At 39.1% G+C, this 72,089-nt stretch overlaps 1 protein-coding gene across 1 annotated transcript; it reads left to right on the top strand.

Moving 5' to 3' along the window:
- The first annotated feature begins 39,010 nt into the window (after positions 1-39,010).
- On the top strand, positions 39,011-71,841 carry LOC120539229 (potassium channel subfamily K member 13-like). Its single transcript, XM_039769106.1, has 2 exons — positions 39,011-39,684; positions 69,764-71,841. Exons 1-2 carry the CDS (start codon positions 39,336-39,338, stop codon positions 71,560-71,562), a joined length of 2,148 nt encoding a protein of 715 aa, XP_039625040.1. The 5' UTR covers positions 39,011-39,335; the 3' UTR covers positions 71,563-71,841.
- The last annotated feature ends 248 nt before the right edge of the window (positions 71,842-72,089 follow it).

The following is a 72,089-nucleotide window of genomic DNA, read 5'->3' as shown; positions in this document are numbered from 1 at the left end:
GCAATGACAAGTGAAACAAAATGACACCTTTTATTGGTCAACTACAACTTGCCTGAAGGAGCTGCCTCGAAAGCTTACATATTGTAATCTGTTCAGTTACCCAATAAAATGTGTCATTTTGTTTCACTCCTCATTGATTTTCTTCAAAATGTGGATCTAGTGCTGACAGATTGCATACTAAGCATAATGCAAAACAAATAAAAAATAAATAACTGCAGGGATGGCTTGATGGCCTTGTGCTGAAGAACATCTTTCAGACAGTCTAACCCTGTAGACTGGCACTGTAGAATACTGGAACTATTATCAGCCTTTGGTACCTCAGCCATGCATTGGGTTCCACTGCTGCCTCACACATTGGTCACTGGCCTGGTCACCCTTTGTGTACATTTTGCAGAGTCTCCCTGTATGCATGTAGATTTCCTTTCTCATCTTAGAGACTTGTATTTTAAGCTGATTAGTAACTTTAAATAGATTGCAGAGGAATGTGATTTTATTTATGTAGTAGTAGATATTATATTTTTTATTAATATGTTAAGAAGGATTATAGACAATGTATTTATGGTAAAAAAAACTAAGTGTACTTTTTCTCTAATTGACCTTTTGATATCTGTAATAGCAGTCTGCTGTAACTACACAAAAGAGGAAGTGTTAGTAGATGCAGAAGGCACGCTCACATGATCTTAGACAGAGAGAGGCTAGGGGTGTTCACCTTGGCCATGACAAGTTTTAGAAAGTTAACAGTTTCACATGAAAATAGTGAAGAGAGGAAAACAGGAAGAGAATGAACCAGGAAAAAACAAGTCACAGTAACCAAGAAGCCCCATGCCAAGAGACAAAGCAATGTAACCTGAAGACACTGAACGTCACACCCATTGGGTGTGTCGCTGGCATCGTCTACGACAGCTCCTGAAACATCTAGGTTGTATTTACATTTTTACATTTATTTGCTTTTTCTTTTGCTTTTGGTGATATAGGATTTTTAACAATGTTAAAGACTATAATAACTGAGTAAATATTTACTGACTACTCCCCTTGCTTGCATTTATTTGCTTCATTGGGGTCATCAGGTGGGTACCCTTTTTCATCTGTGTTTTGTTGATAGACCCACGACGCATCAATAGGGGTCAACAGTGTCACTTGGCATCCCAGGTATGCTTCCCTCTGCCCTAGTATTCCCATCCCCTTCAGAAGCCTGATGGTTGATGTGGCTACAAACTCTTACACCCTACCTCTGCTGGGAGCATCTGGGTATGCCATCTGGGTATGCCAGCTGTGTTGTTCTACCTCAGCTGCTATGTCTGCATATCTAAGAATTTTGCATTCATATGCCTCATCAGCTGCTGTTTCCCTTGGCACTGTTAACTCCACAATGAACAAGGACCTCTGTGAGGCTGACCACTAGATCAGGTCCGGCTTAAGACTAGATGTATAAATTTTTGTTGGAATAATTAGCTTCTGATTTCAACCTACATCTTCCAGTCCTGGGCAGTCCCTAGGAGCATTGATTCCTTTTTTGTGAATGGGTTTACTGTAGGTTGTCCTGCTGTTATGAGTGGGATGGTGTTTGTGAATCTGGTGATTGGGGGAGGGAGGGCATCATCAGTTGTTGTAGAACCTGGTTATGCCTCCAGGTGTAGCAACCTTGGGACAGACTGGTTTTACAGCTGGTGATGATGTGCTTTAACATTACTGGGGTTTGGCAGAGAGAACATGATGGATCTTCTCTAACCCATTGATGTAGGTTTATGGGTGTGGGAAAAACATCATAGGTTGCTCTGAGGATGAAGCTGATTCAGCTTCCTACCACCTCCCACAGATCATTCCAGGTGAAGCTCCAAATTTTTCAAGCTAGTCCACTGGCCATGTTTGGACTGTGAGACTGCTGTTGAATGTCTCTCTACCAGCTATTTTCCCTGCATAGATGTTGCCCTATACCATGAGGGTTGAATTGTCCCTAACTCAAACCCAACTCTTCCTTGCTGCGCCTGTCCCACAATGTCTCTATGTCTAAGAGCAGATATTGCTAGCTGCAAGTGTTGGATGGAGTCCACTTCCTCACTGTTGCCTGCCTAGGAGCAGCCACTCATGTTGTAGAATCTTGAGACTCTGTTAGACTCTGTTAGAGTCATGTCCAGCCTTACTTTGGTGCATTTGTACTTCTCTGTGAGGCTTGACTCAGGCAGCTTCAGTGCATCATGTCCATACAAGCTGATGCTGCTAAGGCACCGCAGGAGACCTAGCCATTTCTTGATAAATGAACTGACTGTCCTCTTCAGCTTCTCAATTTTAGAGTTGGAGACCTCCTAGACCGTTAAGAGGCTACATCAGCTAGGGGGGCAATCTAAACTGCAGACACCACAGTTTTAACTTGCCAGGAAGCAAGGTCTGTCTATAATAACAAGGTCTTTGATGATTTCTTCCCTTGGTTGGCAACTCTGGTCTGAGTCTTTGAGGCTTGCATTGTACCACCACTTTAAGCTCTTGACTGGCATCTCTGACACCATCAGAATTGGCGTTTCATCAATGTGAAATCTCTGGCCCATGAGTTTTCCTCTGACAATGGATATGCTCTTGGACTTGCTGAGTTACAACTTCATCCCTGCCCATGTTATATTGGCATCAGCAAATGCTTGGTACATGCAACCTTCAAGAGCTTGACTTGATGGAATTGGTCAATGTTTAAGGCATCATTTACTTTGGGGATTACTACTACCCCTTCTCTTTGCCAGTCTTTTGGGATTGTTTACTTCTTCCATGCCAACTTCATTAGTCTCTACAAGAATCATATGACATTTGGAGCATTTTTGTACAATCAGTAAAGAACTCCATTTGGTCCTGGAGATGAAGCTGCTCTTGTCTTCCTCACCACTCTCTGTACCTCAGTCCATTTTAGGGGAGCTATTGTCCAGCTAGTGTTCTGGTTGAGGAATGGGTGGCATATCTGAAGGTACACCCTTCTGCTCAAATCTTTAGTTGTCTGTGTGCATTATTTTCAGAGGGGTCTTCCAGCTCCCTCTTTGGCACCTTAAGGGACCCACTGTTTTCCCTTCTAAAAAGTCCTCTCACAAATCTGAAGACATCCTTGTAGAAGGATGCCATTGTTCTCTCCTTATTATGTAAACTTCTGATGTTTTCTGTCCTCTGCAGTTTCCCTAGATGTTCTTTTAGGTCTGCCTGCATTAGGCTGATGCTCTGTTTCTCCTCCACCAAGGATTTCTTCCATTGTTTTGTCAATTTCCATCTTTCCTCGATGAGGCACTCAATTTCCTGCTGCCTTCTGGACATAGGAGGGATTGTTTTTCCTTCTTTTCTGGCTCTTTTGTTCTGAATCGTTCTGCTCTGTAAGAGATTGCTCAGGATCTTGCTCAGGTCTATTTTGATTGATATCTATTTTTCTTTTCTGTTGGATTTTGGCCATATCACTTGTGGTCTGTGGCCTTGAATGTTCTTCTTCAAGGCAAGCTGCATCTAGCTGGGATCAAGGTTCTCAGATGTTGTGCTCAGACTACTATCCTCAGCCACTGGGATATAAATACTCAGTGGACTGTTGGTTATATCCGACCACTGAGCTTCACTCGACTGACTTTACCTTTCTCTGATGAAATAATGGTCAATGCAAAGTGAAGTGAAGCACAGTAGCAGCTGTATCTGGGTGCTGAACAGATTCCATGGTTCCAGCTGTGGGCTGTGTCTCCTACCAGGCCAGGTGAGTGCAAGGATAAGATGGTTGAGGACATATCTATGGGTCTATGTGACAAAGTTAGGATAGGGTCACTCCAAAACCCTTCCATGATAAAACAGACCTGCTGTGTAAGTGTGTCCTGTAATGGATTGGCATCCCATTTAAGGTTAGTTTCTGTCTTACACCCAGTGCTGCTGGGATAGTCTTTGGTACTCCTCAAAACTGTATTAAGACAGTAGGCTCAGAAATCAGAAAGGATGAGTATTTTCTGCTCTTCCAAAGACTTCATGCATTTTACAGGTTATGTAGGAGAGACTTCTTTGATGACTAAGCACAGGACACTTAGCAATATAATTGGTGATTATATCAAGACAGAACAGAATTTAATGTAGGTCATAGTCAGGGTAAAACTGTGATGCCTCTTTGAATAACATTAAATTATCTAAAATGGAGGTATGTAAGTCAATAAAGTCATGGGTGGGTCATTTGTCTTTTAAAAGGCAGTGTCTGAAAATGCTATTTTAGACACGCAAAGAAGTGGTGGTAGGCTGTCTGCAAAAGAAAGAGTCAAGAAGTTGAAGTTGAAGTTTCTAGTCAGTGTGAAGTGTCATTCTGACAGTTTTTCATTATCCAACATGCAATAGATTACAGCAGTTAATAAAATGTCTTGTTTCGGAAGCTCATACAAAAGGGAGAGCATGGAGTCTTTGAGCCCCCAGTCTCTATGCTTTCATAATTTTATTATGTCCATTCTATGCAATTTTTTAATTGTGATCATTGGTTACATGAAGAAAGATAATGTTAGATATTCCACAAATCAGCTCAGAGATCCTTGAGATATCACACAGCTCCATGACAAGATATTAATAATTATGCCAAGAAAGGCCCACATTAGTACTGGGTGTGCAAAGGGATTTGGTGCTCTTGATTTTTAAAAATCAGCATTGGTCTGAGCAGCCCTAGAATTTGGAATTCTGCTACCGAGCCTGCCTTGTTGTGGAAAACAGGTTCCCACAATTTAGGACCTGAATAAAAAACACTCTGTAATAAAAATAATGTTGTAATCTACAGACAAGGCATGGAAACAGAAAGGTGAGCGTAAGTAAAGTAACAATTTGTTAGTCCAGAAGGGGAATACTGCACAACTGGGAGGCTTGTAAGCATAGAAACCTCCTTGGTTTTTTTTTTGGTTATGCTATGGAAGTATTCAGATGTCAAATGGTGTCCTGGGGTACTTCTGGCAATTGCTCCTGTAGAGTAGGAGAGAAGGAGGCTGTAATCAGAATCCAAGAATGTTACCGAGTGTATGTTAATAGATGTCCCCATCTATTCATCCATCCACATCCACATTCTGTACCAGAGTTGTTCCAATTCAGAGTGGCAGGGACCATTTTTAAACCTTCTTAGTATTTCTCAAAGTTGATAAGGATCATAGTCCATCTCCAGATTGACAAGTCCATTGCAGGTTACACTGATAGGGAATCTCTTGGGAAATTTTATTAATTTCATTCTAATCTTAAAAACAAATCAAATTTTAAAAAAAGCATAAAAAAATCAATAGCTATAAAAACACAAGGAGAGTTCACGCAAATGTAACCTGAACGTTTACACTAAGCTTGACTGATGCCACCATCCGAGTCACATGTTTTATTCACCTGATTGTATCACATGACTGCTTTGTAAAATGCCTTTTAGGTCTATGTTAAGCTTATTGCCACTTTAATATAGCTACAATTACATAAATTATTACTGCATGCTTAGTTTATTAAGGCACTGCAAAGGGCTGACAGACATGGCATTAATAGTTAGTGAAATGTTGGTGGCTGTACACCATCTGCACATGCTTTATAGTCCACAGTATAGTCTGAGACAGTAGGTGTTCTGTCATATTTCTCTTCCCATCAAAAAGTCCTGTGCTCCTATCTTGCCCATATTTGCTTTGTAGCTTTTGCCTTTGTGTTCCCTCTCAGCAGCAATTTCTGCTAGTGGAATTCAAGGAATTTATGCAGTATTTTTACTGCCTTTTTACTGTATAAAAATATTGCCTTTTACTGTATTTGCTTACTAATGTTCAATTATGTAATTTATAATATACAAATTGTATTTCTGAGCCTCTGCGGTGGGCTGGCGCTCTGTCCGGGGTTTGTTTCCTGCTTTGCAACCTGTGTTGGCTGGGATTGGCTCCAGCAGACCCCCGTGACCCTGTAGTTAGGATATAGCGGGTTGGATAATGGATGGGTGGATGGATATTTCTGAGCTTTTCCAATTTTGTATATCATTGTTGCAATGTTTACATTTTTTCATCTAGTTGCTGCATTATAATTGTGTTATCACTCTGCTACTAATGGACCTTACAATTTTTTTTTCATTAATTGTAATTTTACACATTTTCATTATATCAACTGTGATGCGATTATTAGATACTGTTTATATCTGCAGCATTATTCAAAGAGAAAACATTTAAATCACAGTTCCCAAATGTCATTTTAAAATTGTCTTTTAAAAATTGTAGCCCCAAGCATACCCTTCGTGAGCATGGACACTTCCCTGACAGATGAGCTTAATAATTTCTATGCATGCTTTGATGTGAATGGCATTAACGCCAGCCAGTGGTCCAACAGAGCTTTCAGGACAATGAACACCAGGAAGACAGCCAGTCCAGATGGCATTCTAAGATAAACTTTAAAGATCTGTTTTGATCAGTTTGCACCTATGTTCATTTTAATATTTAATCTGTCCTTAAACTCCTTAATATTAACCCTGGGCACGACTCGAGCTCTGAATTCTATTTAAATATGGTAAAGCCTGAGCCAGGCTCAGAGTGATGTGTAACGATCTGCTGTACAGCATAAACATTAAAAACCATTGGGATAGGATTATGCTACCATCTAGTGGATGAAATAACATAATGCTGCAAAAAAAACTTATTATTTCTATGCATTCTGCCACTTTATGGTAATTCTTCAATATTTATTTACACAAAAACACAATGGCAAATAAAAAGCCGTAAAGCCAGTTTTGTAAAAAGCTGAAACTGAAGCATTACTCAGATTGAGCAATAGTGATGACGATAAGATTTGGCCATCAGATGTTGACATGAACATGGAAATGGACACCTGCTCAGTAGATTCCTGTTATGTGTCTGTGTGAATGTATCTGTATTTTATGTTTCATTGTTGTTTTTTGACAATTTTGAGTTATTATTTTTCCTGTTCTTATGGTATTTCTGCTGGTTTCACTTTTCATTTGTTATTTGTGTTCTGTCTATCTGTCTATGTGTCTATCTATTCCTTCAGACTTGTGGGCAGAGCCACAGGTGGTGAAGCCACTATGATGTTCTGGCTATTTATTGTGGTCAGAAGTGAGAGCCAACAGTGGACTATTGTATTTGTTGGAGATTTACTGTAAGTATTGTTTTTCCTCTGGATATTCTGGCTTTGTGATTCATTTTTGCTTTTTGTTTGCTTAGGATTGCCTTTTAACAAACTCCTTTGTTACTTATTTTTGCCCTTTTGCGCATTTTGCTTTATTTTTCTATTCTTTTTTCAGTAAATCCTTTATTTACTGTATAAAAATTCTGTTGCCCTTTTGTGTACAAGGGGAATATTTGCAGTTACCCTTTCTTTTGTGGGGCTTTTGTGCAGATTTGTAGACATTTAAGTTTGTTTTTGAGGTTAAAAATCTGTTATGGGCCTTCAGAGTGTGAGGCAGGCCAATGTAGATGAGATTAAGCCTCATTGGAGTGGGGTCTTGACCCTTAAAGTAATTTTATGACAGGGGCAATTTACCTTGAAAGCCTCATTGCATTTACATTCTTCCTGTATTGCAATACACTAGGGGGCTTTGCCTCCTGCTGGCTTCGCTTGCCCATTCCACTTACCCCCCCCTTCCCCCACCTGCGCAACACACCAACCACTTTGCATCTCTGCCGTTCGCGTTGTGAAGAGGAGGGATGAACGCACCCCAAGGAGACGCAATCGTTTTTCCAACACCCCCTTTTAAACGGTGATACAATGGGAAACACATAGTTTTTTTAACCTCCTCTTTGCTCGATCAGCTGCTGGCTTGTTGCGTGATCCGCAATTTGCATGGCGCACTTCTGTCATGTCACTTATGTCCATATATTCGATCTCTTTTTGCTTTTACCTTTTCATCAAGATCACATTGAATTTTGATTCCATGTTTGGAATTACATCGTGACAACACAATGTATAACTGCCCGTGACTGAATATTGTTTCTTTCTCTCTACAAGAAATGTGTCTGACATAATGCAGGACTTTTCCAAATCTCTTTGCATAAGCACTTGTCTCATGGGGCTTCCGGCCCCAGGTGTGGTTACATCACTTGGCATGAAGACTCGTCTCGCAGGACGTGAAAGTGTCTCCTTCCAAGATTTTTTTTTATTACAGAGAGATGTATTTCAGTCAGTTTACAGCTTAATGGGAAATAGGAACAGAAAACAGTACTTATATGCATAGGATCTAAACCGTTTCAATCAGCTTACAACTTAACGGTAAAAGGGATACACACATGATCAACGCTGTTGAACAGAGTTATCAATCACCAGGGCAGCTAGCCAATCACATGTGCATAATGTCATGTGTCCCAGAGCCCCACCTGGGATTTCAACATATATAATTAGGAAAAATGGCATAGGAAACAATATTAGAGACCAAGACATGTCAGAAAGGGAGAAAGTGACGTTTCACTTTGGACGTCAGAGAATGTAACTTATGTATCACACCAGTTGCTGAATATAAAAGCCAACTAGGACAACATTGACCCTTGACATTGCTGATTTTCAGTAAGCTTTTTCTATGATTCATACAGTATATACCTAGACTTTGCTATTAATTTTATTTTCTATTAGTATTATTATACTTTAATAAATACCATGTTGCTTTTACATTTTATACTTTGTCTTTATATGTAGAGCAATTGAAACAATAAAGTAAATATTAGGGCACCTTGTGCCATTTTCTCATCATTACAGGTTTTATGAAAGCTAAGAGGTCACACCTCAATCGAAAGAACAAGTGTAGTCGAAGTAAGACTTTATTGGTTGGTAAGTGGCATATTACCAATAGGTTTTTAGCCTTCATGGGTTTCAGAGACTCCTGTACATTTGTTAGTGTCGGTGACAGTGAGTTCTTATCTGAAGCACTGAGGTGTGACATGCCCGAGGCATCACTCTTATGTACTTATGTGGATGGGATCGTACAGTGACTTGCGGTTAGGCATCATTCATATGCAGTTGAGTGAAAGAAATCTCTGAGTGTGTGTATTAACCTTAAGGTGCGAGAGAAGACCAGCCTAGTAACAAACTTAGTAAGTCTCAGTTATCTCTCGATAATACAGCAGTGTCACATTAAACCATTGAACCATTTGCTTGTCACAGTTGCTGGCAGGCTGTTGCTGCAGATGATTCAGTATGTGGGTGTTTTTCAGTCTCCTGATATCACAGCGTAAACCAGTCCAGAGATGATATTGTTCCACAAATTGGTTGTTACAGACAGCCATTTTCTTCATAGTTACAGTATGAGTGAGTGTTGTTTTTCACTCATTATAAAACACCTGCATTTCACTAATAACAATGACCAAGCACCAAGTACCGAAACTGTACAAACTGTGATATGTGTCAGGTGATCATCAAAAACAGGTAGGTGAACATTCTCAATCTTGACATAAGTACTTTTGAAAGTCTCATGAGTTACAAGGGAAGGCTGTCATGAATACAATACATTGCAACCTAATGAGCACAATTCGGAATCAATTTTTACGTGCTGTGTGAAGCAAGCTTGGGGTACATCTGGAACTGGATGCACAGGGACCAAGTGTGATGGCGAGTACAGTCAATATGGCTTTGCTACATCATCTGTGCTGTCACTAGCAGACCCTTTGTTTGACCAAGGTTACTGTATACCTATGGAAAGCTTCTATGCCTTATATGAACTGCTTGAGATTTTACTTAAAAGAACAACTGATGCACATGGCACTGTACGACCAAACCATTGTAATATGCCTGGTGACTCTGGGTGAGCGAACACGTCAAGCTGCAGCATGCTGCAGTAACTGTGTGCCAAAAAGATAAAATGATTGTGATCAAGTGGAAAGACAAGAAATTATTCTGTCTCCTAAGCACTGTTCACAATGTAGCAACTGTCAATGTTTGTATCTGGGGAAATGTGTAAGTCACTACGCTTTATGTTGTGGTGGGCTAAAATAACACAATGATTATTTGGTTCAGGCACAAACATTCTACTCTCTTATGCTCAAGCAACAGAAAACATATTATAGGAAAAGTGTAAAAAGAAATGCCCTTCTGCTGTCCCAATTAGCAACAAGCTGTGTTGACTGTTTTAAAACATATCACACAAAGTATGTGTAGTAAGTCTTTATAAATACAGCAGTGGAAACTACACATACCTTTCCTACCGTATTTGTGTTGCTGTTTTGGTATTTACATGATTCTGTGACATATCTGTGTTGTTGAAAAATGCTTTTGGCTCATTCAGGGGACAGATATTACACTAAGGCGGTTACTCTGGTCTAATGATTCTTAACCTTTTTTGAGTCAGGGACCGCTTTAAGAATTTGATGAAAGCTATAGACCCCCTTCCCCAGAAATATTCACATAAACACAACTTTGCATGCAATGAATATAATGTACTTTATTTATCGAGATTTGATTGTCTCATTCAAATATGACAAATACAAAGTTTTATTAAACTTTAAAGTAAACAATCTAAAAAACACTCCTTTTTTATGCAAAAAGTAATGGCCACCCATTATAATTACGAATTACAATCCTCTTGTGCAAATTAAAACAGATCTACTACTACTACGCTTTCTACTACCATTACTACTACTACTACATCTACTGTAAATCAACAGTACCAGGCTGTACAGTGAATATGAATGTTAATTTTTATCTGACCCTCACAGACCCCATGAAACCCATCCATGGATCCCAGGTTAAGAACCCCTGCTCTAGTCTGTCATACAAACATGCTTTAAAATATCCATCATTGTCCATGTACTGAAGAAATCACATCCAACTCGTCTGAATGACTACCTTCCCATTGCACTGATGCCTATGCCAGTGAAATATTCCAAGAGGCTAGTCAAGAATTACATATGCTCTTCTCTGCCAAAACAATTGGATCCACTATCATTTGCATATTGCTCCAGTAGATCCATAACTGATGCCATCACCTTGGTCCAACATACAATACTGGACAACCTGGACAACAGTAAAGGAAATTATATGTGACTGCTATTTATAGACTATAGTTTGGTATTTAGCACACTAAACCAGTCTAGGCTCATCACCAAGCTAAGGAACATGTGTCTGGGCAAATTAATTGTACAGCTAGAATTTTAACTTTCTGACAGGCAGACCCCAGACGGTTTGAGTGGGTGGCCACATATCACCATCCCTCACTCTCAACACAGGGGCTCCACACAGCTGTGTTCTTAGTCTTCTGCTGTACTCCCTCTATGCACATGATCACATGACAGCATATGACTCTAACATCATTATCAAGTTTGCTGCTGACACAGCTGTTATAGGGATGATATCTACCAACAATGAGCAGGCTTACCTAGATGAAGTGGAGACTTTATCACACTGGTGTCTGGACAACAGTATACAACTAAATGTGAATAAGACAAAGGAGCTGATTGTTTGTGTCTGTGGAAAACAGCAGAGACACTACGTTCCCCTCAATATTAACAGCACTTAGGTGGAGAGGACAGACAATTTCACATGCCTTGGTGTCCATATCACAGAAGTCCTGACATACTACAAGGATATTGACACCTTGGTAAGAAGGATTTTAGGCTGTCTTCCCAGATACCAAAGAACTTCAACATATACACAATTTAAAGTATCCTGACAGGATGTATTACTGGTTTGGTAACAACACAAAGAAGCACCACAAGTCCCTGCAGAGAGTGGTGTGGTCAACTGAATGCATCACTGGGTATACACTCTAAAACTAACATGGCATCTACTCCAAGAAATGTTGGACCAGGGCAAAGAAAATTATCAGAGATACCAGGCATCTCATAAACTGCCTCTTCTCTGTGCTCAGTTCACTGAAATGCTGCAGGTCAAAGGGAAAAAGAAGAAGCTCCTCTCCACAGTTTGTCCACATGCTAATAGAGGACTATCCCTAGAGCTACATGATGCCCTATTTCTAATTCTCTTACATTAAGTCATTTACTGTTTCTTATTGTACATATTGATTTTTAATATTTATTGTCTTTTATATTCTTCTTCTAATGCACAGTCTTGGAGTTTAGCAACTAAGCATGTCACTTCATTTTGTATTGTGTGTAGGATTGTATATCCATCCATCCATTATCCAACCCGTTATATCCTAACTACAGGGTCACGGGGGTCTGCTGGAGCCAATCCCAGCCAACACAGGGTGCAAGGCAGGAAACAAACCCCAGGCAGGGTGCCAGCCCACCACAGGGCACACACACACCAAGCACACACTAGGGACAATTTACCAATGCACCTAACCTGCATGTCTTTGGACTGTGGGAGGAAACCGGAGCACCCGGAGGAAACCCATGCAGACATGGGGAGAACATGCAAACTCCACACAGGGAGGACCCGGGAAGCAAACCCGGATCTCCTAACTGCGAGGCAGCAGCGCTACCACTGCACCAACGTGGCACCCAGGATTGTATGTGACAAATAGAATTTGATTTGATGCAATTTTTTTTCTTTTTTTTATCTTAATCTCTCATCCAGGGCCAGGGTTTCTTCCCCGGCTTACAGTATATTTTTTTGTCTTTTTCATTAATTTTTCATTTGAATCATTTAGTATGATTATTTATGTTAATATTGTTCTGTTCATATATCACTTAATCAGCATGTTAAATGTATTATTAATAAATAATATATTAAAAATAAATAATTATTAAAAAATATGTATGTACTATTTCTTTAAATGTCTTTATGTTCTCTGTGTTTTATGGGTGGTTCCCCAAGAAAAGGGGGTCACCTGTTCATCACTGTTGATGGACTGCTCACAGCCCTTTAAGGCTGATGGGTAATGCAGTTCCTCACCGTTCACTGAATGTGCTTTAGTGGAGTATTTCTATTGGATTTTTTTGTTTATTTTTTAATTTAGTACTTTGTAATGGAACTTGTTTGCTTTTGCCCTTTTCTCTCTTTTTGCATTTAGTTATATTTTTGTGAGTAAATCTACAATTTGGACTTGTATCTACCCCAAGCCGGAGTTTTATAGTGCTCTCCTGGAGATACATACCTTGAGCCTTTTGAGACTCCTTGCTATTATTTTTACTTTAAAAGCCTGTTCTCTGTTTTGGAGCCTAGAAAATTGCTTGAAATTTCCCATTTGTCTAAAGTCAGACTTGCCTGGGTGAGGCCTGTGTTGGGGCTAACCCGTCAGGTTTCTAGCCAGTGGATGTGTTTGAAGGCATCCCCTGTTTTTCCTATTTTGTAGTGCCAGAATCACAACATTCATGCCTGTGAGAGCAACAAACTGAGAAGGATAATTCTGCAGAAGGGAGATTTATGGGAAGATCTAGTTAGCAGGATAACTGTCAATCAAATTTACTTGTACTTTGTAAATAGCCAGCCTCTAAATACAGTGAATAGAATCCCAGCACTGTTCTACCAGACACCAGTGTGCTCTGCGTCCAAGCAGAGAATGAATAAGGACAAGAACCATTGTTTCCACATCCCAACTCTTAATATCAGGAAGTTTGGAAGTAGGTGTACTTAAGGAAACTAGACATGAGGTTAAACCAATGCTGTCTACCGAGAACAGTGCAATGAATGATAAGAGGTCAAGTATATTGTAATTTCATATTTACATATTATAAAACAGCCAGGTTCTCATGGCATTGAAGAGGACGGAAACATCACTCTCTCAGTCACCACAGTGTACATCCTGCAGGTGGAGAATGTGTAACAGTGAGAGTCATCATTCTCTGTCACTTAAACACCAATATCTCTGTCATAAGTTGTCAGTACAAATTGTAGTGTGTAGTCACTTTTAGGACTGTAATGTCTCTAAGACTAGTGCTACCTTGACCCTCAAACTAATCATGGAATTCTCTCCCACACTGCTGGTATTATTCTGAGACTTTTAGGGTAAGGAAAACAGAGATTATGAGGTAAGGTTGTCATACTCACTAAGCCTGCAGACAGGGTGGATGTTGATTAACACTTGCAAATAAGAATTTCACTTTACTCTTTACAGTACATGTGACAGTAATGCTCCTACAAACCTGCAGAGAACAGTGCCCCTGGTGGCTCAAATTTCAATTGATATAAAAAGGACAGAAAGATATAGCAGTGAAAAGAACTCCAGCACCACTTTAAAAGTTGGCCACTGCCCATACCCCCCAGGTTGAGAATGAATAACAATGAGAGTGTTGTTTCTTTTCTGTAAACACCAGCATGTATTAACTGAGGAAGTTTTTAAAATTGTTGCCATTTGGAATGATGCTAAAACAAGTGCCTCTTGGGGGCTTACAGGGGGAACGAGACCAACGTTTAAGTATGACTGATATAAAGGGGTTAGTACTCCCTGGAGAAGAATACCACCAGTTCTCTTAATGGCACTATTATGACCAGTTTACTAGAAGATCATGAGTACAATGCTCCAGGAAAGGTGTCAAAATTCTCCACTCCATTGCACACCCTGAACATGCTGCACAACACAAGATTTTAAATGGTGCACCATGACCTACGAAACTCACCTCAATTTTGGTGGGGTTTTAGATGTACTGCATGGTCTTAAAGACTGCAGTTGTATACCGCTGATAAACGGGAATAGCATAAATAAGGTGAGCTTACTTTTTTTCCAGTAACAAAATTATATACAATGCCCATTACCTGCTCATTGCAATTCACTGCTATCTATTCTCATTATTGTCACATCAATGGCATGGATTTGTAGTTTCCACAAAATGTTGTCACTGATAGTCAATTTGAATGGTTTTGAGGCTATGTATATTACTTATTGATTCTGTCTTGTGCAATATTTTGAAGACATAAATCGAAATTGAATGACTAACCTCTACCCTGAATATTGACTGTACCCTTTGCCATCTTCAGAAATCTGGAACGGATCACCCGAATGATTGTATCACCATGCACTTATTTTGTAATAGCCTATCATCCTGCTTTACAAAGGAGTCAGGCCGGCTCATACTTCCTACAATAATGAGACAGCTGATTCAAAATCCTGCATTTTCTTTGCTTCACAAGCTAACATTATCTGACAGTCAAACTGAAAAAAATGTGTATCTGACTTAACAGCTTTAATGGCATTCGGCGGGGTGAATCAGAATGCTGTGTGCCCAGACTGAGTGATGCATTGAGAATGCTGATTCTTTCACACCTACCTCTTTGAGATATTTTTCACACCATAATTTGAAAACCCATCATGAGGTGATCTAATGGATTATCATCTCAGTTTCAAAGCTTCCTTCTAACTACCGGTGACCCAGGGAGACACCCAGGAGAGCAGAACATTCAACATATTGTTATAGTACTTTGTTTTTGAAGTCTTTCTTTATTTTTAAGAATTGCATTCACTTTTAACTTGCTTTTGCTTTGCAGAAAAATTTAAACTCCTTCTGAATGGCAAGTCTTGCCATAACGAGATCATGCCTGGCCACAGCAGCTATAGGCATTTGGCAGGGAATGCCCATCTCTTATCGAATTTATACTTTTATGAACTTATTCATTGATCTGGACAAACGCTGGATAGTTTGCTTTCTGGCTAAATAAGTCTTACAGATATCAAGTCAAGTTGGGGAATATGCACTGGTACAGTTTGTTGCTGCACCCACTACATGATGAAACAACTTGAGATCCCGGTTGGCAATCCCCCAGGCAGATGCACGGTCCAGTCCCACCCTCTGGAAATGACTCTCTGTCTGCCGCAGCCAGGTGTTACGTGGGCGACCACTTGGCCTGGTCCAGCCAATCGGGCACCCAACAGTGTTCTTACGAGCTGGATCACCCTTGCCATATAGCCGTAGTGCTGTAGCTGATGCTCCCTCACAATACAGGTAATGTGCCTCAATTGGGACTCCATGAGCAACTGGTCATTCGACACAAAGTCAAACCAACGGTACCCAAGGATTTTCCAGAGAGACACAGTACCAAAGGAGGCCAGTCTTCATCTCAGGTCACTGGATAGCGTCCATGTCTCACAACCAAAGACTTGGACCTTTGTCCTTCTGCATAGGTATCAGGATCGCCACACACCCCTAGATCCATGAATCTTTCTTCACCAACAGATGCCCCACAGCTGCTGGACCCCATGACCTTGCCCAACACCCAGTCCATACAAGCATTGAACAGAGTAGGAGCAAGAACACACTCCTGACGAACCCCAGAATCAACTGGGAAAAACACAGAGGTTCTGCCTCCACTCTGCACAGCATTCACAGTACCAGTGTACAGGCCGGCCATGATATCCAGCAACCAGGATGTCTCACAGGGCAGCTTGATCAACTGAGTAGAATGCTTTATGAAAATTGACAAAGGCTGCAAAGAAACTCTGCTGATATTCATGTTTTCGCTCCATGAGAACCCTCAGTGCCAGGATGCGGTCGATGTTAGACTTCTTAGGTGTAAAACCAGACTGTTCTGGTCGCTGGTAGGTGAGCAAGTGATCACGGATCCTTTTGTGGGCGACCCTAGCAAGGACCTTATCAGGCACAGAGAGCAGTGTTATTCCCATGTAGTTGCTGCAATCCAGGCGATCACCCTTCCCTTTCCAGATAAGGGTGGCAAGTCCCGTTTTCCAGTCAGTTGGGATGATGGCAGTCTTCCAAATGAAAGCAAAGATTGCTTGCAATGCCAGGAGGACAGCCTTACCACCTGCATGGAGAAGTTCACCCTGGATACGACAGATCCCTGAAGCCTTTCCTCCCCTCAGCTGGTTCACCATCTGTGCAATCTCAGCAAGATTGGGTGGTTCACAGCTAATTGGAGGATAAAGATATCACTCAGTTTTCTTTATGCTTTTCATGTTTAGGGTTTTGAGGAGGTTTTTAGAAGGATGATATCATTGCTTCTAAGGCAGAGGACAAATAGATGACAGACAACAGTTGTTAACTTGGCCACTTCACAGCTACAAAGAAACCTTTGTGTAGTCTGAATGATCCCCCCCGTGTCTGTGTGGTGTTTTCCCAGGGCTCTATGGTTTTACTGACACATATCAATGACGTGGTTAACTGATGACTCTAAATGTACCTGTTTTGAGAAATAGCTGTGTGTGTGTGAATAAGCGTGTTCTGTCCTGTGCGGGGTTAGATTCCATTCTGTGCCATGTTTTGTCCTGGTTCTCATGACCCTAAATTGCATAATGACAGAAAATGATTGAGTGTTTAGACTAATTTTCCAGAATCTATGCTGCAGCATAAGACACAAGGCAGAAATCAATTCTGGACAGTCCTTCGTACCAGCAGTATTTAGAGATACCAGTTAAATTAACCAGTGCAGCTTTGGGATGGATGAGGAAACAAGAGTACTGAGGAAGAAAAAAACTGGCTGACATTTAGAGAAGTTGCACATTCTAACACTGGCTCTTGCCTTGTACCTGATACCTCTGAGATAAGCTCAAGACTCCTGCAAATTGGTATTAGATAACATAATCTGGAAATATGAATAGAAATATTTTAGATGACAAAAATGAATAGACACAGAAAAATGTTATAAAGCCTCCAACTTCCCTATCTTATAATTTAAAAAATATCTGATTGAAATCCAACTGATTATCATGTTTCCCTTAAAGCATCAGGGATGCGTACTAAATAACTGCAGTTAGATTAAATGATCAAAAGATAAAAGTTACTGGAGCTAATTTAGGACAATGGAGAATGGTGGCAGGACTGAAATTACTTTTAAAGGCAGCACGTCACTCGCTAGGGCTTTTAACAATTCTTATAGTTAAAAAAATTCACTTTACCCATTACTTACTGGATGCTTCCATGTTAATAAACAGACAAGTATCTGTATATCTCTATGTTCACTTTTAAGGTGTGTGAGATTGGCGCTTGGTTAGCGCCAACCCGACACAGACTGACACCAGAGGCACGGGCAAAATAAACAAAAAGATTTATTTCTCTTCTTCACCTGTGGGGCACATCTTCTCCGTGAACCCCACAGGCACAACACAGTCCCAAAACACAACTAAAAATCACCCCAAATCACACTCTTCTTTCCAGTCCTCCCAGGGCAGCTTCATCCACCTCCTCCCGACTTTGGCGGCCTGAGTAGTGGCTGCGGGCTCCTCTTATAGCCCACCTGGAAGTGCTGCAGGTGCTCATTGACCTACTTCTGGCTGCACTTCCAGGTGTGGCTGCACTCCCGCCCAGATGGGTTTGTTAAGCCGTGCAGCTCTATGCAGCTCCTCCTGGCGGAGACCACGGAGCCCAACCAAGATGAGCTCCGGTGTTCCACAAAAGTGGCCCCGATGCAACCCAGGGGGCTGCCAACAAAGGTTCCGAGGGACATAGCGTAGCTCCCATGGCTGCTCCCCTGGATCTAGTGAGAATAGGGGTGTCCCAGATGGGCAAGGGTCCCGGGCGTCCGCCACAGTGCCCCTCTCTCAGCTAAGCCCCATGTGGCACAGCAGCTCATCCCACGAGGGCTGGTCTCCTCCAGGATGGGGAGTCGACCTCCTCCTGTCCACGGCTCTGTCCTGCAATAACAAAAGCACAAGAGTGGGAGGTGCTGCCCCGACGCCCACGTCCTCTGGGCGTCCTCCATCTCCAACACCTCCAGCTGTGGCCACAGCGGCTGTGCTCAAAGCAACGGCACTCCCCTCTGGTGCAATCCCTGCGGGACCGGAAACAGGACGGGAAGTCCTGCCTCGACGTCTGCCCAGCTGAGGATGGCTAGTGATTCTGCCCCTCCGCCTGGATCTAGTGTCAAAGGGGCGTCCCGGCTGGGCATGGGTCCCGGCCGTTTGCCACAGGTGGCACATTATTCTTTCTTTTTTTAGTTTTTAAATCCTTTTCTTTGGTTTTCACTTTACTTGAATGCTTTTAGTTCTGTTCCAGAATTGTTAAATAATCTCATATTTTCCAGATCTTTCATTTTTTGTACTGATGATATTCTTGCTAGTTTGAAACAAGCTTTAAGCCTGATTTTAAGAAAAGCTGTCATACTCTCCCCTGTCTTAAAGGAGAAATACAGTGTATTCATGACATTGAAAATGTCACAGTACTAAATAAGTGACATAAAATGAACATTAACAAATGACATCACAGTTAAATAAGAAGCTAAGAGTGCATTTTAAAAGAAAAGAGTTGTATGGCACTAAGCAGAAGCTGGGTTAAACATCATCCAGCCAGAGAACGTCTGAACTGCAGATGAAAAAGGAGATGAAGCTAGTGATAGTGCGCCCTCTCTGCTTAGAGTGGTATTACTTAGCTCTTCAGAGCCCTGAAGATGTTCCCTAAACATGCATAACTGACAATAGCTTTATATGATCACTCTTGTCACATGCACAGAGTAGAGTGAAATTATTAATTTCATGTGCTCATCAACATGCAGCATGTCACCACCTATGCTTATTGAGAATATTATTTTCCATTGTCTGGAGTGCTTCAGTAGATGCTCTGGAATTATCACTCCAAAACCTGTGTAATGTGATGATGTGTTTAAGGCAGATAGGCAGGCACCAAAGCTGATAGGAGCATGCAGTTCAGAGATAGTATAGGTAGTAGTGAGCATAGACATGATTCAGCTGGCAAAACAAATAAAGTACAAATAACTACTGTAGAAGGCTCAGACCTGCTGCTGAACAATTAACAAATTTTGCCAACATCAGAGACACAAAACAAAGAAAAACATTGTGAAATTGCTAACTTAAAAAAGGAGTTACTATATAAGCCTTATGGTTAAGTTCACAACATTATGCATCTGGTTGCTTCACCTATATGTTGTCGCAAATCTTACCTTTTTGGACATTCTCGTTGATTTCTACACACTATTTTTGAATTATAAACTGTTTATATATACTGTATTTTTTCCATTATGACAATGGTGTACTACCAATCTGGAACATGATTTAATTGTGTGATTTTGTGTTCACATGAAATTCTAGGATCTCAGCATGTTACATTATAAAAATCATCATGCATTGGCTATTTAAGATGGTGGCAATATGAGGTGTAACCTAGCATTTGGATTTCAACAGAAAAATTAAAAAAAAAAACCTCCCTGTGTTTGATTTTGTTTTTGACTCTTGCTTTGTTTTCTGTTTTTTGGATTGGTCGTTTTCCTTAGTTTTCTTTGCAATTCTCTTAAGACAAATCGTTGTTGACCCTTTGCCTGAATAATGATTTTGAGTTTGTCTTCTCCTTTTCATAAGAAAACAAATATTTTCTTTCCTGATCCAATCCTCACAACAGTTATTTTTGTTCAGGCTGTCTGTAAGTCTGTTCACTACATTTAAACAAATAACAGAAATGAGTGGCTGAAAAGTCAACAAACGACTGCAAAATAAACACTATAGAGTTGACAAATGTAACACTGATGAAGAACTAAGCTTCAAAAATAATTTAAAAAACAAATTATCAAATGTACTGGAAAGAAATGAATAAATAGCAGCAATCTGCCAAAAAAAAAAATCTAAAAATTGGCTTTTCTGAGAGAACTAGAAGAACTGACAATCTCACCATGCAGGCAGACCTCTGCTATCACTCCACCTAAATATAAGGTTAGAAACATTAAAAACATTCAGCATAATGCAAATTTGCAAATCAAATTTAAACACAGAATGTAAAAAAATCTAAATTCTAAATCTCAGAAATCAAAATACAACCTTCTGGAAAGAACAAAATGAAAAAAAAGTTACAGAGAAAGAAAAATCTAAGGATATATAGCATAGAATATGATATTTTACACAGTAAATGGAAAATCAGAACCAAAGTACAAAAGCCAGTACTGCCAAAATCATAAAGTCTAACATTTTAAACAAGCCTAAAGTCAAATATAAGAAGTACCAGGACCCACTCTTATTATTCAGCCAGGTTTCCATCACTGACTGGTGTTCATATTCCTTTTTTATGAGTTTTTGCTCATGTCTGATTCATGTGTTTGTGTTAATATTGTTATTTATGTACATTATTTGCATTATTCTGTATTTTACTACTTTTGTATATTATTTAACTTCTGTGTGTCTGCGCTTATTCAGTTATGTTCCTTGTATTTTGTGGGTGGCACCCTATTAAGGCTGAGGAAGTTTACAGTCCCCTACAGTTCATTGTATGTACTGGATGTTGGTGAATTCTCTATGATTTTTGCCATCCATTCTTTGATGAACTGAGTTTTGACCTTTTTGCTCTGCTTTTGAGCTTTCTTTGAATCTGAGATTTTGGGATTTGTTTGCTCTGGACTGCGTGTTTTTAAAGCAGCTACTTTTGTTCCATTTGTGCTCCTCAGAGCTTCTTTTGTTACAGAGCATTTTGAAAATAAATATTTTACTTTACATTCTTTGTTGGCCTTTTGTCATATAAACCAAAGGTTGATAGACCCTTTCATTTGTGAGGCTTTTTTTCAACAGTGTTTGGAATTTAGTGCTAAGGGACCCCTTATTTTACAACAGAATGTACTGCCTTTAAACAAATAAAACATTTGCCCTTGGTAGCAGCTGCGTGCAAATGGAACTGCATTTTTTAGAAATCTTTGGATTCTGTGGAGGACTGTTTCCAAGGTTATTATGATGCCCTAAATAACTGACTGTCTCTGATTGTATGCTTACGTACATAGAAACATTTACAGGAAATCAATGATAAATTGATTGAGCCCACATCTTTAACTACAAGAATACATGTTTTGGAAGATGATGATAATTTCTATGACCTGGATAAAGACATTGCAATAGCTCAAGGTAGTGTAGAATATCTTTTGGTGTGGTTTCCTGTGTTTGTTGAATGGTCAAAGTGTTAAATTGTATTGTATTTAAATAATCATGACAGTGCTGATGTTGACTATCCCACTGCAGTGAGATATACACGCTCACACAGCCTTTCAATTGCATGACAGAAACTTCATACAATTGTCATTTAAAGGGTGCTATTCTTCAAATCCCAAGGCAAAACTGAAATGTTCAGGCTGCACATGTGGACAAAGTTATGTCAAAACACTGATTTCAAAGTGTCTGCCCAAACAACTTGGAAACAGTCTAGTGGCTCCAGGTGCAAAGAAAATCTACCAAACAAAAATAAATATTCTTCTGCATAACAAATTGTATTACACATAACTTAACAAAATAATTATGATGGCTGAGCTATGTTTACTACTAAACATTTTAACAATAAGTTAAATTCTTGAGGTGAGTTTATTACTTATTTAATTTTTGCAAAACAGCGCCACCTGTTGAGAATGGGAGCAGTACCACATTTACCCTAATGCAGATGCACCACTGGTACTCATAGAAGAACTCACACAAACACAGGGAGAACACGCAGACTCCAAACAGGCAGTGACTAGACTGGAGTCTGAACACGGGGTTCTTGTGTTGCCAAGTGGTGGTCCCATTTTTTGGGTGCTTCATGCATGAGATTAGGAGAATGTTCAGAACCACCATGGTAAATACATTCAAATGCAGTGACTTTACAACCCATGAATTTCAATCCAAAGGAAAATATACTGTATTTCATATAATAATAAAATGAGTAATTGAGATCCACCAAAAGTAGATTTTCATGAAGTACATGACACTGCAAATTGAAAAAGAACTAGCAATACTGTGCCACATATTCTTGAGTCCACAACCCAAGAAGTCCCTGAGGGATAAATGGAAACCAACTGAGTGCTGGGTGAGCGCAATAAAATGCTCACTCAGTGTAGATTTCGTCCTGCTAACACCTTCTAGAAGATCTTAACATTACTTAGAGCACATTAGAAAAGCTGCATTTGGTATTTACCCCTTGTCTTTTCTCAAGAGTTTATTTTTAGTGCTCACTATCAGATGTGCTCTATGGATTGAGTGTTACTAGCTCGTTTGTGCATTTCTGTCTGTCGTAGTTAAAGTGTTGCAATCTGTTCTCTCTGATGAGAAGATAAAAGAGCAGCAGTAATTAGTGTGAAGTCAGCCACATTCTGGAGAAGTTATTGAATTTAAATAAGATGATAAAAGTTGGCCCTGCTGTCAGGATGCAGCTCTGGGCTCAAGTGGTTACATGGTTCCTTCAGTTTTGTCAGAATAACATCTGGAAAATAAAAGATGAGCAAACAGACAGGGTTACATAAATAATCACTTGTTGGAAATGATTATATAAGAAAACCATGAATATGACTGACTAAAGCATTTTATAAAGAGCCTGAGAAAAATGGCAACTGCTCAGTCACTGCTTGGTTGTACTACAAATGACTGGCAGTTTCCATTCTGTAAGAACATATTCATATGTAATTTATTTTCAAACCTGCTTAACACTATGAAGGAAAAAAGTACACCAGAGCCTACCCTGGGAGAACTGGGTGCAATGCAGGAGCCAGTCTTGGATGGGGTGCCAGTTCAGTACAGGACTCATTTAAGCACACAGCTACATGCACTTAATCAGGGCTGGCATGGAGACGTCATTTCACCTGTCATGCATGTCAATGGGATGTAAGAGGAAAACACAATATGTATATATTACTGTTATGTTGACTGCTCTTGGGACCCGGGATCATTACATATCCAGGTCATTCTCTTTATGGGATTTGTACATTCTCCTGGTTAGGTTGTGAGTTTTCTCAACTCCCCAAAATGATGCCATTTAAATTTCCCCAGGACTATGACTGTGTCATGCAATCTATCACAACAGCCTACATCTGTAACTTCCTTTTGATTCTTAATTTATAGACAGAACTGAGACCATGGTAATGAACTAGGTTGTAATAAAATTCCATCTTTTATTTCATATCCTGTCTTTCTATAGTGAGCACCACCCCAAAACACTTTCCAAGTACCGATATACAGTATAGCTGTTTATTTAGATTTTTGAGAGATGCAGGATAGTAAGATTCAGAGGGTTGCTCAAAATTACACCCTAAAGTGAAGATGCATTCTTACAAATAATGGAAATAAAGTGGCACTTTACTACTTCCCAAAGAAGGTTCTTTGGGCTTTGAAAAATGTTCGTAATATGTGGAAAAAACAGAACTCTTTTAAAGTATAATAGACTGCCTATTAAGATGCTGCCACATCAAAAAAAAATCCTGAACCTAGCCTGTGTTATTGTGTGCAATACACTCCTAAACATAAACATTTTAATGGCACTATACGGTTCTATACTGGCTTGTGCAGTTCCTTATTAAGCCATTGCTTGACAAAGCATCATTTCATTCTGAGACAGATTCTTTGCATATGAAGTTAGTTCTTAGTGCTTTTAAACACTTCCTGATAAGCAGAAGAAACCTGAAATCTTTATTATATGATAGGCTATCTAAAAGGAAACTAACAGGTTAAGAAAACATGAACTGTGTGTCATTGATACGGCAGGAGTCTTTTTAGAATCAGGACCAATTGGGATTTCACAAATCTATTACCACTTATTTGTGGTTACAGTATATGAGGCCTGTTATAGATCTAAATAAATAAGGGTTCTTTCTGGAAGCTTCATGTGGATAGGTCTTTTGGGAATCAAAAATGATTCCCCTATGGCATTGCTCTATAGAACCACTATGGCACCCTTATTTTTAAGAGTACAGAGTCCTTTTAATGAATCCAATGATAATTCACAAACCTGTTATCATCAGTTAACAGTTATTTATGGAACCTGTAGGGATCCCCTAAAGCAGCCATAGTCTGGATTAAATGGGTTAGAAAATTACAAGAAATTTTACAAATCAAAAAAGTAAATAAATAAAAGTTCTTTCTGGAACCTTTGTGGTTGGTTCTTTTGGGAACCAAAAATGTTTCCCTAAGGCATCACTCTTAAAGAACCGCTTTGGCACCTTTATTTTTAAGACCGTGGCAATGGATTTTTTTTATTGTGTGATTTAGTCTAGTTCCTTACCCAATATACCCCATTGTCTCACAGTTCTGTGTGACGGTACATGACTGAGTTTACTTTAACCTAATTAAAGTCAGAGCAACAGATACAAGAAATGACAGAGAAGCCCTGGCGTTCATCATCAACCTACAGATTATTGTTAAAAGCTGCAAACCTCTCCACTGCATAAAGCTTCCCTCTCTAGGTAGTTGCAGTATTCAAAATCCAAGCCTGGGTGCTGGGTCCAATAATTGCCCTTGAGTAGTCTGCTTGGCTGACTGTATATATATATATATATATATATATATATATATATATATATATATATATATATATATATAACTTTCAAAATTTTCCCAATGACAGTCCCTTTTGCCGTTATACGAGCAAAGCACAACTGAGCTGGTCGAAATGTCTGTCCCCCAGATCACTCCCTTAAGCATGCACTCTCTAGTGGCATCCTGCGGCAGAACAACACTTAAAAACCTCGGATGCTTATAGGAATTTCAGACAATCTGAGGACCAACAGGTAATTGCAGCCCACGAAAAATATTAAGTCAACGCTCCAACATCATGTAACGCCCACAATGTCACTCACAAAACGCCGACTGCATGCCAGGTTTAGAAAGATTAGTTTTATGTGAGGGTTAAAGGAGAGTTTTGTGACTGACGTTTTGGGCTATACTGTACCTAATAGGTACCGCAGGCTACAATTAGACCCATCTCCTGAAGACTGTAAATTACCTCCTCAGTATCATGACACGCCCCTCAGATTCCTATTTGGCCACACCCACACAACAAGCCACCGCCCCACTGGCGTTCTATCCGCTGTGACTGGAGTTTTCTGAAAAGCTTCTGTTACAATTTCTATCTACTGTATGTCATCATCACCTAATTTCTGGGTTATTATCAGTTTATCAATTTGGGCTTATTTGTGGGGCTATACAGCTCCAAAGACTGGGTTTAAAAGCCTAGTCTATTCTCTGTGTCGGTTGGCGTTGACAGCTTTCCACTCAATTCTGCCTAAGATCTGGTCTAAGTACTTCCATCTTAATCTCCCATCTTGAAGTCCTACTTATCCTTTTATGATGTATGGCCTACGACTGAGTGGTACCCCAATGTGAATGGATTCACATGGCCCATATACTACAGGACTTGACGTTAGATTCTGTTACCGGCTTAGTTTAAATGGGAACGAAAACAGACTACTGGATGAATGATATCCATTGGCCCAACAAACTATTTTCTTTACAATTAGTTATTTGAACTGCATTTTAGCAATCAATTCATACTGGGTGTTCGTCTTTCATTTTCCAAGCATCAGCCCGATTTCTGAAACTGAAGTGATGTTACCTAAACTGACCTGTGCTTGACAGTCGCTATCCATGATAGACGAATCGAAACACTTGAGCAGCTCACTTGCAGAGCTCCATCCTCTGCTTTCTTGCGACTCCGACTTTCACAGAAAAGTGGAATAACTGCCTTTAAATATTCTGACTTCTTTTCGCAATATTATCAGGGTTTGCCCTGGTTATTATACTCATAGAACAGGAGTGTGCTTATTTTGTACTTGCGATATGTCTCCATAGATTATTACTACACTTTTACAAGCTGTGTTAATTGAGGCTGAGTAATTTAATGCAATTTCGCAGTGGTCTTTCAGAAAACAATCAACTTTAAATTGTCTACTGTGTTACTAAAGAGAACTGCGGAATGGTTTCCTTTTTTCTTTTGTTTGTTTGTTTTTTGGCTGTTCTGAAAGTCTTCGCATTGTCTGTTCTCAGTAGGTATTTAAGCAACGAACTAAATTTATTTTAAAGCCGCACATTATTACGTTGACCTATTTATAGCAGTGCCCCAGACTGGGAAGCGAGCTGTGGGTACACCTGTAAAGATTGTGGAACCCTTGAAAAAGGGCTTGGACTCCGCTGATGCGTTTTGTGGATGATAATCACAGACATTAGAACCATTGTTAAACAGATTACTGCTCACTAATCGACTCCCTTAAGAGAGTTTCGGTGAAATAAGAGTGCGACGACTGAGTTTCAATTGATACGTTTCGTTATCCATTTGTCGTCCAGTCCACGGATTTCCAAAACCAGGATTTCCCATTGCGGAGCGCCAGGGTCTGGGGTCTGAAAGAACTATCGCTTTGGGGTATAGCCGTGCAGAGGGTTTGGGGGTTTGAGCCTCTATTAAGCTATATTTTATACTAGTTCTGATTGCATAATTCATAATCATAATTCATGAATCTCTACTCCTGGAAAAATTAACAATTTGCCACGCCCCTGCTGTAGCGCTCGTAGATAATCGACAGGTAGATTGTTAAAGATCCATATTGACCGCATCAAGAATGTCAAAAGTGGTGCCTTCCAAGCCACCCATAGGCGACTAAGAACCGTAAAGTATGAATGCAGACTGAAAGCAAAAAAAGGAGAAACGATTTCTGTTACTTGATTTTTATTCCTCCTCACCGAATGAAACCCTCTTTTCTGCGTGCAGTTCCTGTGCTTCACATCTTCACACTCATTAACACAATCACCGATTTTTCATCTGTTTTCCTGCTATTTATTGCATATGTCCCTGTACTTACCGTTTGAACACCAAGGCATACAATTCTCACTTTCTGATTTCCAGTGAAATCATTTTTGCAGCATGTCTATGTGCGGAGCTGATGTGTTGCGTAGGATGTGGGGTGGTTCTCAAATCAAACTAAGATGCATGCAGAAATCATTGGCAACCGTTTCTCCTTTATAAATATTAAACAATATATCACTTGCGTGTCTAAATTCTCTGATTGCCGAGCTGTTAGTTTTTGCTCTCTTGAGAAAGCGCGAGATTGCCATTTTGTCAGAACGACTCTGTTCGGCAGCGCGGATAATGTAAAAGGCTGAATTAAAAATGGCCTGGGCACACAGCGGCACCTTTTCATTTAGGTATCAAATTGCTTGTCAAGAGAATTATGCTAAACTATATCCAAACAGAATAAATGTTTTATGTGTCTACGGAAATGCATCTTTTAAAAATGAATAAAAAAGAAGCATTTGCCAGAAACAAAAGTTACACTTTTACATACAAATAAGCTACCAGAATGGAGAACTACCTTAACGACAGAAGTTATTATGCATGACAGTAACTCATAGTATCTTAAAATAACAACTAAATATATTTATACCCCACTTACGACTAACACGTTTACTAATGGTGTAGCACGGTGGCACAGTGTTTGGCGCTGCTGTATCATAGCGCACTCTTGAAAATAAGATGCCTGAGCGGTTCTTCTTTGCGATGCCATAAGATCCATCCAATTGAAGGTTTCTGAACTTTTATTGGTTCCACACAATATCTTTGATTATACGGTAACAGATTTGTGAAATACTAATAGGGCCTGATTTTAAAATGACTCTTGCTGCATATAGCTCCAGTTGTTCTTAATCTGTTAGTAGCATACCATATATCAAATATTTCCATTATTTTCCCTGCATATTAAGTGCAAGAAACCAACTTCATGTGCAAATAACTCTTCACAGAATAAAATTAGTAAGGGACTATAAAATGCCAGTACTTTTAAAAATGCACTTAGGTAAAATTCTAGCTTGCTAGACATTGCATGTTCTTCTGAAGTATTTACCATACTTCCTCCTATAAGGACAAAGCTAGATAAAGATAGATAGATAGATAGATAGATAGATAGATAGATAGATAGATAGATAGATAGATAGATAGATAGATAGATAGATAGATAGATGTTTGTTTGTCTGTCCCTCTGTCTATCTATCTGCAATCCCCATTTTCCTCCCAAAAGACTGGGTTGAACAGATCCAGTATAAATAACTGTGGGTATGTTGCTTTGTCCAGGATTGGCTCCTGCCATGGGGATAATCTGCAGCCTTGGGTCTAAGGTGAAATGCCTAATCATGGATAGATGGGTAGATGAATGGCAAAACCAGTTATTGAATGATGCCTTCATGCTCTCCTGAAACTGGTTATCACTCTTATTTAACATGCATTTTCAGTGACCATCAGTCTAACAAAAGTAAGACAGACTTCATCAACAATTTAATGATTGATAACAATGTGCATTTCCACTATATGTGCACAATATGTTTTAGTCTAAAGGCTGAACTAACAAATCCAAGGCTATTTGTTCCCCAGAAGCAACCCTCCATCCAATCACTCATTTTCATTTAGAGACAGTGCAAGCATGAAAAAGTCACAGCCATCCAGTGAGGTGAGACCTCCACAGCCTGCTGTATCACTCTAAGTTGCAGTCTTTATAGCAACAGTACAGGTGAGATGCGAAGTGGAAAAGGCATGGCACCTCATGGAGGCAGGAAAAAAATGGCAAGAGATAAAAATGTAACCAAAGACACAAAGCCCAATACATAAACTGAACTAATAATACAAATACACATAGAGAATTCTTGAAACTCTCAACTGAAAAAGCAAAAAGCAAAGTCATATGCAAGATTCTGTTTTCATATCCACAAACACAGATATCCGAAATACTGGGGTGTCTCTAACGTCACTCACTACAATATTTGGTCACCACATGACAGCTGCCAGAAAGAAACTCTACAAAATGGTAACACCCAATGAACAAGATCATTTAAGAAAATAGTGGAGATTAAAAATTAATCAAGAACTGTGAATCAAAATAAAAATAAAAAATAAGTACAAATTCGAATGTAGCATGTCTCCAGACCCCAGAATCATAACTTTACCCCAGGTCAAATGACTGATGTTGTCATACATTTGATAAAAACAATGGGTGGTACTCCTGGCTCTACAACTAACTCCAATTGAAATTGTGATCTTGGGAATGAAAATAATAAGCATAAAAACTGAAAATGATAAGCACTACCTCACCTGCCACCTTGGAGTTAGACTGGACATTTTATTTCTCTTGGTGATCCAAAGGTCAGGTTAGGTCAGGTCATCTTGGGGAGCATGCACTGGTACAGCGCAATGCCACACCCAACACACAGTGAGACAGCTCGGCATCCTGGTGGGCAACATGCAGGCACATGGTCCAGTCCCCCCCTCTGGAAATGACCCTCTATTTGCCAGAGTCAGGTGTTACGTGTGTCCCCATCCACTCGGGTCCTCAACAATGATGATCCTGTGAGCCAGATCACCTTCGGGGAACTGCGCCACACAGCTGTTGTGCTATAACTGATGCTCCCGTACAATGCAGGTAATGTGCCTCATTCGGGACTCCATGAGCAACCACTCATCGACACAAAGTCAAACCAGCACTACCCAAAGATTCTCTGAAGAGAGTACTGAAGAAGTCCAGTCTTCATCTCAGGTCACTGGATAGCGTCCATGTCTCACAACCATATAGCAAGACAGGAAGCACCAGGACTCTAAATGACTTGGACCTTCATCCTTTTGCATAGATACTGGGAGCGCCACAAACTCCTTTCCAGCAACCTCATGATCCTCCATGCTCTCCCAATCTATCTATTGCCTTCATAGGAAGAGTCACCAGAGACATGAATGTTATTGCCGAGGTAAGTAAACCTCTCAACAAGCTCGACACTCTCTCCACAGAAAGATACACTGCTGATGGCTGTGCCTAAGAGGTCATTAAAGGCCTGAATCTTGGTTTTTATCCAGGATGCTCACAATCCCAGATACTCAGACTCCTTGCTCAGTCTCTTGAGAGCCCCAATTAGAGCATCTATTGACTCTGTGAAGATCACAGCATCATCAGAAAAGTCAAGATCAGTAAATCTTTCTTCACCAACAGATGCCTCACAGCTGCTGGACCCCAACCCTTGACCAAGACCTTGCCCAACACCCAGTCCACGCAAGCATTGAATGGAGTAGGAGCAAAACACTCCCTTGACAAACTCCAGAATCAACATGGGAAAAATGCAGAGGTTCTGCCTCCACTCTGCACATCACTTACAGTACCAGTGTATAGTCCAGCCATGATATCCAGCAACCTTGAGTGTATCCTGCAAAGTCTCAGGATGTCCCACAGGGCAGCTCAATCAATCCAAAGATCAATATTTATTTAAAATGAATTAATAGTAAGCTTTTTATCTCATAAAGATGTTTAGATAAATGGATGAGCTGGAGATCCAGTGACCTAATATCCCTTTGTGTGGACTACGGCAATGTGTCTGTTGGAGCTCCTCATCTTGAAAGAAACAGGACAGGAAGCAATATGACATCATAGGTAGGCAAAAAACACTGAACAATTCTGTTTTTTAGTGGATTTGCTGGGCACTGTTTTCCCAAAATATGGTTCAAGGTAACAATTTTTCACTGCTTACATGTCCATACCCTCATTCCCTATGCTCTTTCCACCACTAGATCTCTATATAAGGCTAAAGTGCTCAGACTTTAACCATGTGTTGATATCTTTAGGGAGTGAGAACCTACCAAAGTTCATTTTTCAACGTGTAGTCAAAAAAAAGCATGTCATGTTTTTCAGATATTCCCAGGTACCCATCAGTACTACATCATGCTTTCATATTTTTCTTCACATTTGTTTGCTAAAACAACATTACCCTGGGAACAGTGTGACATAACACATTTTGCTGGTTTTGCCATTGAAGTACCTGCTAAGTGGGTGGCAAGAATTACTGCTCTGTTAAAAATTATTCATATCTCTTCTTGCGGCTATGCTGATTTATAATTCAGACCTCAAAGAGCTTGTTGACTATACTCTGTAAAGATAATAAGAAGCCTACTGGGAAGAGATCTTAACATTTCATACCTTAGTCGCTTGTGTGTGGTTACAATATACTTTTCATGCATTTTGTATGACCTTTCACATTTCTAATGGATTTGTTTTCCTTTATGCACACAACCATTTAGATAAAACAGAAACTGAGAATTAGTATACTGAGATGCATTGCTAAAAAGAAGAGCCATAGTTTCTCATTACAGAATAGAAGCCATCAATAAAAGCCTGCGCCACCACCACCTACTCAAAGCATCATGATGCTCCAACATTGATGGACTAAAAGCCAGAAGTCTACGTGACCATCATCATCAAGTCCTTCTGTGAGAACCCTGTTTCATTTATATTAGGTAGAATGCCCAGAGGGGACTGGGTGGTCCCGTGGCCTGGAACCCCTGCAGATTTTATTTTTTTCTCCAGCCGTCTGTTGTTTTTTTTTTTTTGTTTGTTTTTTCTGTCCTCCCTGGCCATCGGACTTTACTCTTATTCTATGTTAATTAACGCTGACTTATTTTTCTTACTGTGTCTTTTATTTTTCTATTCTTCATCATGTAAAGCACTTTGAGCTACATTTTTTGTATGAAAATGTGCTATATAAATAAATGATGTTGTTGTTGTTGTTATCTGTCTAAAAATTCCCTTGTTAGAGTTTAGTTTCCTCTTTAACAATGTAAAAAAATAAAAATGAGACAATGAAACATTTAACTTACACTGTAGAAGCTAAAAAGAGCAAAGTTCAAATCACAGAAACCTAATAGAATTCAGAAAAAAATCAGAGCAACAAAATGTTTTCAAAGCTTTAATTTGAAAAAAAAAATCTTTCTCAAATATGTGATTTTTAAAAACTTTGCTTAGACATACAAATACAAGTATAAGCAGTTAGAAATTAAACCCCGTTTCCCATGGCCGACTATGCTCCCATGGTAGATCGTACCTGCTACGCTGCTAGCAGGGGCTGACACTCTGCATTAAATAGTCGATGTATTATCACATCAGATCCTTTTGCCAAGATAGCCAATAAAGTGCTGAACCATTTTAAATTCACTTAAGAATGTTAGCCGAAAAATAAAAAAAGAACTAAAAGTGTCAGAACAAATGGAGTCATCCTGATGACACGTCTTTGAACTGTGATAAGCATGTAAACATGAAGATGACATGCAAACTGCATACAAAATACTGCTAGTCTATCTAAATGTTACTCATATAATCTGCTTGTGGGAACATCAGTTTTTAAATGGTGACGGTGCACAAGTGGCTTGGTAACAACCAAGGAACTCTTCTTAGATGACATTATTAAACTGATGATGACTGTGAAAATAAAAATGAACTTAGTGATTTAATAAAACTTTCATTGTCTTCATGGTGATTTTTTTCAAACTGTTCTTCCTGGACCTGAGGTTCATTGACTGCCATCCTAGTTTCTATGCTTCAAAATAAGATTTCCCTGAGAGGCTTATGAGTGTGATCTCTCAGTAATTGGGGCACAGCTTGGTCTATTTCTTGTTAAAAATGGAGAATATGTCCTCAGTCTGCCAGTCTCACTGTAATGTCAAATTATTAGAGATGCGGCAAAAGCATGGGGTTCTAGAGCCTCAGTTGTGTGCCATTTGGCCCCTATATTTGTACAACAAGAATTAAGCACACATAATTGACATTAAATGGAATCCATTAAAACTGATGTAGGGCTCTGCCAAGACTGAGTATTGTCCTCTTTCTTCTGATTTTAATGGACTGTACTACTACAATGGTAATGACAACAAAAGTTTTTAAGGGTTTAGAAGATGAGACTGAGCCAAAGTACAAAGCAAAATCAAAAAGAAAATCATCAGAGCCCAGAAGGAAAGACAGAAACTGTAGTCGAAAAGATTTGTCAAAAGCCAGAGAAAAAATAAATTAATAAATAATGAAGATTGTTTTTAAGTTGATATCTGCAATCTCTGATAAAGATCAGATTAAAACAGTGACCTTTTACAGTATCCCATCTTGTAAAGAAGTCAGGTGTCACTGGTTACTGCAGCATTGCTATAGAAACTATTAAATAACTCCCGAAAATTGTGGCACCTGTTAAAAACAAACTGGTGATACAGATAGCAGAAAGCAAAAATACTAAATCAAAAGTACACTTAGAACAAAATAATAAAAGTATTCTCTATGTATTTAAACCCATATAGGTTTTAACAAAGTAATGAAAAAAACAGAAGAAAATGAGAAAAAATAATTCATGAAGTATCATATAACATGGGTGGGATATCAGGCTAGAGCTAGAGTACAGTGAAAAAACTGGTCATCTCTTCCCCTTGATGTACAGCATGATTAACATGATAATTAGTCCCCCAAGATCTAAGGTCATGGCCATCTTCTAGAAAAGAGTGAGTTGCTTGCTGCAGATGAGGAGAGAGAATTTGCCTCAAAGGATCTGAAGTACCTCGGGTGTTGCAAAATGATAGCAGCACTGTAATGTGGTACTGAAGGCACAGCTAAGTTCTTGAAAAAAAAATGTGATTCATCCATCAGTCTATCTCAATATCCTCACCTACACTCTTAAAAATAATGGTTCCATAATGGCATTTTACTGGGTTGTGCGGTTCCTCATAGTACCATTTGCTTGAAAAGAATCATTTAAATCTGGAAGGGCTCTTTGCATATTTTTTTTTTTTTTGGCTTTAGTAGGTTCTTAATATGTAGACAAAACAAACCTGACTGAGCCTGTGCGATTACATGACTATTTATGGAATCAGTTATGGATCAAATTAAATAAATAAAGGTTCTTTCTGGAACTTTCTTGTGCATGGTTCTTTTTGGATCCAAAAATGGTTCTCCTATGGCATAAACCTCAAGAACCACCTTGGCACCTTTATTTTTAAAGATGTATGGTTATGAGGATGGATACTGCTCACGAAAGGGTAAAGCAAAATGAGGTCCCTGCTCAGGACTTCTGGGTTTATGTTGTCTGATTGGGTGCAAAGCTCGGCAATAAAGGTAGAATTCTGAGTAGAATCATTTCCTCTACAGAATGACAGGAACCAAAATGGTTTGGACTAGTAGTGAGGGTACCCTGGGAACCTTAATGATAATCAGCAGAGATTTTGGCATGTACATTTTGTTGGGGGTATATTAGAATTTTCCTATATAGGTGCAAACGTCTCTAAAGCTAACATTAGCTTACTAATAATAATTGTCTCTCTCCTTTGCTAATAACTAGTGAACATATACATTTATGTGTCTTTCCAATCACAAAAAAATCAGTCAAGCAATAGAATGCTCATGCCTGGTCTGTCTTGATTTGAATTAGGTCATTGGACTAGGACAGCATTTTTTCACTTAAGAAACATAGCTAAAGTTAGACCTCTTGTATCATTGAAAGATGCGGAGAAATTAATTCACACTTTTGTTCTCAGTAGACTAGATTACTGTAACGCACTCCTCTCAGGACTACCCAAAAAAGACATAAATCATTTGCAACGAGTGCAGAATGCAGCTGCTAGAATTCTAACTGGGAAAAGAAAATCCGAACACATTTCTCCAGTTTTGATGTCACTACACTGGTTGCCTGTGTCATTCAGGATTGACTTTAAAATACTGCTTATGGTTTATAAAGCCTTAAATAATCTCGCTCTATCTTATATATCGGAATGCCTGACACGTTATATTCCAAATCGTAACCTTAGATCTTCAAATGAGTGTCTCAATATAATTCCAAAAGCTAAACTTAAAAGAAGTGGTGAGGCGGCCTTCTGCTGCTATGCACCTAAAATCTGGAATAGCCTGCCAATAGGAATTCGCCAGGCAAATACAGTGGAGCACTTTAAAAAACTGCTGAAAACTTTAACTTTAACATGGCCTTTTTATAACTTCACTTTAACTTAATACTGATACTCTGTATGTTCAATTCTTCATAATAACTATTCACAGTGGCTCCAAAATCCGTACTGACCCTACTCTCTCTTCTGTTTCTTTTTCCGGTTTCTTTGTGGTGGCGGCCTGCGCCACCACCACCTACTCAAAGCATCATGATGCACCAACATTGATGGACTGAAAGCCAGAAGTCTACGTGACCATCATCATCAGGTCCTTCCATGAAAACCCTAAATACAAAGAGGACTGTTTGACTTATGTTAGGTAGATTGCCCAGAGGGGACTGGGTGGTCTCTTGGTCTGGAACCCCTACAGATTTTATTTTTTCTCCAGCCTTTGGAGTTTTTTTTTTGTTTTTCTGTCCACCCTGGCCATCAGACCTTACTCTTATTCTATGTTAATTAATGTTGACTTATGTTTATCTTTTATTGTGTCTTCTATTTTTCTATTCATTTTGTAAAGCACTTTGAGCTACATTTTTTGTATGAATATGTGCTATATAAATAAATGTTGATTGATTGATTGATTGATTGTGATACCCTCTGATATTGTCATTATCTGACAAAATACATGAGACTTAAAATCTAAATAAAATGAGAACCATACAATTGCTATGAGCTGCCTAAATTGACACGGCAACACCTCATGTTTAGAATTAAATGGCTTTGAGGTAAAAAAGGACAGGCCACATTAACATAGAACATGAATAATACACACACTGTACAACTTGAAGTGCACACTGCAAACCTAGTAGTAGTAGTAATCATCTGGCCAGATGTTCAATGGGAACAAACTGTACTGGAATTTTTGTACTTCTCTGACCTGCATTAACTTGACTGGAAAAAGCTCATACAGGAAGTGCAAATGTGTAATTAAAAACAACAACAAGTGCCGAGCCTCATTTTAATACAGGTAATAACGTTCATGCCTCATTGCTAAACTGGAAAGTTCAGGTTGCACACGCACAAACACACACACAAGTGTAAACCAGGACCACTACAGGGCTAAATAGTCCAGCCCCATTGCTTGAAACAGGCATGCAGCACCCAGCACAAACACAATTTTACATACTATAATAAGCAGTATCTTTCTAGACAAGTAATTACATTGAACATATGATTAGAAAAATGCTTAAGAAGACAAAGCTCTAAGGGAAGCTTATTAGTCATTTTACACAACAGCTGGTGAGGCTGTGTTGCACTGGCTCTTAATGCAGAAATGCCAATGTTCATGTTGATTAAAAGACATGGTTCACTGGGAGAACATCCAAGACATGCTGGGATGATTAAATCCCACTTTTTGATTGGGAGCACCTGGAAAGAATGAGCTTGATCTTCTAATGGGATTATGGAGGGCTGTTTGATGAGTGGCTTTTAAATGGAGATGTAAAGAGAAAGTCCTACATACTTACAGGTTACATAACGATTACAGGTTTCTAAGGTTATTGATGAATTTACTACCATTAACATAAATTTACATTTGATCCAACAGAAATCCATCTTTCCAACTCAAGCAAATACTGTCTTTATTTTAAAGAATTTAAGCAAATATTTATTTAGCTCTATAAACAAGTTACTTCTGCTACTCCCAGAATTATTCACGGGCTAACCTGGTCTGCAACACAGGGCACCTCAAGCTACATGGGCACATCAAGACGTAATTCAAAAGCCTGAAGTTGAAATGTGCTTATCAAAAAATACTTTTTTTTTAAACTCATTATGGACAGCAGATCACAAATAAAAAATATTTCAGCTTATGTCTCATGTCATTGCATTTGGTTAACTGTCACTTCATGCAATAGTGAGAAATCTTTTTTGAAAATAAAACTGTTATTTGATGCACTAGTAAAATGGTTTGGTTTGGAAATCTTATTTGAAAATGGAGTGATGAAAACCTCATACAATTACCAAGATGGCAGCATGTCTACTCAACAACAGGTGAAGATTATTGGTAGCCTGACAAAGTTGCCTACAGTCTGCAAACTGGTGAAAAACTAAACCTGCTGATATGTTTTTACTTATATTTATTCTTGCTTTTTTCTTCTTCTTAATTTTAACACCTAAAAATATTGTGAAAATAACTAGTTGTCGGAATAAATCATTTTTTTCCTTCTCTCCTTCTATCTCTTCATCTCCCACAAAATAAATAGTTGAAGAATTTGACTCATTATAATATTTGACATGGCATATACTATGCTTTGATAGTTATCAAGAATAATTCTATAGTTCCATTTTGCATACTCTCTTTCTTCACTATATATCTACCTATATTACTTATAATCAATTTCTTTTTTGTGGCTAGCCATACAAATTTCAAACTCTCACAGTTTTACTAGTTTTTCTTGTGTAGTGCCTAGTTAACAACTTTCACATTACATGTCAGTGTTTCTGTGATTCCCCCAGAAAAGGTTGGTGGGGCCCAAACAATGGTTTAGATCCATTGTTCCCTTCCACCATATGTCCATCTTCATTCAACCTCAAGCTTATTTTGCCTATCCATTAGGAATCTTTTAAAATACAGTCAAAAGAAATAAGGGCTTCTATGAATGTGTGCATAACACAACATAATAATCGCATTATCATCTTTATGCTCATCTGTTGTCCTCAATGGCTGAGGATAGTCGTCTCATTAGATTAATATATACCGCTGAGCAGGCGGTGAATTCAACGAGACCCGAAACTGTTTTCCTTGATGACCGATATACTAATAGAAATCTTAAGCCTAAGTGGACCGATAGATGAAGTAACGAAAGAATGATTCGGGTGAGGTGGTATGGTATGGTATGGTACTGGGAGGCTTAACAATATTATAACAAAAGAAAAGAAAAAAAATCAATAATATACGTACTTTATTTGCTTTGCTCAAAGGGTTTAAGTACTGTGTATTCCTTGTCCGTGGTGCTGAATTGCACACACTAATAAGCAAAGGCGTGAGATCTTAGTTGGTCTATAATAACCATATCATTATCATCATCATAATGACTAATAATATTCTTGCTGCTAATTCCACTTTCTTGCGCTGTTGAATAACAAATTCTTACGTAAGGTGTTGTGTGAAACATGCTATAGTACATAAAATCAATGTGCTTTACATAACGATTACTAGCATGCTGTTAAGAAAATAAACCTGCCAGGTTTACTAAAAGGTAAATTTATTTAGTTATGTATTTTTGTTTCCTAATTCACTGCAAACGCATAAAATCTGTGGGGGTGATCATATTAGTGGACGCGGAAGAATTCAGTTTTAGCATTTTCTTGCAAAACCCGTTTCAGATTTATGTAAAAGGTGTCAAACTCCTGTGGTGGCTTTAATTTTTAAGAGAGTGTTCTTAAATCAAATGCTATTGCAGCACCAGCAAGTGGCTGTGAAATAGGTACTGTAGTTGGCAAATGTTCATTTTCGTCCCCGTGGTAATCATTTTACGCTAGCTTTTAATATCTTCGGCGGCGATTGTCGCTATGGTCATGTATTAAAATATATTTCCGAGTGGAATGCCAAAGACATTAACTTATAGCACTTGCAAAAGTCACTATAATGCATTTAGATTTTTGGAAAATTTATATTTGAAGAAAGAAAGAAAGAAAGAAAGAAAGAAAGAAAGACCTGATCGTATAATAGTCATTGTGTGTCAGCTGTCAGCCTAAATCTAGTGGTCATAGTTAAATAATCTTTCCCTCACCCTTGTTATTCTGTCAGTTGCTACTGCGTGAGTCAGACCAATGCACAGAGACGAACTGCCGATTTCAGTTAATGGGAGGATCTTCGTGAATGGTGTAAAGACAGTTGCCAAGAGCCACACAGTCAAAGTCGAAACAATGGGCTCGTGAGCGGGGAGCGTTACATATCTGTTCGTTTTTTGTACACTTATCAAGAGTGGGCGACTTATGTGCAGTAAATGTAAGACGAGCTCTTGCGATACAACGACGTAGATAAAAAGCAGATTCAAGAGGATGGGTCTTGAAGCAGTATCAGCAAAATGTTCGTCGGGTTCATCAACCGGGATCTGAAATAGTGCTGGTAAAGCTACGTGTGCCCCTGAAAGACAGTCTTCACAGAAGAGCGGGTTGGCTTTTTGGGTCTCATCCAAACATGTCCTAATGGCTCCCTCCTCGGGGTGCACTAGATGCTCAGGCTTTTGTGACTTTCACCTCAACGAAGACAACGTAAGGTTCATGTTGCTGGCTCTCCTAATGGTAGGCTACCTGCTTTGCGGCGCCGCAGTTTTCTCAGCAATCGAACACCCCACTGAAGTGGAGAACCAGATAAAGTGGAACAGGACACTACTCAACTTCTCCCAGAGGTTCAACATCAGTCCGGCGGAATTTCGTCGCTTCCTTCGAGAATACGAACTGGCGATGGCTGCAGGAGTCAGAACGGATGCAATGCGACCTCGCTGGGACTTCACCGGAGCTTTCTACTTTGTGGGCACAGTCGTGTCCACCATCGGTGAGGCTCTGCTCCGTTAAGTTAGCCTGCGAGCTGCCACGCGTTTATTGCGAAACGATTTTCTCCGCTCTTTGTCTGCGATATTTTCGGCAGTTCAGGGCTATGTTTATCATATAGAATTGATCAAACTGTTTGACATAGGCGCTTCATAAATTACCAGTAGAAAATATTTAAAATTAGTATGTCTAAAAACTAGGTCTAAAAAATTTGCAGCTCATTTATCAAATGCATGTTTGAGTGTGATAGCGTGTTATGTGTTTTGAGCGAAAGTGCGAGGTAATTAACATGAAGATCACAAACTCCAAAGTGAATGCTTGAATTACTATTGAATCACTAAATTAGACCACACAATGCTTTATCTATCTATCTATCTAAGGGTTACTAAGAATATTAAAAGGGGTATGGGACAGACAGATTAAGGGCCCATTATCATTTTCTTAAAAGACAAATCCATACTGGTGACTGAAAAGCTCCTTCTTATGCCAGTGTGGGTGAATAGGTCAGTCAAAAGATAATTACATATAAGATGACATGAACACCCTTTAAATGAATATGTAGGAATATTTATGCAGACACAGTCAACTACTACAAGGGATTCATCATGTAAATGTTTTCTGGGCACATTCCTGACCAGTGAAGTGGTTTCACTGATAATGCAGAGATCAGTCATGGCTGAGGTTTGTAAGCCAAACACTGCCAGACCCCTTGGGAAGAGACCTGAGCCAGGCATTCACAGGACAGGAAGGTAGAGCAGCCAGGGCAATTGAACAGAGGAACCAGAAAGGTGATGGACAGAAATAAATTGTTATGAGTGTTCAAAGGTGGGCAAACTGATAAGCCAACTCAGTAGGTAAAATAAAGATCACCTTCTGGAAATCACATTTTTCTCCCTTTAATTATCTCTAACTTATGTTTTTAATTAATACATCCATTTTTGTTTTCAAATGAGTTGGAATTTTATCTTGGGTTAACTGGTACACAATTGTGCTTTCACCTCAAAGTAAATGTACACACACATACAGTATATATAGATAGATAGATAGATAGATAGATAGATAGATAGATAGATAGATAGATAGATAGATAGATAGATAGATAGATAGATAGTGAAGTAAGAACCAAATATTTTCAGGATTCTGCACTTATTCAGCTGATAAACTACCATGAATCACATAGATCAGAACTATGAATCATACCCTGCACATTTACAAATAGCTGCTTTCATGTACCAGTAAACATGAACAATGACATCTCAGATTTTTTTTTTTGTATAAATGTTGAATATTTTGAATCTTGACAGTTCCAATTCATCTAGAACCCCTCTGCTTGATTGCAGTTTCTTTGGCCATCTATTCACTTCAGCCAGAAAACAAAACTGTTTCACCTGATTGAAAGAATATAAATACTTTACCTTATATGCTTATTTATTATCTGGCTGTTTATTTAATTGCTCTGAAATTTCTTTATCAAACCACTTCTGTTACCCTATAGTGAACTCAGTTAAATATTAGGTTCATAGAGTAATTAAAATATAAAATTAAAATTAAGCAAATACATTTAAGCTATTTTCTAAGCAGTGTCAGTCATATTGACTTAGCATTTTACATATTGAAACATTTATTAACCATCCATGAATAATTAATTTCTAATTATCTGTTCCTGCTGATTAATTAAATGAAATAGCAAACATAGAAAAAACCAGGAAGATTTAATTTATGTAAGTTTAAGTTTAAATAAAATTGATAGGAAACAAATTATACACAGAAGGAGGTAGTGATCCAAATAAATATTTGAAGCCAAATTGTTACAAGTCATTTTTTGGAAAGAAATTCTTTTTCAGTCTGTTAATCTTTTTTGTGCAAAGAATGCCAACAGAACATTAAAGATGTAATAACTTTTAAACTCTACCTGTTAAAAAATCCCTTTTTTGGGATATACAATTCATGCATTTATGTAGACCTGCTTTGTCAATCCGAGGGTAATAGGATCAGAGTATCCCAAACAGCACAGGGCCTAAGGCAGGGACCAATACTCCACAGAGTGCTAGGCAATCACAAGGTACACTGGCACATATGCCTTCCTCTCAGTTACACAGGGCCAGTTTTTGGTCACAAATTAGCCTTACATCCATATCTTTGGGGCACTGAGGCAATGTAGGTACATGGAAACCATGCATACTCTTGATAGGGCGGGGATTTGCACCCAAATCTTCCAAAATAGTGAGACAGAAAGGTTAACCACTGAGCCACGTTGAGAACACAAAAAATATCACGGTAGATTTTTCCCATATTCCAGGTGTGACAAAAATCTTTTTTGCATTTTATCTGAGATGTTATTACTGCATTGTTACTTTCACCAGTATCTTTATAAACCTATTTTGTATAGCTGACTTTACCTTTACCAAAAACCATTATTTCAGAGTCAAAGTCATACACAGCAAGTATACATTACTTTGTCATCTTGAAGCCCAAAATGACATCAGTTGAGTTCTGAATTTTACTTGAGTCTTTTTTATGTATTTATTACATGTTGTTTTTGCAGGATACTATCTGTACTTGGATCTCTGGTCTGGTTCCCATGTAGGATGCTTTTAGTGGAAAACCCTTTTGCCCCCTCTGTTTCCCAGGCCTTTTGCATGAGTATACATGTGAATATGTAACAGTGTGTTCTGTGATGAACTGGCCACGCACCTAGGGGTGGTTTTGCCCTGTATCTATTGTTTCCAAAAAGGAGTCTATCTGCCTGCAAATTTGATTTGAATAAATAGATTTAAAATAGATAGATTGGAATTACTCGAACTACAAACAAATATGCATGAAATAAAAACTACAGTAGATTGCAATATGGTCCTTTTATGTCATTACAGTACTCATAATAATTACATAATAAACCACTCATAATAATTACATAATAAACCAAGTTGTCAGAATGTCTGCAGTCATAGATTTATTGATCTAGTTTTGGATAGCCTATTCGTGCATTAGTAAAAGTATCCATCTTTTAGTTCCTATGACCAGCATTCAATTCCATGTCTCACCATACCCACATGGCTTCCCTCCTGATACCTTAGTTTCCACAAACATCCCAAAAGCATGTATATTAGGTTAATTGATAACTTTAAATTGGCCTACTGTGAATAAGAGTGGATGGCTTTTCTGTGATCACCCAAGACTGATTTCTATTATTCATTTGATTTATTAGGCTCTTCTTCAGTAAGTTCATGTAAAATAATTTATTGTCACAGCGGAGCAGTAGTTAGTTTCCCAAGATCTGAGCACTGCCTCTGTTAAATTTGCATGCACAGTAAAATCGCAAATGTAAAATTAACACTTAAAAGCATATATAAAGAAACACTGTTACAATGTATACACTCTAAACTTTAGAGTCTAAAGGGTTAATTTAACACTGCTGAGTTTTCTTCAACTATTGTTTCTCCTGTGCCTACCTGGGTTTTCGGTGGATTTCCTTTGTGTTAGGTTTACATTTACATTTATTTGCTTAGCTGTCAATTTTATCCAAAGTGACTTACAAGGGTTAGCCAGCAACTCATGGCTGGTGTTGTGTGAGTGATTGTGGGTCTGCACCTTAAGTGTATCTTACTATGGCTTAGTATCCCACCTGACTGGGGATAAAAAGGTCTGGAATTGATGAGGTAGATTTTCTAAAAACTATGTGGGCAGCCTTAGGTAGACAGAAGAAACTGGTCTTGTACCAAGCAGCAGGCCAGCACATTGCACATTTAATCAGGTTACTGTTACTGTAATAGCAAAACCACATATACTGAGAAAATCAGCCCTACAGAATGGCTGCAATATGAATTGGTCCAAATAACCTGCCCTAAAAAACAACCCAGCTCAACTCTAGTGTCACTCTGTGATACCACATACTGTGTGATGGCTTTTTCAAGTTAATTGAGTCCGGATTCATTTTCATTGTCTTTGAATTCAGTTGAAATCTCTTGCACCTCATCAGGAATGAACTCACTAGCATTGCAATGCTTTTGGTATACAGGTAATCTTCAAAGCTCTTGCTGAGAAGTCAGTTTGTTGGTAATATTACTTAGTGTTGTCCACTCAATTGAAGATGGTTTTTCTGTCGATAAACTTTGTTTTCAGTCTGTTTTCCTAATTGATGTTAAGAATTGCAAAAAATGTGACTAGTGTCACAAAAATGACACAAAGTCATCAAGAAAGGTTTGTGGTAGCCACCCGTAAATTGTGCCTTGGCTGCAAAACAGTTAATTGAATGAGAGATGTTCACAGATACGAGTCCAAAACCGAACTGATTTAGTTAGCTAAGATGGCGGCTTCATATGCTGAGAGCCACAAGTGATGTCATCAGTGGTGCCGGAACCAGAAAGTGACATCATCAGTGGCACTGGAACCCCGTGGGATTTCCTATGGATGGTCTGCAAGGGATTGAGAGAGACAGTCAGTACACCTCGCTTCCTCCTGGTCTGGTGTGGAATAACTATCATGCAGGCCCTTTAGCTGTTCTCCAATCACATGTGTGTGACAAGGCCCCCCACTCAGCCCAGACCCATCGGGTCAGGCGGCCTTGACCAAGAGGTCATGGACTCGAGAGAGAACATCGGTGTTGGCATGGAGAGAGCCCTTATGATGAACAAGTGCAAACTTATATGGTTGGACGTCAAGAAACCACCTGGTGACCCATGGATTTCACTCTTTGTGCAAGGCCATCCATTGTAGGGGTGCATAATCTGTCACAAGAGTGAATTCATGGCCTAACAGGTAGTACCTCAACTGTGTAATCACCCATTTAATTACAAGGGCTTCCCTTTTCACCACCACATACCTGGTCTCCTGATCTGGCTCGGGTACATGACGGGTGTTCAACACCACCGATGCATTGGCTCAGCATGGCACCCAGGCTTGTGCCCGATTCATCTGCCTTGAGTTTGAAAGGAAGCAAAATATTAGGTTCTTTCAATATTGGTGCTGACGTAAGGGCCTGTTTTAGGTCACAAAATGCAGCGTCTTTACAGTAACCCGACCAACCAGGTAGCCAAAATATTTAGCTTCTTTCAACCCAGAAAAACATTTTTTGGATTGATTTGAAGTCTGGCTTCTCCACCGTCCACAAAACTGCCTTGACCTGCTGTGCGTGTTCCTTCAACGTGCTGGAATAAATGACAACGTCATCTAAGTAGGCAGCACTATACGCGTTATGAAGGTGGAGCACTTTATCCACCAGACGTTGGTAAGTTGCAGGAGCCCCATGTAACCCAAATGGAAGGACACAATACTGCCAGTGTCTGCTAGGGGTGCTGAATGTGGTTTTGACCTTAGCAGAGTTCGTTAAAAGAACCTGCCAGTGCCCCTTCATCATGTCAAGTGTGGTCAAAAAAATTTGCCTGTCCAAGCCTTTCAAGGAGGTCATCCATTCGTGGCATTGGATAAGCATCAAACTGGGAGACTTGATTAATTCGACAGAAGTCACTGCAAAACCTCCAGCTCCTATCAGGCTTATTAACCAAGACTATCGGATTGGGCCAGGGACTATAACTTTCCTCTATCACTCCTAGTTCCAGCATGCACTTGATTTCAAGCTCCACATTTGCTTTCTTTGCCTCTGGAAGCCAATAAGGGCAATCTTGAACAATAAACCGGGGCTCTGTCACTATGTCATGTGCAATCAGAGTGGTCCTTCCAGGCTTTTCGCTCACTACCTCCGGTACAGACAGGATAGGTACTTTGAGCTCACGTCTCTGTCTAGAATTTAATTCAGCGCCAAAGTTTAGGATATTTTTCTGAGCAAAGAATGAGCGGGGCTGAGTGGGGGAGGGATTGGAATCCCTTTCCTTCCATGGCTTCAGCAAGTTTACATGATAAACCCACTCGCTCGTTCAACAATTGGGTTGTTTCACCAAATAATTGACGAGTCCTTTCCCCTCCTTAACTTCATAAGGGCCTTCCCAATGGGCTAGCAATTCAGAATGGGAGGTAGGAACCAAAACCATGACACAATCCCCAGGAAAGGAATTCTCGGAGAGCCGTACCATAGTGATAATAGTAGGCCTGTGCTGCTTGCACCTTTTCCATGTGACTTTTTAATATAGATTGAAAATTAAGTGTGCAACAGCACAACATACTCTAATATATTGGTAGAGGGAAGAGTCTCTCCTTCCCACCCTTCTTTAAAAATATCAAATATTCCCTGAGGTTGTCATCCATATTAAAAAGGTGAGAATCCTGTAGAGGCTTGTGCAACTTCCCGATAGGCAAAAAGTATGAGGAGGAGGAGCTGATCCCAGTTCTTCCCGTCCCTGCTGACCTCCTTCTGAAGCATTTGTTTGAGAGTCTGATTAAACCTCTCGACTAGACCGTTGGTTTGAGGATGATACACTGTGGTCTGTAAGTGCTTTATTTTAAGTAAGTATTTTAAGTCTCCCTGAATGTCTCCAAGGTAAAAGGCATCCATTGGTCCGTAAGGACTTCCTTAGGGATGCCGAAATGCAGAAAGAGCCCACTAGTTCCCGTGCGATAGCCTTAGATGTGGCTGAGCACAAGGGAACAGTGTCTGGATATCAAGTAGCATAATCCACAAGTACTAATATATATTTATGTCCTCGGGCTGGGGGTTCTAGGGTTCCTACTATATTGACCCCAATTCGCTCGAAGGGGACATGAATCAAGGGAAGGGCAATGAGAGGAGCTGTGTCCTTCCTAGGAATTTGCTGTATTTGGCACTCCAGACAAAAGATGCAAAAACGGGAAACCTCCTCATCAATTCCTAAGCCAATAAAATCTGAGTTTAATACGCTCTAAAGTCTTTTTGGTGCCCAAATAGCCTCCTAGGAGGTGGGTGTGTGCCAATTCATAGACCTGCCACCGGTTGGTTTGTGGGATTAACAACAGCTTCTGCACTTCCCTCTCATACTCCACTACCAGATATAACAGGTAATTTTCTATCACAAAGTGAGGACCCTGTGGCATGGGCTGATGAGTGTGTTGGCCATTGACTAGTACCACTGCATTTTTCACACATTTCAGGGAGTCATCATTCCACTGCTCCCGTTTGAAAGAAGCCGGTGTCTCTCTAAATTGAAATTGTATCTCAGAGAGAGAGTCCGGTCTAACCTCAAGGGGTGGGAATCCTCCCAGCTCGTCGAGGCACAGGTTGATGACGTATCTACCTGCGACAGCCCAGGAATCTCCCCATCAACCTCTTGGACTTCAGCATCTCTCTCTGCTGGTTGATTACAGGGCATGGAGAAAACTTGAGCCGGGTCATTCCCATCTATAACTAGGCCTAAATTTTTAATCGGGAGTAGTCAGTAGTACACCGCATTTATTGTTAAACAAGTCAAGCTCTAGAGTCACCAGAAAAGATGGATTGGGGAGAACCACTATGGGAATTTTTATAGCGACCGTCCATGGTTGATGAAACATAAGGTGATTTTATACATTATTTACAAATTTCTCAGTGTATACACATTATACTGGTCTTTACTTTCTTCCACTGTCGTAGTAGTACATATCGGCAATCAACATTGGAAATGTTGCTGCCGGAATCAAGGAGTGCTTCAACTCTGAACCCAATTACATCTACTACTTCCATTTGTGATATCGTCAGGGGGTTTGTAAGAGCACATAAACCTCCCTTATCTCTCCACCTGCATCCCTCCTCGTCCCCCAGTAAGTTGCGTGCCCACGGGCCCAGGGACTTAGGTACAAGCTCCGATTTGTATGAAAGATACAGAATATGTGGGACATAAATCTACAGAGTCCACTAGAGGACCGTTCTGCTCTCTCAGATTGCAAGGCTGTTTTAGATGGTTCTATGAGCTTTATAAGTTCTTCCATATTTATAAAGTCTTCCCAGACTGGCTGGGAGAGATATTTGGGAAGACTTTTCATTAACAGGAAGCAGGCTACCTGTTGTACTATCTGGAATGTTGTACATTCAAATGGCCATAGCCATTGTGCCACTTGTTCCCAGAGAGCAAAAGTTTGCTCCTGGGTCAACCTCTCTGGATCAAATTCCCAATTTTTTATTCTTTCTACCTGCTGGGCTGGGGATACCCCACATTTATCTGGGATCTTGATGCCAATTGGGTGAACAGCTCTCTCCTCCAAGAGAGCATAATAAGTCCCCTTTGTTTTCCCACTAGGAACCAGCCCACTTCTGTGCATCTCTTCCACACACTCCTTTTGTTTTGTTACTAGCCCAGTTGTATATATTGGGAGCGGAGCCTGTACTAGGTCATTCCGGACCACGGGACGAACACCTCACTCAGAAACTTGACCCCAGTACTTTCCCACCTGGTTTACTTCAGGTCCTGTCCCGGTTTCTTCTGGGCTTTAAGCATCCTGCCAACTACGCCACTGTCACAAAAATGACACTAAGTCATCAAGAAAGGTTTGGGGCAGCCACCCATATATTGTGCCTTGGCTGCAAAAAAGTTAAATGAATGAGAGATGTTCACAGATACAAGTACAAAACAGAACTGATTTGGGTAGCTAAGATGGCGGCTTTAAATGCAGAAAACCGGAAGTGACATCATCAGTGGCGCAGGAACCAGAAAGTGACGTCATCAGTGGCACCGGAACCCTGTGGGATTTCCCGTGGATGGTCTGCAAGGGATTGAGAGTGACAGTCAGTGCACCTCGCCGCCCCTGGTCTGGCATGGAACTACTATCATTCCGACCCTTTAGCTGTCTTCTAATCGCACATGTGTGACACCAGAAAATGGGTGCACAAAAAAAGTAGAGAGAAAGTTGTGGTAAGAAACAGGCTGAAGGAGCATGTAACAAAGAAGAAGTCAAAATAAAGACAGTGAAAAGTGTAATACACAACAGCAAGTCAAATAATAAGGAAGGGATTCTAACAGTGTAAGAGCTTTGGCTTCCTGTGAAACTAAAGAGCACAGAAACCAAACTCTATAGTAAAACAACACAAAGGAAGAAGGATATACTGTACATGCAAGATATATTTATATTTTCAAAAATCCAAAACACTAACAGGGAGAGTAAACTAAATATACCAAAATGCAAAAAAATTCCAATTAGAAGGAACCAACCTAAACACTTAACTAGAACATTGCCGAGGAAGACTGCTGCAAGTCAATGCCTCATGGAAGTGCTGAGGTAAAAGCAGCTATCATAAAAGAACATAGGCAACTCTCATAAATGGCAGCACAGTGGGTCAATTTGCAGTTATTGGAGACCCCATCTCTTTGGGCAAATTTTGCAAAAACAACAAGTGAGGATAATTAGCAATTAAAACAAACATGAGGTAATAAAATGAAAAGCGGAAAAGGATTGGACAGAGCTCTAGCTAAGACAATAGCAAGGGCAGCTATAGCTGTTTCAAGGAGGTTTGGGTTAACCCTTTACAATAAATGAAACAAGTACATTGTTGTAAAGCATAAAATTTTCATGTACAAAGTACAAAACATGCAGCAAAGTTGCCCAAAATGTAATAAATACAGGCAGATTCCAGAACAACAAATGGCATGTGGTGCTAACAAAACTAATAGACCATAATGCTTGCCCTACTGTATACAATTTGAAGTGAGTATGCACCTTGATAGTTAGCTCCTAATGAGCAAAAATGTTCCATCATAGTGCAGCAAAGAAATAGTCAAAAACAATGTGCATAGTAAATAAAAAAATTAATAAAAAGCAATAATTTGGCAGAGAAATGAATACCAGAATGTTAAATTCCCGGTATTAATTAGAAGACTTGATGATTCTAACATTGCTATGATCATGATATTTTTACCCTAGATAATTAATTTTTTTCAGATAATTGTCCAACATTTGCTCTGATTTTGACTGCTTTCTGTTTTTATCATTATTATGGTGATGTTATTTTGCCACCATTCAGGAATGGCTTTTTTGGACATCCTTTTATAAAGAAAATGACTTTCATGACTTTTTTTTTTTACATGACCACACCCAACTTATGACATATCAAGCAGAAAGTTCAGCTACAACTCTGAGACATCAGCTGTGTGATAGTGTTCTGAATCTTAGTCATTTATTGTTAGGACATAAGTGTTTGTTTATTGTTTTGTTCACTACTAAAAGTACTTGTTTTTATTTTTGTTGTATTGGTTACATCTTTGCTGCACTATTTTCTAATGCCATGTACCCTCAAATTGTTTTGTTGTTCGTACGACGTGTGGCTGGTGGTACTGGGGTACAGCTGATGTTCATATTTCTGGATAAATAAAGAATATACGGTGATCACAGATTCTAGTTAGTTAGGGGAAGGATCTGTAGGTAGAAAGTATTTCTGAGTTTGTTTTTCAGACACTTGAGTAATGGTTATGTATTGTACTTTGACTGATCTTTAGTTTACTTGCTCTTTGACCAATCAATGGTTTTCCTGGTTTTGACCATAGATGACTAAGTTTGTTTTGTCCAATGGCTTTTAATTTCCTAGCTGAACATTAAAATGATGAGAAAAATAGAGAATATTTTATCTGTGGCACATCTAAATGATAATCACCTTTATTCCACCCTCTCAAACTTAAACAGCTTTTAATGTTTGGAAAACATATGGGGTTAAATCATTTAGAGATTTGTTTATAAATAATGTCTTTGCATCCTACGAACAATTCCACTCCAAATTAACTTTCCTTCAACACAATTTTTCCTCTATTTTCAAATCAGAAACTTTCCTAAAATAAATCTTCCCAATTTTCCTCACCTTCCACCAATTTCTGTTCTAGAAAATATACTGATTAGTCTTGAAGACTAAGACAGCATTTCTATAATAAATAAAACCATTTTAAAGTCTCCTCCTTTTAAAGATCCCAGAGTACATTGAAAAAAGGATCTCTCACTCAACATTTCAGAAAAGGAGTGGAAGGCAGCCATGCACAGAATTCACTGTAGCTCCATTGCACAAAGCATTCAATTATTCAACTTAAAATCTTTTATTGAGCACATCTACCTCATTTAAAATTGCTCAAAATGTGAACGTTGCAATCGAGCTCCATCCTCACTAGGCCACATGTTCTGGGCGTGTACCAAATTAACATCATTCTGGACAAATGTTTTTAATGCCTGTGTGACTATGTGGGTTCTGGCTCCACACTCCAATCTAATTTTTGGAAGCACTTGAACCCAACACCGTCGATAACGTAACCGAGTGAGCTAGTCAGTGAAGGCAATAAACATCTAAGCAAGGGGATGGTTGAAAGTGCAACAGTGCTTTTATTTAAAACTGTCCATCAAAACAGGTGTTCACATAAATAAAGTGCAGTTCATTCAAAAAGAGTCAATAAATAATCCAATAAAACATGTGGAGGTTAAAAATATAGAAAAAACAATCATTTAAAACGAGAGGTAAAATGTTTAAGGAAGCAGTCTTTAAAAACAACAAGAACAAACCCGGTACCTTCTTAAAAACTAGCGTCCCTCTTGCTTCACCCATCAGGGCCACGCAACAAGGGAGACGCTCACTCTGCAGCTGACCTTCTCTATGCCTCTGCTACTGCCAGTCGCCTTCCCGATCCTTGGCTCCGGTCGGCTCCCACCTGACAGTGACTTGGGAATCCCATAATGGCCAAGGCTCTCACATTAGGGACACTGCGTCCCAAGTCCCGAACCTTCCCGGTCACTCCCGCCCTGAAACAAACTTCTGCGGGCGTGACCACAACCACTTCTCCCAGGTGTTGGCCAAACACCCAGGCAGCCTTCAGCTGCCTGCGAGCGTTTGCTCGCCTCCTTCCTGCTGCACCGATTTGCTCGCGCTCTTTCTTCTTTCTCTCCTTCCTGCTTCCAACCTCCATTATTATTATTATTATTATTATTATTAATTTTTTCCCCTCTCTCTCACTCTCTCTCTCCCCCACAACCGACTCGCGCTTCTTTTAAAATGACGAGGGCCACAGCAGCTGCAGCATTAGCCACGGGACAATCACGAATGTGGGCAGTTCCTTACCTGTACACTAGGTGAGAAACGCCCACACCCTATGGATCGCCCCGCGGCTCGCTATGGCCCAACGACTCCTTGCTAAGCCGCGAGCGCGTGATTATTTATTTAAAAATGGCCTTTACTCAGTGAGCTGTGGACCCGCTATACCACAGCCTGTCAGACAGTCTTGGTGTCACAATTACTCCTAATCCATTTATAGCTGTGTTTGGCGTACTCCCATATGGGCTTACACTGTAGAAGGTCAAACAAACTGGAATTGCCTTTATTTCACTATTAGCATGTAGACTTATCTGGTTCAATTGGAAGAATCGTAGCCCACCTCTTTTAAATCAGTAGGTAACTGATGTTATATACTATTTGAAATTAGAAAAAAAAACACTTAGAGAATCTGTTCAAAACGTTTTTTTAAAACCTGGCAGGATCTAATCTATAACATTTTAGAATAAACATTTATATTGGGGAGAAGGACTTCTTTCCTTATTTAATACTCTCAAAGTTTTACTCTATTGATCTTCGTCTCCTTCTCGTGAGTGGGGGGTGAACTGAATTTAGTTTTGTTAAGTTTGACTTGATTGTATGGAATGTTACATGCTTTTAATATATTCAATAAAAGATTAAATAAATAAATAAAATTTAAATGATGCAAGTTTATTTCAAATGTTTCTTTAAACAATCAAAACATTTATTTGTTTATATAATTAGAAAAAACATATCTTGATTTCATTGCATCTTCAGGAATACCAATCTGTATATAAATACATCCTATTTGTATTTTCAAAGTAATGGAGGTTCTCACACACTTCTTTACAAATACGGTAACTTATGACATTTGAATATTACCTTTTTATGACATTATTTTTCTACTTTGTTAGAAAACACCATGTTGTTCCTGTTATTGTTATTCACATTTTGTGCTCCTGGCATGATTTGGTTAATTTCCTCTCCTCAGTTTAACTTTGCAGCATCTGAATGCTGCTTAAGGATTGGTATGGTTGTTGGTCATGATCCTTGATAATAATGATGTGTCTAAAAGTGACAATCACTTCCTGTTAACAAGCCCCAGTGGGATTTAACCACTGATTTCTAGAGCATGATCCTCATATCCTAAAAACAACAAAGATATCTTTACAATGTCTTTGGTCATTACAGTTAGGGTTTTGAAACCCTATTTTGATTTCTGAGTTTTAATTTGTGCTTTTGATCATTGATAGTTCATTGTGTAACCTCAGACTTGAACAGCTTGATTAAAAAAAAGTTGAAAACATGAGAATACCAACATTTAACAGCCTGATTCCACCAAGATAACATTTTCTGCATAAGTGCTTTGATGTTTAATAAAAAAATCCAAAAAAGCAGTGTGAATTACAAGGCAACTGTGTTTCAAAAACACTCAATGACAGATGAGTTGTAATGAGATGCATTATCATTGTGTTTTATTTAAAGAGGAGTGCTCTGCTTTGTGTAACCAGCTTGTAAAATGAGTGAAGCTCTTGAGAACTAGAGAACATTTTGTACATTTTGGACATGAGCTTACATTACCTACCATGCCTGGCTTCAGAAGAATGCCTTATCATACATTTTAAATCTTCTCATCCTGATGTCATTATTTAAAATCAAGTGCATCACATTGCTAAAGCCTTTTATGGTCAATTAAAACAATCAATCAAATCAATGAAAAGCTTTCTCTAACAAAGTTACCCAGTTCTGAAGAAAATCTCATTAATTTTAATGACCTGATAAATGACATAAAGTAAACAATCAATAGTACACTGCTACAGCAAAAAACAAAAGTCACATAAAAAGATTAGTACATCAGTGAAGAGCAAATCATCCCTGTGATTAAAGGTAGATTCCAGCTGAAACTTTTCTAATTGAATTCTTTTTGAACATCAGAAAAAGAGTAATAAGCAAGACCTGGTGTTACTTTGGGAGCCAGCAATTTGTTGAAATGTCTTAAGTGTAAGTTTTTCTCTGGAGTTGGCATTTTTAATATGCTGTGCAGTAGACTGAATAAAATAGCAGCCCTGTTAAAATATGTCAGCATGTCTAATAGCATTCTGTATTAAGATGGCCAGTGGATGATTGGAAAAAAAATCAAAAACCCAACAATTCATTGTTTATGTCCTTGATCTACTTCAGTTTGTATATAGGGCAAATCGTTCAGTGGCAGATGCAGTTAATTTATGCCTCCACTATATTTTTCAGCATCTGGACCTGCCTAACCCCTATGTGAGGGTCTTGTTTGTGGATTTTTGCTCAGCCTTCAATACCATTATTCCAGAGTTGCTTCAGAGTAAACTAATTCAGTTAGGTGTACCCTATGGTGTCTGCAGTGGATTATGAGTTTCTTGACAGGCAGGAAGCAGTATGTGAGACTGGGCCGCAATCTGTCAAATCCAATGTCAATTAGCATAGGCTTCCACTAAGGCTGTGTTCTTTCACTCCTCCTGTTTTCACTTTATACAAATGACTGTAGATCCATGGACACATCTGTAAAAATCCAAAGGTTTGCAGATGAAACAACCATAGTAGGCCTCATTACTAATAATGATGTGTCTTCCTATCAAAGACAGATGGGCTGACTTGTAGAATGGTATACTTATAACAACTTGGAACTCAATGCTATTAAGAGAGAGGAAATGAGGATTGACTTCCTCTGACAAGTCACTGACTGTCCACCTTTACAAATTAATGGGCAGACAGTGTCTGTGGTTCAGTCATTTAAATTCCTGGAGACTACTTTCACTAATACATTAAAATGGGGCAGGCACATCTCCTCCATCATCAAGAAAGCCAGGGAGAGATTATTCTTCCTTTGCCAGCTTAAGAAGCTTAACTGATCAAGGTATATATTAAATTTTTACTCAGCCGTCAATGAGAGAATTGTGACCTCCTCCATCACCATTTGGTTTCCTTGTGCCTACTCCCTTTCTAAGAGTTGGTTGCAGCGGGTGATTTTTTTTTTAGCAGAGAAAATCATTGGCTGTTGCCTCCCAGCATTTAAAGATCTGTTCATCGCCAGAGAAAGAAAGAGAGCAGGAAAGATCATAGCTGAGATTGTTCCACCCACCCTAGCAGCCATCTGTACATTAAATTGCCATCAAAGAGGAGGTACCAGTCTATCGCAACCCGAACTACATGCCATCTCCACAGCTTTTTTCCTTAAAGTTTTCAAATCCTAAATAAACTTACATAAGGTTACTCCTAAGTATTTTTACAATGTATAACTGGTATCTGTGCTGTTTGTCTATTCATAAATACTTCATATTTGCTCAGCTTATACTATTCAAAATTTTTTTTTATTTCAGTAATTCAATTGAAAAAGTGAAACTCATATATTATATAGATTCACTAGCAAAATACCCGGCTTGAGCGAGAAGTAGTGTGTTAAAGAAGTAATGAAAAATAAAAGGAAACATTTTAATAATAATGTAACACGATTGACAATGTAATTGTTTTGTAATTGTTGTGAGTGATGAGTGTTGCTGTCATATATATATATATATATATATATACATACAGTATATATACACAGACACACATATAAACATATATATATACATATCTACATATACACACATACATATACATACACACACATATATACACACAAATACATATATATATATATACATACGCACATATATAAACATATATATACATACATATCTACATATACACACACACACATATACAAATAATTAAATGGGCAGGCTATTTCGTATAAGTGCAATACTCTGCTTGTTAAAACGGATGACTCCCGCTCTTACGTGCAAGTCTGTGTGGATATTATGAACTATCGTTTCTGTTCAAGTTCTATTTAAATTTTAAATAGAAGGAATTTTTATTTAGTCGACAGAATATTATTCCGGAATAAATCAACTCAAACCTTAAATAACTTATAATATTTTGCTCTCCATAAAAATATATCCTGTCTAAATTATACAAGTTAGAAATAAAGTAAACGTTAAAAGAACAAACATTTAAATTTCTTTACTCTTATGTAATTTTATATAAAAAATAAACTTAAATTTTAAATATACCAAAAGATTTTGCTCTCCATAAAAATATATCCTGTCAAAATTATACAAATTCAAATATGAACATGGTGCATAACAAAACCTGGAAATATAAATAAAATTAGTTCTTTTCAGCAATAACAAATCAAATCATTCAGTTGTCTTTGCTCTTATGTCATTTTATCAAAACTGGTCGCCTGGCATCTTTTTTTGGCAACAAGTTCATTTGTTTGGTGTGAGGTTCTGTGTTGTGGAGATTCTCAGGATGGACTGCAGGTGCTCATCAGTGAGACGACTCCTGTGTGCTGTTTTGTTAGTCTTCATGACTGAGAAGAGCTTCTCACACAGATATGTGCTACCAAACATGCACAAGGTTCGAGCCGCATGTAGACGGAGCTGGAGCATTTCTGTGGGAATGGAGTGAATAAACTGTGCGGGCCGTGCAGTATCGTACTTTGCCTTCAGTGTGCCATTACACTGCAGCTCAATCACCTCCATCTGAATCTGCACAGGTGCAGTTTCCACATCGACGGCAAATGGGTTGCGAAACAACTCAAAATTCTTTTTTTGTTCTTCAAAGTCACCAAAGCGCCGTGCAAACTCAGTGAGCAGTGCGTTCAGTTTATCAGCAAAGTGCGTATTTGGGAACACCGTTGTGCCAACTTGGTTCAACATTACTTGGCAACAGGGAAAGTGGGGCAAGTTGCACTGGTGCATTTGTGTCTCCCATAAAAGTAGCTTCACTTGAAATCACTTTGTGATTGTGCACGGGTAAAAACGTCTGCTGAAGTGTCAGAATCTTCTTTAACTCTTCTGCTTTCTGTATCTTGTGCATTGCATTCAGGTCTTTCAGGTTATCTTGATGTTTTGTCTCATAGTGCCGTCTTAGATTAAATTCTGTAATTACAGCCACATTAGCTCCACAAATGAGACACACAGGTTTACCGGCAATGTCAGTAAATATATACTCAGCCTCTCATCGGTTTTTAAAGGCTCTATGTTCAGAGTCACCTTTTCTCTTCGGCATCGTGTGGGCTAGCTTCGCAATAACTTGCAGCATCATAAGCTAGACTTGATTAACACGGTAAGTGTTCGGCAAGGCAGCTGAAGAGCTGCATTATGGGATCTGTAGTTTATTGTGTTACCAGCGCTTCATCTCCCCGGGCCATTAATAACAATAATACAGTATATAAAATGATCTTGCGGGCCGGATGTGGCCCGTGGGCCTTGAGTTTGATACATATGGACTACATAGAACTTGAAAAGATATATTTTTTCGAATGTGATCGCGCAATTCAGATCGAGTTGACGCGCACTACAGTACATCGAGCCCGCGTGCTACTGTGGTTTTGCCTGCGTGCATTAATAAGTTACCCTCCCCTCGCTCTTACTTTTTTACCGTTCATCTAATGAATACACTGAGTATGGCTTTACCAAAACAATCATTGATCGCGAATAAAGTATCCATTATTCATAAAGCTTCAATTGGTGATCTGTCTTTCTGCGTTAACCTCATATTTTTTCATATGTCTCAAACCAAGGGGATGCGAAGTTAAAATGAATAAAAATGCGTGCGTACATACTCAGTGCATCCCCTCTCGGGAATCGAACCTCGGACGTCGGTGCTACAGGATTGCGCCACGGCGTGTGGTTAATCTATTTGAGCGTAGCAGTGTAATTCGGTTTTTGTTCAGCACTCTTTGGAACTGTTGCTTTTTGTCTGCGCACTGCGTCAGTTCACGTGAGCTGCTGAATATGGTTTTATATGTCACTCGCTCGCTTCTAATTGTTTCGCTGCCTTCTTAATTATATAATGCATGTTTTCTTAAGCGCTTTTTGGAGCTCTTCCTGGTTTTCTACGTACTGTGTAATTACGTGGGAGGCGTGATGATGTCACACGAAACTCCGCCCCCCCACGGCTTTCAAGCTCAACTCCATTACAGTAAATGGAGAAAAATAGCTTCTAGTTATGACCATTATGCGTAGAATTTCGAAATGAAACCTGACCAACTTTTGTAAGGAAGCTGTAAGGAATGAGCCTGCCAAATTTCAGCCTTCTACCTACACGGCAAGTTGGAGAATTAGTGATGAGTCAGTCAGTCAGTCAGTGAGTCAGTCAGTCAGTCAGTGAGGCCTTTGCCTTTTATTAGTATAGATTACACAAAGAGTGATACATATATTTCACGAGTTTAATTATTTTCATTTTGGTGTTTATGGCCTACAGGTAATGAAAACACAAAATACAGTATCTCAGAAAATTAGAATATTACATAAAACCAATAAAAAAATGATAATACAGAAATGTTGGCCTACTGAAAAGTATGTACATGTATGCACTCAATACTTGGTCGAGGCTCCTTTTGCATCAATTACAGTGCATGGCACTACTGAGGTGTTGTGGAAGCCCAGGATGCTTTCATAGCGGCCTTCAGCTCATCTGCATTGTTGGGTCTGGTGACTCTCATCTTCCTCTTGACAATACCGCATAGAGAAGGGGTTTAAATCAGATGAGTTTCTTGGCCAATGAAGCACAGTGATACCATGGTCATTAAACCAGGTATTGGCACTTTTGACAGTGTGGGCAGGTGCCAAGTTCTGCTGGAAAATGAAATCAGAATCTCCATAAAGCTTGTCAGCAGAGAGAAGCATGAAGTGCTCTAAAATTTCCTGGTAGACGGCTGTGCTGACTTTGGATTTGATAAAACACTTTGGACCAACATCAGAAAATGACATGGCTCCCCAAATCATCACTGACTGTGGAAACTTCACACTGGACATCAAGCAACTTGGATTCTGTGCCTCTTCCTCCAGACTTTGGGACCTTGAATTCCAAATGCAATGCAAAATTTACTTTCATCTGAAAAGAGGTCTTTGGACCACTGAGCAACAGTCCAGTCCATTTTCTCCTTAGCCCAGGTAAAATGCGTGTGATGTTGTCTCTGGTTCAGGAATGGCTTGACACAAGGAATGCAACAGTTGTGGCCCATGTTCCGGATACGTTTGTGTGTGGTGGCTCTAGAAGCACTGACTCCAGCCGCAGTCCTCTCCTTGAGAAGGTGCTTGTGCACCTTTTTCTGTCACAGTTTTTCCTTCCACTCAACTTTCCATTAATATGCTTGGATACAGCACTCTGTGAACATCCAGCTTCTTTAACAATTACCTTTTGTGGCTTACCCTCCTTGTGGAGGGTGTCAATGACTGTCTTCTGGACAACTGTCAAGTCAGCAGTCTTCCCCATGATTGTGGCCTACTGAACCAGACTAAAGAAACCATTAAAAGGCTCAGGACACCTTTGCAGGTGTTTTGGGTTATTTAGCTGAGTGAATTTTGAGTTTTCATTACCTGTAGGCCATAAACAGCAAAATGAAAAGAAATAAACGCTTGAAATATATCACTGTGTAATGAATCTATATAATATATGAGTTTCACTTTTTGAATTAAATTACTGAAATAAATAAACTTTTGATGATATTCTAATTTATTGAGATGCATCTGTATATTATTTTGTATAGTTTTTCTATTTATTTGATGGTATTATTGAAGTTTGTAAATGTTTTTGTTCATAAAATGTGTATTTGAATAGTTATTTGCACAGTGCCAGGTTAATGGTGGGCTGAAAGTGTGTTGTCCGGAGTTAGTATTGTCTTGTATTCCATGTTTTTGCACCTAACCAAAGTCAATTCTGGTATGTTTCACATCCTAGCATTAAAGTGATTCTGATAACGTACATCAAATGCTTTTGGTAGCATATTAAATCTATAAACCACCCATAGCTGGTTTCCTCATTCTCTGCTGGAAAAAGCAGACGTGAAAATTGATTTAGATATATATTCTTTTTAAATTCAAAATATGCTGTGGTCTTGTCACAACCAGCATGCATGTACAAGTAAAAATACATTTCTAGTGGCCAAAACATGTGGATGAGTCAAATGATTTTAAGCAGTGAGAGGATGGCTAAAAAAGAGAAACTTCACATAATTGTAGAAAATCAAACAGGCATTAACACTATCCTGAAATAAGAAGCAAAACAGCAAGGACATAATGATCAGTCTCATAAGGATTTTCTTCAGTAGTCGTCCATTTATAGATGTTATGAATCTGGGGTTTTGAACATCACTCATTATATTTCTGAGAATATTTTATGTTTGTTTTAACAATGCTATTATGTTTTTGTCAATTTTTTAATGATGTCATTTGCCCATTTTGTATGTCTATTTTGATCACAGATGCTGGCATTTTTAATTTTTTTGCATGGATATGGCCATATTTTTGATGAAAAAAGAACCTCAATGCTATCACATGATCACCAAGTGCATGACCCTCAATTTCATAATAACAACCTTATTTCAGATAGCTGCATGCCAGTTCTGGGGCCTCATGCATAACGCGTGCGTAGAATTCGCAATATAACATGACGTAAGCACAAAAGCCGAAATGAGCTTACGCATAGTAAAATCCAGATGCAGGAACCTGTGCATTCGCCAACTTCTGCGTTCTTTCGCTCCATAAATCCCGGTCAGCGTGAAAAGTAACGCTCGTGCACGCGCCTGCTGTTCCGCTCCAACTCCTCCCAGAATTACACCTCTTTAAATATGCAAATCAATATAAATAGTCCTTAAGATCAGCATTCTGTGAAAAGACAATGGGAAAAGCAAGAGGGAAAATGGAAGAATTTCAGCGAATACCAAGTGGAGGCAAGGAAAAACGTACTAGTTGTTGGTTTAAACAGTGGTATAAACAACAAAAGGAAGCTGATCGAGTGACATAGCGTGTTGGAGAAACTCGAAAGCTCAAGTTCACAAAGTCGCACAGTGCCCGAAATAAAAAAGAAGTTGTCAGATATCAAAGTTGCCATGAAAAGGCGAGTTGTAGCCCACCATCTGAGTGTCACATGAAAGCTTATTAGGGTACAGAGAAAAACAAAGGCACACAGTGGGGAAAAAGCACGAAATGTCAACTTCAATCTCAAAATTTCCACTTTAATCACGTAGTTTATTTTGCCATTAAAGTAGAACATCATAAACTTCATCTTAAAAATCATTTGATTAACTACTTTTTCAAATCACATCGTAAGTAAAGTAGCACGTTAAATGCTTTTTTTTTATGTGTTCTTCTATGTGCTCTGTGAGTGAATCACTATGTGCTTCTTAAACTGGCTTTCTCTATTTCTGACAGAACACAGAATCCATCACATCCGTGATATTACAGCTCTCTGAATAACTAAAATACTGAGATGTATATGTGATACCATTTTCATGATGATAGGAGTTAAAGCATGTTATTAAACATGGGAACACGGTGGTGCAGTGTGTGCGACCTTCGATGAAATTATTTATTGCAGCAGTACTCAGGGGCGGCCCTGGGCAGAGAAAGAATCGGTGGTTCCTTCGCCCGCCAATGTCAATAAGGTAGCTTATGCACGGTGGATGGCCACGTCCATTGCGGACACTGCATAGCCGCCTTGTGCTCATGACACAAGCGTTTAACTTTTGCTGAAATTTGCCGCTGCATTTTTAGCTGTGTTGTTATTTTCTCTTTCTGTTTTATATTCAATATATATTGGCGTGGCGGCCCCTGGGATTTGGCAGCCCTGTGCAGGTGCACAGTTTGCACATTCCTAAGGCTGCCCCTGCAGTACTGTTCCTTTCAAACGTACTAACCTCCAATTCCTGTCCTTCCTTTTCTTTCTCCAAGTAACCGATCGCCACACAATCAGCTCTGTAATGGACGTTACGCCATCTGTAAGCTTATAACACCGATTCTTCAAAACTTTTAAGGAACATTGAAATATATTTGTAGTACATGTTTAATTATTCTATCCTTCACACCAGTCCCAGTGAAGCATACAGTGGGAGGCAGGAACAATCGTGAGTGGAGCGCCAGATCCTTGCTAGTGTAGCAACACCATGTCCTTTAATTATTAACAATATAGATTATTTAAATGAAGTTAAAGGTTTATCTGTATAATATAATAAACATATTTTGCTGCATTTCATCTTAAAAATGATATCGTCATCATATGTAAATATGCACTTTATAAAGTGGCTCAGGTTCTGCAATATTACAACTGTATCGTAAGTTTACAGTGAGGTGATTGTACTCATAAGTACAGACAGTTCTACAAGGAGCAGTTGATGGACTGATAGAGCTCTTGGGATGAAACTGTTTCTGAACCACGAGGTCCATACAGGGAAGGTTTGAAGCGTTTGTCATATGAGAGCAGTTCAAATAGGAAGCATGGCTGAGGCAGCGTTTGCTTGATGCTGTATACTGATAATTCTTTTTCCGATCAGCTTGTCCGAGTGTTACAGTGAGAGTAATATGGAAAAAGATGATCCGCTGTGGCAACCTCTAATGGTAGCAGCTGAAAGAAGAAGAAGAAGGTGCAGTGAGAGTAACAACGCTAAAGCAGCTATGGTATTTAGAATAGTTTGACCATTCTGTGGACCATTATATTGTTACTGGTTAATTACAATCAGATGCATTAAACCAGGGGTGCCCAATGCTTCGATCGCGATTGACCGGTAGATCGCAAGGGTAGTGCAGGTAGATCGCATTGCATTCAAAAAAATTTTTTTTAAATGTTAGTCTATATATCCTCCCTATGGCATTTGCCACTTGATTGACATACAGGGTGGCCAGTCTGAGATCTCTTTTCCTCTAACACACTGGTCATCCCACATGCACGAACAAACGCGCAAGCTACTGCAAAACTCCAGCTATCTAACTGATCTAGTTAGCCTTCCATTTTATATCGACTAAAGAAGGGATTAAAAAAAAATTGTTTGGGGAGGGTATGGGCTGGATGTGGAACTAGAAGAGAATTTTTTTTTCTCACAATGTCACAATTGAAGTGCGTTTGTCTGATCTGTCAGTCTATCATTGCTGTTCCAAAGAAGGAAAATATGGAAAGGCACTTTTGAACTGTTCATAAAAACTACGAAACTGACTTCCTTCTGAAAAGCGATCTGAGAAAGAGAAAGGAGAGGGAACTAAAATTTCAGTTAATCGGACATCCAAAACCTTGCGTCAGAGCAGGAGATGCAATTTTCAATGTGCTCTGTAGCGTATGCGTGTGCGCAACTTGTCAGCATACGCTACAGAGCAGATTGAAAATTGCCTGTCAGACTTTGAAAGACGGTTTCAAGGCTCAGCTTCACTTGAGCCAATCGGTACATTTAAGTGCTATCCATTCAGGGAAGATGTTGAGGGTGATTCACTCGCATCGGAAATTGCAACACTGTTTCACCTAAAACTCCTCTACAGTGGAGGATGAGATTTTGACACTACAGGATAACATTCAGCTGAAGTCTGGGGCTCTTGGACAGTTTTGTAACTTACTCACAGAGGAAAAGTATCCAAACATGAGGAAATGTGCTACCCCCTTGACTGCATTATTCGGCTCTACTTATTTATGCAAGTCAGCCTTTTCCCACATGAAGATTATTAAATCCAAATACTGCAGTGACCATAAATGTATTGAATTATTGTGCCATAAAGGTTATTCAGTTATGCAAGGTAAAACAACATATATTTTATGTATAAAGTATACTCAGTATATATATTGTGGGAAGCAGCCCGGACACAGACAGACGGACATCATTTTATAAATCCAACACACGTTTATTCTACAATTTGGAAGTGCACAAACCCAGTGCCGCAGCACCAATCACCACCACAGTCCAGGCCTCTGTCCACAATACATTTCCTTCAGACCGCCTCCTTCTCTCTGTGTATCCAGACCTTGTCCTCTTCCACCCGACTCCAGCCCCCTCAGAAGGGAGGCGGCCCCTTTAAATAAGTACCCGGATGTGCTCCAGGTGTGTTCCTGGCAATCTCCCACCGACATGCCCCAGTGTGGCGGAAGTGCTGGCTGTCTCCCCGGAAGCACTCCGGGTGTCCCTGTTCCTCTTCCCCCAGCACTTCCTGGTGTGGCGGAAGTGCTGAGGTCCAGAGCTCTCCAGGCATTGGGGCGCCCCCTGGCGGTGACCACGGGCTCCTATAGGGTTGAGCTTCAAAGCTCTGCACCCGTGGCCCCCAAAGCAACCAGGGCGGTCGCCCCCTCATGGTCTGGAGAAGGCGCAAGCCCTCCTCCAATCCTCCTGGACGTCCCGGCTGGGTGCCACCCCCAGCTGCGTGCCACTATATATATATATATATATATATATATATATATATATATATATATATATATATATATATGTATATATAATTTTTAAAGTAGGTAGATCATTTTGACCTGGTCATTTTAAAAGTAGCTCACAAGCCGCAAAAAGTGTGGGCACCCCTGCATTAAACTAATAAACAATATGCAGTTAATTTCAGTGTATTTATAAAGCCACGTCAGGAAAAGAATGGATAACCACACTGGAACAGTAGCACTGCTTTGACGCTGGGTGCTGCCAGTCTGCAAAACCGAGTGGAAAACAGGGTATGAGGTACTGTGGAAATGTGCGTGGCTTTACGCCAAGTTTAGGTTTTATGCATCGCGATTTGAACATGGAAACGTTCTTATGCAACATTTCTGTGTGTACGCACCATTTATACATGAGGCCCCTGGTGTCCAAGTTTGTGCATACAAAAAATTTTTTTTTGTGCGTGGCTTAGAGAGAGTAAATTGCATTCTGCAAGTTAACAACTTTGCTTTGTACTTTGACTCTGATTTTTGGTTTTGGTTATTTAGCCACATTTTCTTTTCTCAAACCTTGTTTTCCCCCTGCCCCTTATGATTAAAGTTTGCTTTTTCATTTGCCTTTGCCACTTTGGCAGAACAGTGAACAAACATGAGACCTGCCTAGCATGAACCTAGCTCCTACAGAAAAAAGTAAAAGGCTAAACAGATTTAAACTGTTAAAAAAAGAGAACCACAAAAATATTTTTGAACAAAAAGGCGCCAAGGCAGTTTTAAAATAGCAACAAGATATGGAAAGAAAGTGGTGTCTGGCTTTCCAAAGAAATTTGGTAAATTTGACAATCTTACCATTTTATAAGTAGAACAATGGTGCTGTGATGTCACACATCAATTCATAAGGCTATCTTTCATCAGTGAAGAAATGGAAGATTACCTGACAAAAAAGATTAAAATGAAAAACACACAATAAATAATACAAAATGCATTAAAACTACATAAACAATGCTCATCTAGAGTTTAACCTGACAAGTATAAAACTATGTCATTAGTATAAATAATTCATATTATATTTCTAGATCATTCTGATGGAAATTACATTCCCCCACTCTGTTAGAATATTTTATTTGTGGGCAGAGGAAGGAAGAGGCTGGTGCATATCTCCTCAGACATTTCCATGGCTTCTTCTGTTTTCTGTCCTTGCCTGCGCTCCTTTTGAAAAGGGCAGCTCACCCACTGAAACTCTGTTGGCTCTTAATTAGCCCAGTGCACCTTTAGCACTTGTCATTTTGCAGGCCAATTACTGTTATTCTAACGATTATAGCAACAGGCTGCCTAATATGAGATTATTGCATATTATCAAAAAGCATAGGTTAACATGATATTGAAAGATTTTATCTGAATATGCCCTGTTTCTTGCCTCATACAATACCAAAACGTGAATTTTAATTTAATGGGTGACATTAAATTAGACCAGCATGTGTTAGTGTACCCTGTGACACTTTTCTGATCCACATAGTGCATGTTAGAGTCATAATGTCAGCAGCATAGCATGAAGTATAGGAACCACTCATGCACACTAATGCACACAACCACGTTCCTCACACAGAGGGAAAATTTTAAAATATCGAGTCTTCAGCTTTAGGATGTAGCAGGAAAGTTTAAACTCCTCGAGGAAAATGATAGGAAAAATGTGTAAACCTCATGAAATGTCAAATACCCTCCATCCCACCAAAAGAGTTAAATTTAAAAATCTGCCTAGCTCTGCCATGCCACTGATTATCCAAAAAATTGATATTCATATTCAGTATCAATAATATAGGGAGTTTGGCTAGCAAGTGGAGACCTACCAGCTCATCAGAATTTAAATAGAAATAGTGGCATTTTATTTTATTGTAATTTTTGGCTTACAGTTCTGCTATCCTTAGTTGGTGATGTCACTTTATAATTGGTATTTATGATGCCACAACTCATTAGGCAGCATGTCCTGTGGGTGTGAATCATGGAGCAAAATAATGTGATCGCTTCCACTTATTACCTCTTATATGGAAAGGAAATGTTTAAATGGACTCAACACAGACATCTTTAAAAAAAATCTGCATTTTAAGTACATGTCTTGGTAGGTACTGAGGTGGGCTGGAGCCCTGCCCAGGGTTTGTTCTTGCCTTGTGCCCTGTGTTGGCTGGGACTGGCTACAGCAGACCCCCATGAAAAATGTATTAGGATATAACGGGTTGGACAATGACTGACTGACTGACTGACTTGGCAGGTATTCTTTTTGGCATTCATATGTCAAACTGTTTTTCCTGGTTTCAGTCTTAAATGCACTTCACTTTCTTTTCCACTGTTGTTCTCAGTTATTGAAGTTGAATCTCATATAAATGAGTCACTATTTAACAGAATGAATTCTGCATGAATAATATTATCAGTTTTATCAACGCTCCAGGGAGGCCTTAATTAGGTCCCTGTGTGACCTTCTCTGCTCAGAATTAAAGAGTCTTAATTCTTTTAACCTGTCAGAATAGGACTTCACCTTCGGGTCTAGGATGCACTTAGTTCCTCTCCTCTCAATGAGATATTCTACAGACACTATGTATGTATTTTTGTAGAACTACACAGAGTATTCCACATATGGCCCCACTAGTGTACTACATATTCCAGGTAAAATTTTTCGATTTTTGATTTATACTCAATTTTATAAGAGGTGGATTTTTTTTTATCTTGTAGGATATTAACTGTTAACTAAGGATGTTAACTGATATTTTAGCTAATGCCAAAAAATAATGAAAGTAACAACAGTGACTATTAATTAAAAAAAAATAAAACCAAGGAATATGATCCAAATAAACCTTAATTACTTAAGAGGCACTATTGAGGTAGCCAAGCGCCGTAAGGAATTAATAAATATTGCATTTTTTACCTTTGTTTATTTGTGGTATCTGTTGTATTTGTTACTCTGCCAGATAAAATAAAAATGAAGTCTTTAAATGTGGCATGATTAGTGATAAATATAAAACATACGTGTTTTATAGTTTGGCAAACTAAACCTTGATCTATCCATCATGTTACACTTTGTGTATTTTTTTTTATCTGCTGAAAATGTAGGTTTTTCTATGCTGATTTGTATTCAAACATTTAGCTTTCAAATGTCCATTGGTAAATTGGCCCCATGTGAATGAGTGTGGGTGTGTGCATGGGTTTGCTCTAAGGTGGATTGGTGTCTCATTCATGAATTGTTCTTTAAACCATCCAAAACCGCTGGGATAGGTGAGATCTCCAAGATTCTTAAGTTGATAAATGGGCTAGAAAACAGATCATGTTTTAAACACGCTCATAACTGTCATTTTTATTGTGATATTCCATTCATCCATCTATTTTCTATACCCACAATTTTTCTAGTCTGAGATCGCTAAATCCTCTGGCTGTATCTTAATATTCTGGACTGGTGTCTCGTCGTGGCTCCTGCCTTAGTCCTGATTCTGTCTGGACAGGCTCCACCCTTCCACATTTGAGAATGCCATGTTATGTTATCTCTATTGCGATGGACTGGTGCCCTATCCAGGTATTGTTTCTCTGCCTTGCACCTTATGCTGGCTGGGATAGGCTCCAGCAGACCCCCGCGACCCTTTTCAGGATTAAGCAGGTTAGAAATTGACTGACTGTAATCTCTACATAAATCTGTTTATAAACATATTTTTAATTGAAATATTTATATTTGTCCATTAACTTCTCTTTGTTTTATTTTTATTCCATAAATTTTTTAAAATTATACTACCCTCTATAAAAAAATTTTCACTGTTTATTGAATGTTCGGCTTTCTGACTACTCTACACTGAATTACCAGATTTATTTGATTTGTTATTTTGAAACAAAGCATCTTTTAAGAAGTGTTGTTTCTAGCACTGAGATTGACAAAAGAAAAACATCATTTCTCACCTGCTTAGTGCCAACATTATATTTGAAGCTCATTATCCCAGCATTTTCTTAACATGCTATTCTAGCTGTCCTTGAATAAATTAGATACTATTCTAAATCACATAACCATTCCCACTCTTCAGCACCACTGCCACATCTGAACAATTAGGTGACAAGAAATGGGACAGAAGCTTGCCTGCGACTGTGTTCTAAAGCAGTGTCCCACTGAACAGTAGTTATACAAATTAAATACAGAGGATGCATGTGACTGAAATAAAGAATCAAAAAGATCAGATTAGGCATTATGGCTCAGTAGGCCATTCGTTATTTTTTTTGTGGAGCACAGCTAGAAAGTGCATCAAGTAGCACCAACACAAGACTTCAACATGCCCATCTTCTTCAGCTGAGCATCACAGCTGTCTAATCTAAGTCATGAATACTTTATTGGACTCCAGTTCTTCAGTCTATGAGATGGTCTGTTGTTTCTACTCGTTGCTATCTTTTTTATTGTAATGAATCCAGTGTGTGTTTGTTAGGGAATTTACATGAGAGGGAAGAATTTTATTAATGTAAGTGTATATTTTATGGTGAGACTGGTGTAAGCACTGAGGTCAATGTGTTATAAGATTAAATTAGATAAACTGTATTAATTCAATGGGGAATTTCAGAATTAGGATTACTAATTAGTTGTGTCTAGCTGTAGAAATTCTGTCAACATCTACTATAGAAGATTACCCACAAAATGAGTGGAATACAAATATACTGTATTTGAATAAATATATGTGTGCAAATTATTAAATGTGTAATGTGTGCCCTTTTGTGATCATTGTGCAGAGAGAGTTAAAAAAATGTTCACTAATTAAAAAATAAAGAGTTAATAATTTAGTAATGAAATAAGGTTGCAAACATTTTTAAATTAAAATTGGCTTATTTGACATTTATTTATTAACTTTCCTCTTTTTTACTGATATGAACAAGTACAATTTTGAACAGCATAAGGATGGAATGTACATATACTAACATACCAAGTCCTCCTGCTTATCTGGAAGATTCCTAATTGCTACATTCCCTCTCACTTCCCCTTCTTATAATGAGAAAATGTTTAATTTTACTTAAAATTTTAAAAAGAATTTACCATTCAAAACAACTCAAAAATATTATCAAATCTGTCTGGTCTCTATCAATGTTAAATATTATTAACTGAACATCCTGAATCATTCCCCAATCCCTGACTAATTTGGTGGCTGGTAATGAGTATTCATATTAATTTTGTTTTCCCATTTCTGCCCTTTTGGTAAGAAGTGGAAGGGATATTTCAATATAAGTGTTTGCTTTACTGTGTGGGTGTGTTTGTGTATGTCCTGCGGTGGGTTGGCACCCTGCCCGGGATTGGTTCCTGCCTTGTGCCCTGTGTTGGCTGGGATTGGCTCCAGCAGACCCCCATGACCCTGTGTTCGGATTCAGCGGGTTGGAAAATGGATGGATGGATGTTTGCTTTACTTGCTGGCGACGTTCAATCTGTACTTGAATTTTGAAGGCAATAAATATATTAGGGTAAATAAAACATTCCTTAATATAGCATAGCATGGCATAGTGGAGTTTAGTTCAGTATATTATAGTATGGTATACGGCAGTATAGTATGGTGAAGTAGGAGAATGTTAGTGGAGATTACAACAGAGTAGACCTGTATTTCCCTGATACATGGAAAAGCAGTAGGCCAAAATTTGTTTTTGTTTTGCATTAATTAAATTCAGAGTAATGCCTCAGATAATCATATACTGTTGTCCCATAAAACAGGAAGTGGTCTTATTACAAAAATAAAAAATAAATGAAAGAATGTGTCTGTGTGCCTGTCTGTGTGCCTCTGTCATTCCAACAGATGGCACTTCACGCACCTTAACACTGATTTAATGAATCCCAAATATATACAGTAAAATTAACTAATGACCTGTTCTAAAACATTACCCAGGACAAAGTATAAAAGCATGATTTATAAAGGCAAGCTAAAAATCTAAGTCTTCACTTATTCTTTGGCTGCCTTAAGTGTTTTAATTTGTTCCAGGAAATTTTTAGCTACTGAAATATTCCTTTTTTCTCCCCCAGGGTTTGGAATGACTACACCTGCTACTGCTACTGGCAAGATCTTTCTCATCTTCTATGGCATGATAGGCTGTGCAGGGACGATTCTTTTCTTCAACCTTTTTTTGGAACGTATTATTACACTTCTGGCTGTGATAATGAAGGCTGTCAGACAGGGTAAACTGCGGCTCAATGGAGTATATCCTGAAATCACTATCCGGGCAGAAGAGGAGTCCCACTACCAAAATCCTTGGAAGCCCTCCGTCTACAATGTCATGCTAATCTTGGGGTTAGCTGCTGTTATCATTTCCTTTTGTGCGTCATCCATGTACTCACCAGCAGAGGGCTGGGATTTTATTGATTCCTTGTATTTTTGTTTTGTTACATTTAGCACTATTGGATTTGGAGATCTGGTGAGTGGTCAGAGATATACCTATGAGAATCAGGCACTGTATGGATTTGCAAACTTCACATTTATCCTCCTTGGCGTCTGCTGCATCTATTCACTTTTTAATGTCATTTCTATTATTATTAAGCAGTTTCTAAACTGGATTTTGAAGCATTGCTGTTTATGCCAGAAAAAGGCCCAGAGGCCACCCCGTCCTTTGGGAAGAAAGCAGAGAATGGCTGTAGCCCCTGCATCAACTGATCGGTATGGGCGTCCTATGAGGAGTGAGGTTTCCATGGACACAGAAGCTGTATTTGAAAGTGAGACTGATGCCAGACGTATGTCTGTCGAAATGAGTGCCATTCGAGATTTCCTAGCTTCATCTGGCTCTATGTGCTGCCAGGAAGAAAGTACATCAGTCCCTAAAACATCAGTCCATGAAACAGCTAATGGGCATCTCAAGGTTGCTTGGAGTGACCATCACCATAATACCCTCACAAGTAATATAGGTGCTGGTGGCCATGGATCACTTGCTGTTATGGAAGAACATGACCGTCAAAAAGGTCTTTTGGGAGACATTGGCTCTCTTGCTGTCATGAACAATAAATTAGCAGAAACATGTGACCATCACAATTACAGTCATGGCCTAAGTGTTGGATGCACTGGTTCATCCACCACTAACACAAGGCTGCAGCATGATGCTAGTGATCATCATCATCACCACCACCATTATCATCATCACCACCATCATCAGAATCACCAGCATCAAAGCAAACTATCTAGTAGACAAGGTTCTCCCATCAGCGAGACCAGGAGCCATCACAGGTTCACAGTATCCCCTGATGTATTACAACGCCACACAGAAGCAGGAAGTGAGACGGAAGAGCAAGGTGCTCGTTCTAGCGGAGTTGGCTCCTTGGCTAATCTGGAGAGTGTGGCACAGACAAGTGGAGGAACCTCACAGAATGGCTTATCATCCAGTGGAATTGAGTCAACAACAGCTCTGCACCACAAAATGGAAGAGGAAGATTATTCCAAAGACCGTGGGACTCCAGTAGGAGCCGAGACTTCACCTGCCTTGAATGATACAGTTCATCCAGCACTCAACAACACCCAGGACCATGGGACACATAAAGGCAAGAACCCTGAAAAGCTCCATTTGAACCAATCCAATCACAAATCAGCAAACTCAAACCATACACCATGCAAAGACTTAAAGAAAGGAGGTCCATCTAACAGTATGGACCACCACAAAGAGTACGTCAATAGTGCTACCGCAAAAAATAATCGGTTTCATGGCAGTGTCTACCTCGCCAAGGATGAAATCTTGAGTGGAGTTGGTTCTCTGACTATCATGAATGATCGATTTGCAGAGACCACCCACATGAGGATTTCTCAATGTCAAAAAAATACAGAACCTAAAGAGAATGCTTAAGAAGAAAGGAGAAACTGTCATGAACCTTGACCTTGTTATGCAGGGATTACATTAGCTGGGCTTTGTTTGTGTCATTGTTGTGATTAAAGAAGGAGAGTTAGTATAAATAATAATGGCTTAGAAAGCCATGTTTAGGAAGAAAGAGAGGGTTCAAAACGAGATGATGTAACATGACAGAAAAGTATATTAAGTTGAAATGTATGCCTACTGCCACTTGCAGGGAGTGAATATACAAAGGTTACTATAAGTGAAAGTAAAATAAAAGTTCTTAGTTTATTATTTCATGTAGATGCTTTATCTTATTAAAATTTTAAAAAAGCTCTTAATTACCAGAAATAAAACAGTCCTTCAGAAAGTTAAGTGACCATGCATAGAAACACTCCTTCTCTCTCACGTATAGCAGAATATTTGCTTATTTAATTAAATGAATTACGGGTGTTAGAGTAAGTAAGTTTATAAAGTTCCTTTGGTGGCCTTAGGTATTTACCACTCGGGAATCAGGAAAGGGGGACAAGTGGAACTCTACT

The sequence above is a fragment of the Polypterus senegalus genome, chromosome 11, assembly GCF_016835505.1.
Source record: "Polypterus senegalus isolate Bchr_013 chromosome 11, ASM1683550v1, whole genome shotgun sequence".
NCBI classification, from domain to species: Eukaryota; Metazoa; Chordata; class Cladistia; order Polypteriformes; family Polypteridae; genus Polypterus; species Polypterus senegalus.
The sequence above is the reverse complement of the archived record's forward strand: the minus strand, read 5'-3'. Positions and strand labels throughout refer to the sequence as shown.

Bases quoted from the DNA above. Each gene is read 5' to 3' on its own strand.
- LOC120539229 (XM_039769106.1), top strand. From the start codon at position 39,336: ATGGCTCCCTCCTCGGGGTGCACTAGATGCTCAGGCTTTTGTGACTTT. The intron at 39,685-69,763 runs GTGAGGCTCTGC...TTTCTCCCCCAG, and splicing joins CACAGTCGTGTCCACCATCG to GGTTTGGAATGACTACACCT.